Raw genomic sequence first — 71546 nt, forward strand, 5'->3', positions numbered from 1 at the left:
TTTCGCTTTTTCGTTATTGGGGCCATGTGACGGCATTTTTTTTGCGGGATGAGATGCTTTTTCCATTGTTACCATTTTGGGGTTGGTATCACCTATTGTTGAAAATTTAGGAACTTTTTTTGAGGGCAGGAGTAGAAAAGCATCAATTCTGTACTGGATTTTTGACTTTTTTTTTTTTGGTGTTCACCGTATAGACTAATAATCATGTTATCTTTATTCTATGGGTTGATACGATTACCGGGATACCAGACATGAATATATTTTCTTACGTTTTACTAAATTTGTCAAACAAAACCCTAATGTGGGGAAAAATCTATAATTTTTGTATTGCCATCTTCCAAGTGGCATAACTTTGTTACGTTTTTGGCTACGGAGCTGGTTGATGGCTTGTTTTTTGCGGGACATGTTGTACTTTGCACCAGTATCATGTCTAAGTACATATGGTTTTTTGGTCGCATTTTATAGCATTTTTTGTGGGATTGAAAAGGTAAAAATCATAATTTTTGGAGGGTTTATAACAGTTTTTTTTTACGGCGTTTATCGTGGGGGTTCAATAATGATTTACTTTTATTCTACGGGTTGTTACGGACGCGGTGATACTATATATGTGGGGTTTGTGTTATGATTTAGACTTTTTTTTTGAGTTATATGTCTCTTTATATGTTTTGGGGGTTTGGGGCATTTTTAGTGATTTATGACTTTATTTTTTTATTGAATAACTTTTTTTTTTACTTTTTTACTTTTATACCATGGGATATGAACAAGCAATCCTCTGATTGCTTGTTCATGATAATATTCTGCAATACTCATGTATTGCAGAGTATTATCAGTGTCAGCCTATGCACTTGCATAGGCTGGCACTTTGCCAGTAAGATGACGTCACAGACGCCATCTTACTGGCAATTCTTGCTAGTAACTCTGGGGTCCAGATCGGACCCCAGAGTTACTATAGCAACGATCGGCGCCCCCCGAAAACGGTTCGGGGGGGCCGATCGTGGGGGAAAGACACCCCAGATGCTTGTTAGATGCCGCGGTCGCGCTGACCGCGGCATCTAAAGGGTTAAGCACCCGCGATCGGAGACAACTCCGATCGCGGGTGTTACACTGGGGTGCCGGCTATTAGTTACAGCCGGCACCCCGTGTTTCCCGATGCCGGTTCGGCTCTGATCCAGAGCCGAGCCGGCATAGGCGCCGTGGCGGATATATCCGCCACTGAGCGCTAAGTCACTGCGCTCCGTGGCGGATATATCCGCCGCGGAGCGTGAAGGGGTTAATGTACTTAGCTTTGTTCTGGTGACGTATATATGTAAATCGCTATAATAATAATGCATGACAGTTAGTACTGCATCCATCTCTGTAATATTTTAATATTACAAAGGTGGGGGCTGAGAGCTGAGGAGTGAGTAACACAGACAAGTCACGTGTTGTTTTTTTAAATGCATCCAAACCAAAGCCCAACCCCAGGATTTTGTCAGGGTGCAAGGTAAGTTATAACACACAATTATATTGTAATGCAAATGCTTAGAAAAGGCAGCGAGGCATATATGCACTGCAGCTTTGATGGGCTTCTGCAACCTGTCTATAGTGAAAATGGGGTCCCTGGTGACCGGTTCAAGGATGGTCCATACAAACCCTGAGAACATGTAACAAACTGTATCCAACAAGAGACTTAATAGATTCCAATGTTTTTATTTACATAAAATGACATATGTACAGAATAATATTATGGCACATATATATATACATCCAGGACTAATACTAAGGATATAAAAAATACTTTTTTTTTTTTTTGGGAAAATCCAGTTGGAGCAGCCTTATAGTTTTCTGTGATCCAAAATTTTTCAGTCTCCTTCATGCAATAGCTTTCCCCACATCAAAGACGAGGGACAACTTTCATCTGGTAGTTATAGGGTCTTGATCCATTGGTGTTGGGTTCAGGTCTTATACTCAAAGTCTTCCTGTCTACGGTCGGCTCCAAGGTAAACTTCTGCAGTATGGTGGTGAGGAAGAGGAAGAGCTCCATGCGGGCCAGGCCTTCTCCGGCACATACACGTTTACCTGAGGAACAGACAAAATAAATAAAGTTACCATAACAGGGAAGGGATTGATGTTTTATAATTACAATGTTGCCAATTTTGAGTTTATAGAGTAGAAGGTTCACAGCTGAGTGACCTTGTTGATTGGACAGTGATGGAGTAATGAATTATTTTTCCTCTGGGGGCACTGTGGGGGACATAAACAGGTGTTGCCTATTCAGACACAAATATAGATTGATATATTCTTCCTATAAATTTTATATAATTCTAAAGATGTTGAGTTTGTGAGGCCAATCTTATGTATTAATGTAGAAGAGCAGCCATTGCTACTATAAGGCCAATGATCCACCAGAATTTACCAGTTTCCATTTGAACATTCTTCATATGTTTTGTTATACTGAACCCTACCCCGAAATACTATGAAGTTTTACTTTCGTTGTATGGAAAAGTTTGCTTGTTAACTAGGAACATTCTGAAGATTTAGACTCTTACCTGTAGAGAAGGGCATAAATGCATCACTTTTCTTGAAGCCACCTTTCTCATTAAGAAAATGTCCAGGGTCAAACTCTTCTGGGTTCTTGAACTGTGTGGGGTCTTTCAGGACTGAAGTCAGGACTGGTATCACCATGGTGCCCTGAAAATGAATGAATGTGAGTTCAAAATCGACTAAAGTGTCAAGTTTGGGTAGAAGTTTGTTAGGAACTAAGATATTCAGGTTAGCACAACATCTTGGCTTATCTATTGTCCCTTCAAGTTACTGGGGGGTTTAGTTTATGATAGCCCCCCCGGCCCCTCCAAATGCTGTGCAGATGGCTGCACCACATTTATTTCTAGGTCTGATCCTACCTGGCGTAGAAATAAGTGCAATCGGTGACTTTTACATATGAGTGCAAGGTGTTTTGTCCCAGTGACGGCCCACTGCCCCATCGGCTGCGCCCCCAGGCGGTGAGGTAAGGTATATACCTTAGGAATGTGATATCCTCGGAAGGTTGTGTCCTTGCTGACCGCATGAGGAACTCCTGTGGGGGCAATATCTGAAAATCTCTGGATCTCGTGGATCACGGCGTCTGTATAGGGCATCTTACTCCTGTCTTCTATTGATGGACAACGATCACTTCCAATGACATTTTCAATCTCTTTCTGGATTTTCTCTGAAATTAACAAGAACAAAACACAGGATTTATTTTTAAGATGTCACAGTCAAAAGTTTCCATAGTACAATGTCAGTACAACCATATAACTAAGGTAAAAGTTGACCATTGGCTTTATGGGGGAGATTTATCATGGATCGGTGCTCCTACGCCAGTGTATGATTGTGGCCACTCCCAACTCTTGTCGTGCAGGATACATCAAGAGCCTTGAAGTATCTGGTGGAGGTGCAGCTGCTGGGCAAAACTGGCATACATGGCGTAGTTTTGCGTAAAGACAAACAAAAGTCTAAAAGAGCGCAGGAACTGGCCGCCTCCACCAGCTGCTGCACCCCTCCACCCCCACATGGAGTGGAGGGGAAGTATCCACTATTTTTGTGAATCTCACCCTATGTTATATGAGATATTACACCTACACAAGCCACGTGGATTATTTCCTAGGGATTTCTTTTGAATCTATATAAAGCATTGTCCTGTTCCAACAGGAACAATTTACACAGATGCATCATGTAGATACAGAGAGTTCTTAGATGTCCATGAATCTTTATCCATGAGTTACCATCACTGGTGGTAAAGATTTATTGTATCCAAGAAAATTCCGTAACCATAAATAAATCTCTTCCCTTCTTTCCCTTTATTTCCTCCAAAAAAATGAAGAATACAAGAAATTCTTTAGGATATTCAAATTAAGAGGTATCCTAAGGCTTTTGGATTGTAGTTTTTGTAGAGGGGGAGGGGGGGGCAAAAAAAAGTCAGCAGAATAAATAAAACACATTAAAAAATGCATCAAAGTTCTTACCTTGTATTTCTGGATATTTCAGGAGAATAAGAAAACTATATCTCAGGGTCATGCTTGTAGTTTCTGTTCCAGCGAGGAATAAATCTAATATCGTTCCCTCTAAGTTTTCATCGTGAAATTCGGTGTCTGGTTTATTTTTTTCCTAAAAACAATTCAAATGTAATGTTACAATATCTACAAATACTGAGACCTCTTTCTATATGTAATTAAAAGACAACCAACAGGAAATACAAAGTCTTATATTGTCTGTAGCAACCAGAAGCAAAAGAGGTACTAAAATTGTCCTACAGGGGGCTAGATAAAAAAATACAACTTTGTGTGTCCTTGTCCCACCTGGTTTCCATTCCACTCCACAATTTGGTCTCTCTTGACGCCACAGGAAACAGTGACCATGGATCAGTCTGTGATTGGCTGAGCAGTCTCTATCAGTGCTTCCTGTGGTGACGCCCAGGAAGTAGAGCACAGTGGGGATCCATAGTTACGGGGAACACAGGTTTCAATATTTTACTTTTTACCTGGCATCCCTTAAAAACAATTTTTCTATTTTATCTTCTTAGAAACTCTTTAATAATTTGTTTTTAAAGGTCCAACTTGGATGTTATGTAACTATGTAAAGTTTTAATCAAAATTATCTACAACTATTAACCTACCTCTTTCATCTTGATAAGAAAGCAATCTATGAAGTCGCGAGGGCAGTTCTCATCCAGGGTGGCCTGATGGGTTTTCACCATCTCTCTAATAAACAGTCTAATTTCCTCCAAAATTTGGAAGATCTTCTGATGAGGACCTGGGATATAGGGTATTATGGATGGGAACATGTTAAAAATCTGAAATAGAATAAAAATAATAGTGTAAATCTTTTAGCATATTTTAATTCAATTTATAATGTACTTTGTGTTTTTATGGTGACAGGGGGTCATTTCCTAAGGGCCCGGATCGCGTTTTTCCGTCGGGTTTCCCAAATATTACCGTTTTTCGCCAAGTTGCCACGGGATTTTGGCGCACACGATCGGATTGTGCCCACATCGTCGCCGGCATGCATGTGACGGAAATGGGGGGATGGCCATCGGAAAACCCGACGGATTCAGAAAAACTGCCGTATTCAAAAAAAAAATGTGTCACTCAACACACACTTCCTGCACCCGGCCTAGCTTTGTGAACTCCAGTGAACTCCGACAGACTTCAGCGCAGCAGCGACACCTGGTGGACATCGGGCGCACTACCTTAGTGAATCGCCGGAAGACCCAAATCGGCGCCGGAGTACCCGCTGCTGGATCGCGAATGGACCGAGTAAGTAAATCTGCCCCACAGTCTACAAAAAATGTATTGTTGTCGAATGCAGTAGCTGCAATGTCTTTTTAATCTCCTACCAGATATCTTCGGCGCGCAGCTATGAGGAGCTGCGCGCCCTCGTCCACGAAGCCTGCTGTCTGTGAATGCCTAGAACAGCAGGCCCACATGCACAGACAGCAGGCTTCGCGAACGAGGGCGCGCAGCTATCAGGAGATATCTGGTAGGAGGATCAAAGAGGCTACTAGGGCATGGAGTAGGTGCACCTTGTAGCCTCTGCTCCTGGTACTCCATGCCCCAGTAGCCTCTTTAGAAAATCTGCATATAAGGGGAATAAAAGTTACAAAAAGATTGTGGGGACTTGAGGGTTAGCCTTTAAAAGGCCTATCCTCACATCCTATAGATGCACCTATCACCCGATCTACCTTTATAGGTAGATCCGAGGTGGTAGGTTTCCTTTAATAGCTTAAGGTCCTTCTCAGTCTAAAATTTGGTGGGTGTTTTGGGTGGTCATGGGCACTTTAGAAGACTCAAGCCTTGGGCTACCACCCAAGCCATCTATATTATGATCCACAACTGCATATTTCGCTATGATGTGATAATCCATGACACATGACTCTGCAACATCTATAGTTTAAGGATTGACAGGGGTAGTATAAAACTGTCTGTAGTGTCTCATCACCTCTGATATCAAGGGAATGGGAGCTAAGGGTGGAGAATGTTATTTATATATCATTGGTGAAAACTTCTGTCAACCCTTTTAGCATGAAAAAGCAATTGAATCACTGTAAAACATTATTAGTTACATCTCCCCCAATATAATTTTTTTTTGGAAACTTACCTGTCCAGGACGACCGGTGAACAACTGAACAAGAAGCTGAACATTTGACAAGAGAGTCAGGAATTTCTGGTCATCATAATCAAATCTTTCACCAAACACAATGGAGCAGATGATATTAGAAACAGCGAGTCGTGTGATGTGTGTTGAGTCAATGAGATCATCTGTTATTAGATATAAAAGAGTTGGTTAGAGATGGCTCTCACTGTATGGTATAAAACAAACATTGGAAAAATATGGACATATACAAATGTATTTGTATACATGAGAGACCCAGAGTTATGACTTTTGACCAATAGCTTATTGATACTGATGGCCAACCTAAGTAAGAGATGAATATTTTTGGATCTCCACTCACCTTTTTCCTTTATCCATTTCTCAGCCAGACATCGGGCTTCTTCTTGGATTCTTTCTTCAATGCTCCTCTTACCCATTCCAAAATTTCTTAAAGTTGTCAGAGAAAATCGTCGAAGAATTTTCCACCTTTCTCCGTTGCTTGCGATGACCCCTGTAATTTAAAAGGTTTGTTCAGGAATAGAATAATATCGAGTCCGATTTTTCAAAAATAGTAACATATAAGCCACCATTATAGTGTTATCTGTTTAGTCTGGGGTTCCTTCTGGGGAACACCATCTTCCAAACTTTAAAAAATAGGCCTTCCTAGCATACAAAATGGATGATCTTATGCTGAACCTCTCAAATAATGGATTGGGTAAGAGCTTGCGCCCTTCAGAGGCTTAATGTTATTTGTAAGCTTCAAAAAGGTGAGCAAACGCGGCACATCCTTAAAACAATGTAGATCTTTATTCTGATTTCTTTAAAACATCACAGGTGGTAGAGATATCGCCTCCGCGTTTCGAACACGTCCGTGCTCTTAGTCATGGCATATATTCTACTAAACAAGTAAAACATTTTCAAACCATAAGCCACCAATCACCGTAAAGGAGGTGTGTGCACATACGTAGGGAAAGAACGTCACAGGGGGTGTGTACTTCCCGTGGCGTCATCCCAGGGATATGGTCACCTAAATAGGCAATATATTCATGTTGCAACATTGTATAACAAGAAACGTTAATTTCTGGCTGCAGGGGTAATTCTCAATATAAGGACAATGCTGAGGAACAAGATACATGAACAAATATGTATTGTTTTATATAAAGATATTTTGCTGTATATTTTCCTGCATGTTATATCCTCCGATATGTTTTTTGCATATTTTTGCATGTTTTCATGCTCCGATATGTTTTCTACATATTTTTTCATGTATCTTGTTCCTCAGCATTGTCCTTATATTGAGAATTACCCCTGCAGCCAGAAATTAACGTTTCTTGTTATACAATGTTGCAACATGAATATATTGTTTATTTAGGTGACCATATCCCTGGGATGACGCCACGGGAAGTACACACCCCCTGTGACGTTCTTTCCCTACGTATGTGCACACACCTCCTTTACGTTGATTGGTGGCTTATGGTTTTAAATGTTTTACTTGTTTAGTAGAATATATGCCATGACTAAGAGCACGGACGTGCTCGAAACGCGTAGGCGATATCTCTACCACCTGTGATGTTTTAAAGAAATCCGAATAAAGATCTACATTGTTTTAAGGATGTGCCGCGTTTGCTCACCTTTTTGAAGCTTATGAATCCTGTCCGCAGTCCAAGCGGCACTACGCGACTGCACTCCCACACGTGCCAGCTATACGTGTTTGGAAGAATCTCCCAGTGTGGATTTCCCTTAAAGAAGTGTGACGAGTGGGTGAGCTGCATAGAAACTTTTTCCACTTGCACTTAATGTTATTTACTATATTGTCTTACCAAAAGCCTTCTGAAAAAATTCTCCTGCTCCTGTGTCTCCTCTGTCGCTGAAGGCATCACTGCGGTCAACAAAGGCTTCCTTCACCGCATCGTACCCGGTCAGTACTATTGTCCGAAGGTTTGCCAGGTAGATGGTGTAGACAGGTCCATGCTTCTCGCTCAACTACAAAAATATAGAAAACAAATAAAATAGTCGATATGATAAGTTTTTAGAGTTTACTTTTCATAGAATTGATCTTTGATCTTCCTCCCAGTTCCAGAGTCATCTGTTGACTGCCTCTCCAAGTGATGGGGGAAGAGAGGTTAGGAAACCTACTGTGGGCAATCAGTGACCTCAAGTGGTATCTGGTACAAGCTCAAAACATTAATACAACCTCTGAGGGGATCACAAGAAGGCTTGGAAAAAGGCCTTCTGGATCTCATAAAGTGGGATATGACTACTAAGCTATCGAAGAGTCTTACAGTAATTATTAAAAGGGCAAGTCACATTTTAAATTAATATGTTATAAGCCAAAAAGGAGCATAACTATTTGCATAATAAGTTTTTCTTATATTGAAATCTCGGAGTGCTGCCATTTTTTCGTACTTTATTTGCATAATTATGTATATCTACTAAACTCTACACTTGTAGCTGATTATGGCATCCCAAGGTTTCAGATTTCTATTTCTGGGTCACTTTTGAGTTGTTTCATCAACATATTTATAGTAGTTATTGCTATATAACCACTGTGGTAATAAGGGTAAAATGGCAGTGAAATATACTTACCTTAACTAAAGACTGTGGTAGCTCCGAGGTGCTGAGCTGAAAGATATTCCCCAGAAGCGGTAGAGGGGTAGGTCCTGGAGGTAGGTTCTTCTGTCTTACCCCATGCCACCACTTTATAAGATAGATCAGTAGGGTGACCCCAGTGGTCAGGAGAAGCGTGGCTGCAATGCTCAGAGCCATCCTGTGTCCCTGTGACTATATTCTGCCAGTACTGAGCTCCTCTGTATTTATCTATGAATGGTAACGGGCACTGATCCAACAGACTTTATGATGATTGGGCAGAGGGTGGTCATCAGAGTTCGGTAACACTTGCAATTGGCAGCCAAATAATAGCTCAACCATAAAGTTTAAGAGAGTTTACTTCTCTCGGCTCAATGCCAGCTTTAAACTTTGTCATTGCCAGACAAAAAGTTTGTTCCGTACTTCTTTTATAAAAAAAAGTCATTTTTGCACAAAGAAAATACAACATAGAAAAATGTATAGAGACCATTGGCACATGCCGAGGTAGAAAGATAAAAGCAAAAAACTTTTTATTGGATCATATTAAGTACAAAAAAATGGTGACGCTTTCGGGCCATAGAATGTAGGTTCTTACTCATAACCAGGTGGGAGAGGAACAAAACCTGCTAAAAAGCAATGGGGAGAGTTACAGAAAATTGAAATGCTGCCAGACATTGCGTCATCTACAAGTTAAGTGAAGTGAAAAATAGGTCCAAATCAAGTCCAAACCCTATAGTAAAAAAGTTTTTATAGTTAAGACCCTGGCACATAGATGTCCCTCTAAACATCTACTGCTGTTTCAGTGTCAACAATAACCTTCATTCTTTGCTCCAAAACGCGTCACCTTCTCATCGTATGTAATCAGTGTTTTTGTAAATGATCCAATTGGATTATTTTATCTTTTTACCTTCCGTGCAAATGAATCTCCCATTTTTCTTTATTGGATTTTGTCATGTTCTCAGAATTAGGCTACATGGCCGACGTATAGACGTCATATATGCGCCCCCCCATACACCGCAGCACTGTACCATTCTGTAGCCTGTAGAAATATAGGACATGTGCTATCTTTCGACGGAATATGGCGCCAGGCTCTATGTTACTCTATGGAGAGGGGCGGGGGTGAGCGGCACTCTCCCCTCCTCTTCTCCCCGACGGCAATGTATGCCCGCCATACTACGGTACGGCAGGCATACATTGTGTGAATGTAGCCTTAAACTAATCTGTGCACAACCTAGGGAATAAATTACTCAATGGTCACTTGAACTTTTTGTATTCTTTTTATTTTTGCACTTTTGCCTTTGGGATTTCACTACAGACCAATTAAGTCAGAGGATCACACAAATTACTTATACAGCTACATCCACTTACGACAAAAATTGTGAATATATCAGTAATCCAATGTGTTTACTAATGAGAAGTAACACTCATCCGGATATTTTCCAGTATTTTTAAAATATTTTTTTGTATCATTATTCTTTATTAAAGTCAGAAAATGGAAGCAAACAAACAAAACATGGGACACGCAGGTCCCTCAAGTGACATATAGAGCTGTAATTATGCTTCTGCACATGAATAGTGACATTGGTACGCACATACATAAACATCAATTGCGTTTCCATAAATCGTCTGGCAATGCAATGTCAAAGTATACTATTATGACCGGTTTCTTTTTGAACGTGTTTATTTGCACCCATGCAACAGTGCTGGGTGAATAACTAGTTTGAAATGCATTTACTTTGAAGTGTATACTCAAATAGAGAGTATAGACAGGTCAGTATCAAAACAAACGTAAACCTATAGGCCAGTGTGTGGGGGGTAATGGGAGGCAGGAGGAATGGAGGAAGGTGGGGGGTAGGGGAGGGATAGGTCAGGAGCGAGTCACGAGTAGGTCAAAAACTCTGAGGAATGTGAGTGATCCGTGGCTTTGTTATATGATACCGCTGTGGCCTCTTCCAAATTATGTAATAAGGATATTTCCCCGAACCAGTCAGCTATAAGGGGGGGTTCTAGTAGATTTCCATAATCTTGGGATAAGAGTGCGTGCTGCTATAAGCATGTATCCCATCAATGATCTCTTAGCCTTTGTCGCTAACTGTTGGCTCGTTTTGTAGGCTAATACCTGTCAAGTCTAGAATTAGCTTGCGCACCTGTTGCCAGAAAGGTTGTAATTTCGGGCATCCCCACCAAATGTGGGTCATCGTACCTGGGTCTGTAAGGCAACGCCAGCATGTATCCGGACAGGATGGATAAATCATATGCAATCTACTAGGGACCCAGTACCATCTTGATAGTACCTTGTAATTGGTTTCTTGTGCCTTACTTGAAATTGATAGTTTGTGGCACAACTCGAATGCCTTGAGCCATTCATCTGAAGTGTACACCTTGTTGCATTCGTTCTCCCAAGTCGCGATAAAGGATGGGTCAGAGGAACCCCACTTGTCTAGTAGGAGGTTATATTCTGCAGAGATGGCATGTGGTGTCTCTGTATTGGAGGTGCATAGAATTTCAAAAGGTGTCATGCTACGGTGCAAGTTTGTTCTGTTTTTAATACTGCGTTAAAAGTGGTCTAATTGTTTGTATTCCCATTGTAGTTTTGGTGTGAGGTCTGGCTGTGGCAGTATAGTTTCTAGAGATTTAAGTGACTCTGAGTCCATGAGGTTTTGGAAGCGAAGTAGTGTGAGTGTTCTTAGAGGGCGTAGGAAATCTTTGGAGATTCCGGGGGGAAAGTCCGGGTTCTCCGTCACTGGGGTAAGAGGGCCATCAGGGGTAAAAAGTGTCGTCTGGTTCGAACATCTTTTTAATGTCTTCAGTACTTGGGACGTTATATAAGGAAGAGCTTGTAGAGAGTGATTAAACGAGAGATGTGTGTTAAACGAGGCTAGCCATGGTAGAGCAGTTAGATGAGTTGGTGTCCGATGCTCCTCTAAGCTCACCCAAAGTTTGTTTTTACCATGATGGAACCAGTCCAGGATTCTGGCAGCTGTTGCTGCCAGGAAGTAGCCCTTGCAGTTAGGCAGACCCAGGCCACCTTGTTGCTTTCTATGTATCAGGATCTGCCTAGCGACTCTGGGTCTCGATTGCGCCCATAGGAATTGGTTTAAGAGGCTATTGAGTTTATTAAAAAAAATTTTCGGAATGGAGAAGGGGATAGTTTGAAATAAATAGAGTAGTTTGGGTAGGATTGTCATTTTGATGCAACCCACCCTTCCCAACCATGATATCTTTTTACTTGCCCATCTGGTAAGGTCTATTTTAAGTGCTTCTAAAAGAGGCTCATAATTTAATTGGAATGTTTTGTTCAGATCGGCGGGAATTCGGATTCCCAGATAGGAAATGGCGTCTTTTTTCCATGTGAATGGGTGTTTGGCTGCGAGGGCTTGAGAGATGGCTGCTCCCAGGTTCACTCCCATAGCCACGCTTTTTGACATATTTATTTTATGATTGCTAAAATGCCCGAATGTGTTGAGTGTCTCCATTAGGGGTGGCAAAGAAGTTTGAGGATCAGTTAGATAAAGAAGGACGTTGTCTGCAAAAGCGGAACATTTGTATTCAGTAGGACCTACTCTAATACCTTTGATGTTCGAACGTTGTATAATTGCTACTAGTAGGTGCTCTATGACCAGAGCATAGAGTAGGGGCAATAAGGGGCACCCTTGTCTAGTGCCGTTACTAATTGTAAGAGAGGGCGACAAGGTTCCGTTAACTCTTATATTGGCTTGTGGAGCCTTGTAAAGGGCTTGAATGCGGGAAAGCATGCGTGGTCCTAGTCCTACTTGTTTTAGGGTCGCCCAGAGGAACCCCCAGTCCACTCGATCAAAGGCCTTCTCGGCATCAAGAGATAGAGCTAAGAAGGGCATGGAAGCCTGTGAGGTATAATGTAGTAAGAATGTCTTGAGGGTGTTATCCCTCGCCTCTCTAGTTGGGATGAAGCCGACCTGATCGAGATGGACAAGAGGGCCCACTATGCGGGCCATTCGGACTGCTATCAATTTGGCGAAGATTTTGGCATCTGAATTGATGAGTGATATAGGTCTGTAGCTAGGACAGAGCTGGGGATCTTTCCCCTCCTTAGGTATGACAGTTATATGGGCGTGTAAGAATGAAGGAAGAAAATGGCTTTCAGCTGAGATGGAGTTAAATACTTCTACAAGTGAGGGAGATAAATCTTGGAGTAGAGATTTATAGAAAGCGGCCGTATAGCCATCCGGTCCCGGGCTTTTACCTGTGGGGAGGGCTTTGATTCTAGTAATGCTTTATCACTTTCTTTTATAGTGGGCAAAGCAGTTTCCTGTATATATTGTGAGAGTAAGTGCTGAGGCCGTGGTGGGGGAAAGGATTGAGAAGGTGGCGGTAGATTGCATAGGGTACGATAATATTCAGTGAATGCCTCTGCTATTTCCTCCGTTTTATGAACCGCCTTACCCGCTGCGTTTTTTATTGAAGGGATGTATGTTGAAGCTTTCCTATCTCTAAATGCCCTGGCTAACAGTCTACCTGGCTTATTTCCCCATTCGTATAGCGAGCGGGAGCATAGAAGTTTGAGCCTCTGTTGTTTGACTTCTAAGTGGGCATTAATCTCCTGGCGGGTTTGAGTTAATTGTCTCAAGGTAGAGTCTTGGAGGAGGGATTCATTCAACCTCCAATTGAAAGGCCTACGCTTTACTGGTGACATTGAAAGTGTACATAAGACTGGTGCGTGGTCTGACATGAACATTGCACCAATTTTTGTGTCAATCACTACTGAGAGAAGATTGTGCTGGATGAAAATGTGGTCAAGTCTGCTGTACGTATTATGCACTGGAGAGAAGAAAGAGTAATCTCTAACCTCAGGGTGCTGAATTCTCCAGGCGTCACAGAGTTGAAGTAAATGTAGGTCTTTCCTAATTCTGTTGATCCTATTATATGGTATTGATGATTTGCCCGTGGAAGAGTCGATAAGGGGGTTCATTACCATATTTAGGTCTCCACAGAGGATCAAGGACCCCCTGGTGAAGGAGCTTAGGCGGGTAAAAACACTGGTTAGAAAGCTTGTTTGACCAGTGTTAGGGGCGTACACATTTGCTATAGTGTAGATAGATCCCTGTATGTTGCATCTAATAAAAATGTATCTGCCAATTTCGTCTTTTTCAACCTCCAAGACCTCGCACTGAGCGTCCTTATGTATGAAAACGGATGCTCCTTTTGATTTTCCTAGAGGGTTTGTACTATGATATACAGTGGTGTAGTATCTATTGTTTATCTTGGGTTCATTCCCTGTTTTAAAGTGCGTCTCTTGGATGCATAAGACGTGCGCTTTGAGTTTATGAAATGAGTACAGTGTCTGTGAGCACTTTTCGGGTAAATTTAGACCTTTGGCATTAAAAGATACAATCGTTAATTGGGACATATTGCTTGAATTACACCAAGGTAGAGTCCTTTTTGATAAATCGGGACTCGCTCCTGCCCTGGGGTAAGGAGGGGATAGGGAGGAACGTTCAGGTGAGACCGGTGAGGGGAAAGAAAGGGGGTGGGGTTTGCACTGACCTAGGGGGAAGGGACGGGTGTGAAAACTTTAAGAGTCCTTGTTGAGGGCTCTTCTAAAAACAATTTATGCCCTGTAGGCAAGTACCAGCTGTGATATCCTATCACAGCTGAACCTATTGGGGGATCTGTAGGAACTCAGCTATAAATGGCTGTAGATAACACCTCGATAGGAGATGCTCTAGATGTTGATAAAAGTTAAGAGTTAGTTCCATTGAACGGAGTATACGTGGTTGTTACCGGGCCAACGGTATTTCTGATTGTATTTAGGATTGTTTATTTACTGGACAGTTTTGAAGGGAGTAGGTGTGTGAGGAAATCGGGGAGATTTTGCTATGTGCGAACTCATAACCCCTCAATATGGTGATTTAATGAACCGAACTGTTCAAAGCATCAAACTAAGGAAATATAAAAAGGGTTATGTGGTCGCATTCAAGGTCCTGGGTAGGACATTTGTCTAATTAAAGAGGTGTATATAGATATACAACAAAACGCATTACAGAAACATTAACGCAAGTTATACTCAATCTGACAGCAGTTGACGATTGTCAGTCCTCCTGATCTCCTTCTGCTGGCGGATTCCCCCGAAACCTTCTTCGCTGTGGACGAGGAATGCCGAGGGATGGGGACGATACGGACCCCCATGCGGAGGTGTTTGATGCACGGTGTGCTTGAAAAGGAGGAGGTTCATTCCAGTCTGGAATTCGAATATCTGGTAAATCCAAGGAACGGAGGAACTCGTGTAGTTCTTCATGACGCGATAGAGTCACTGTCTTGTTTCCTGTTCTTGCATGTGCAACACCCTTGCCGATGCAAGGCAGAGGAGTGGTTGCGAATACGTCCCACCATGTAGCTTGCAGCCTGTGTAGGGTCTAGTCAGCCCCACAGCATGTCACTACATCACACTACATAGTCCTTATAGGATACAGGGGAACATTGCAGTGGTAGATCCTGCCTGGCAAGGCAGGAGTTAACTGTTTTATGTGATGTCATATGTGTCAGCCAATCACAGGTGTTATACTTTGTCTCTGTGAGCTGAGATGTAAGCTGAGATGTAATTGGAGGAGCAGCCACCACCTGACCAAGGGGAGTAACAAGACCCTGTAAGGAAACTTCCAGAAGAAGTCAGTTCTCTCAGAAGAGAGTGCAGTGTGAGGAGAGAGTTCACTCTCTCAGATTAGAGACTCAGAGGAGTCTGTGCAGCTAGCACACCAGACCAAGAGCAGGTGAGCCAACTCCTTGCTGAAGACTGTAGTGAGACAGGGTGATACCTGAAGCACTCCAGGACAAGCTGAAGCATCCTACTAGGACACAGCTATCTCCCAGCCTGCCATTGCATCCAGGCTGATGATCTACATCCTGTGGCTCCCTCCAACTGCATCTCAGCAATCTACCATTCTGTTAAGGCACGTTGCTGCGGTTCCTGTCGGTTCCAATAAAGAACTGTAAGTTGTTTTTGTTCAACCTCTGCCTACGTCTGGTCTCTGCTACTACAGCTGCCATCATCACAGGCACCCTGTCCACTACACAGAGACTCATACTCTAGACACCAAAGGGTTGCCCCAGGGAGATCCGCTATAGCAGCCTCTCCCTCATCATTTCTTGCCAACACCACTCTGCTGGAGAGCTGCCAGGCTGTAGGACAGCCCTCAGGTCCCCATACCAAGCACCGTGACACTAGCGTGCCTAGGCCGCAACCGCCAGCCACTCAGGTACTGCGGGCCCCGGCTGTCTCCAGGCCCCGAGAAAAGGCTAGGCCCCGGTGGGGGGATGTTGTACATGCAGGGCAAATGGGAAGCCCCAGAGATAAGAAATGTTTCTTTCTTGTAGCAGGGATAGCAGTGGGCGTAAGATGACTCTCTGACGGAGGGTTCAGCGGGAAAGATCAGGGAACAGCGTGATCGTAGCTCCATCGAAGTCTAGGTCTGCTTTAGCCCTGGCTTTCTGCATTATCAATTCTTTGGTTGTAAAATGGTGAATTCTGCAGATTACGTCTCTGGGACGGGCAGGGTCAGAGCTCCTGGCACGCAAAGCTCTATGAGCTCGGTCCATTTCTATGGGTGTATCAGCTGGTCGACCCAATAAGATGTTGAAGATGCCAGTTAAAGTGGGCAATAGTTCAGGCGTCTGTGTAGCTTCAGGAAGTCCCCTGACCCTTATATTATTTCGCCTATTCCTATTTTCCAGATCATCAATCTGCATTGACAGCTGCTGTTGGTACATAGAGTGCTCTGTTGCCCTCTTCTGGACGTTTTGTATAGTAGATGACACTTCAGACTTGAAGGCTTCAAGATCATTCAATCTCTCTTTTAGTGTGGAAATCTCAGAGTGTACTTGCTGTAAATCTTGGCTCCAAGCGCCCATGAGATCTGTAGCTAGGGCGTCCATGTCTCTTTTGGATGGCAAAAGAGCTAAGAGTGCCTGTAATTCAGGATAGGCTCTAAGTGTGTTAGCGGCTTCCTCTGGATGTGGAAGATCTGGTTTGCTAGACCCAGTGGCAGAAGGTGCATTTTGGTGATCAAGTTGAGAGTCCTGAGAAAACAGGGATCTCTTGGAGGGGGGACTGGGGGTATTCCCCTCTCTGTTGTCGTTTGTCCCCTTTCCCTTAGGAGTAGTCGATGGTGCTTGCACGTCCCTGTGCTTATGTGAGGGCGCCATGTTGTCACGGTTTGCTGAAGGGGCCTGTTCCCTGTCTCAATTTACCTCCACAGAGACTGCTGCGGTGGATTGGCTGTCAGCCAGTGGGTTCCAAGGGTGCCGGGTGGCCGTATCAGTGGACCGGGACTCGATCTGTGCTCTGCGCCCTCTATTTTCTTTGTTCCCCGACTCACCTCTCTGCCTCGGGGGTGAGTCGGCAGCAGCGTGGTGTATCCTGCAAGATGGCGGCGCCCGCGAGCCGAGACGGCGGGAAGCGCTGCCTGTGGATGGGGATCGGGCTTGCAGCGGTGAGAAGAAGTTGGATATTAGGGTCACCACGTTCCGGGTAGGTCCCTTCTTCTCTGGGGGTCTCTTGCGATCCGATTTCCCCATTAATTTGGGTGCTGGACGTCCCTTATCTAATGGCCCGGTGCGGAGCTCACTTTAGGTGCGTGCAGCTCCTAGCATGGCAAGACACGCCCCCCTCTTTAAAATATTTTTTAACTTCCTTGAACCCTGCTAGGTAGGGATCTAGCTGCTCTGGTTCCCTATCTTCCATATAAAGTATGACACCTCGGTGAGGTTCTATCATCTTCTAGGAAGATTGTGTGGAAAATGGAAAAGAAGTAGGAGAATGGCTCCACATGTGTGAACACGCTCAAAATGAGCTTAAATTATATTGATGTCAACCTAGGGACCTTATTTTCACTAAAGATAGGTTGCAGAAGCCCATTACACCATTACAGCTGCAGTGCAAATATGTCTTTATGCTTTCACACAATATAACCTACCATGCTCTCTGTGTTGGGGTTGGGCTTTGGTTTAGATGCATTTCAAAAACATGTAACTTGTCTGTGCTGCTCACTCCTCAGCTCCCAGCCCCCACCTTTGTGCTCCTGTACAGAGCTCACAGAGCTCATAGCCTGGTAATCTGACATCAGTGGGTGGGGGCCAAGATCTGCTCAGTCTGCAGCACAGGCAAGTCACATGTTGTTTTTTGAAATGTATCCAAACCAAAGCCCAACCCCTGGGACTGCTCAGAGGATTCTGTCAGGATACAAGGTAAGTTATTAACACACAATTATATTGTAATGCAAATGCTTAGAGAAAGGAGAAAGACAGATTTGCACTGCAGGTGTGAAGGGCTTCTGTAACCTGTCTTTTGTAAAAATGAGGTCCCTGGAGACAGGTTCCCTTTAAGATACACTTTATAATTGGTTTATATACACATTTCAAACCCTAACTGGTTTCTTCATTGCCTTTTCATCAAGTACAGGATAAATGTTACTGAGGGCTATAGTTACTGAGCTATGGGGGAGAGGGGGGGGGGCTATATAGTTACAGTCTATAGTTACTGAGGGCCAGTTTTTAATAAATCTCTGCCATTAGATATGTCTCTGCATGTATGTATCCCTGTGTCTTTTCCTCCTGTGAGAGATTCATCCTTTTCCTGTTCTCACCACGCTGCCCTCTGCATACATACACAGCTTCCTCTCTCTCACTGCGCTAAGCCCTCTTCATGGTATCACCCTCTGTGTCTCTATTTTCACTATCAATCCTCACAGAGACTTGGAGGTCAAAAGGGAGCAGGCTGAGCCATAACTCTGCTGCTGCAGCTCCACCTGTTCATCAAAGCTCAGACATGTAAACAAATAATCATGGAGAGTCTGCACACAGTAGAAAAGTAAGTAATTGGACTGCTGAATCACTTGACAAACATTCAGGAATTATTATTAAGGCAGTAAAGGCACATGAGCACATGAGCAACAAAAGAGTGGTCAACCCCTTTAATTTCATATTTGGAACTCTAGTGATGAAATGAAATGGTCCAAATTGGTCTTTTGTGTAACTTTCAATTTAATTAAACTCACCGATTTAATATTCTTCTATTTTAATCCGTAGGAATAGTCAACCATATTATTATCCAGGAAAAAAACCCTTTAAGACTGAATAAGCCAGCTAGGATGTTGGCAGTGGTAGTGCTGTGTCAGTTCCTGAACTTTGGATATCAGTTTTACCTGAAATCAGTAAACTAAGATGACTCATGGAAACTTATCAATCAAACTCATATTACCTGGATTACCTTCACATGCACTGTCTCCCTGATACTTGTATCGTGATAATGTGATGTGAAGATATTCATTAACTGGGGGGGGGGGTTATAGAAATGAATAAATGTTGGGGTTATATAAATATTTATTAAATTGGTTGCATATAAAATAATAAGGGTGGTTTTGTAATATTAATTAAGGGGCAATAGTGCTGTGTATAGGATATACCGGTAAATGCGGTTATTAATTATAGGGGCTCCTGCTCAGTTGGGTAATGAGGCTCATTGAGGACCCCGACTAAATCATACAAAGTAATGTTCAATGTGTGGCCTTATCGAAGGAGAATATTGGGGCACATTTACTAAGGGTCCGCACGGCACATTTCCGATTTCCGCTGCATTTAAGTGGGGTTATTGATGCACGCGATCGGATTTTGGCGTCGACTTGCATGCGACACAAATTGGGGGGCGTGCCCGATGGACAACCCGACTGATTTACAATTCAAATTGTGTCGCAAGACAATGCACTCACATGCACCGGGAAGAAGAAGGTGAACTCCGGCGGAACTCAGCGGGGGAAGCGACACATCCAGGAAATTGGAAGCCCGATCTTAGTGAATCGCGGCAGCTCCGAATCCTTGTCGGACAACGCACCTCGGGGATCGCGATGGGACGGGCAAGTAAATGTGCCCCATTATGTATAGAGATATTGCAGTGTATTATACAAGCAATTGAATGATTACACGTGTCTGAAGAAACTGCACGGCCATCTTGTGGCTAGTGCCCTCCCAACCTTTTACTTGTACATAGATTCAGGATGTTTTTCTGTGGGGATTGAGCACCCAGAACGTCGTTCCTGAGGAACGTCATATATTGTCGTCCCAAAAGGGTCAGTTCAGGTCATGAAATATTGGAAGTATGGTCACTAATATTAAAGGGGAGAAGTTGGAATCATTCTTCTTGGAAACGACTGATTACACGTAGGCAATGGCGGCAATCGGTTGCCATGACAGCCTCGGGTCTTCATCAGACCCGAGGCTGAATGGTTTCAGAAGATTTGTTACAATAAGCCAGTGGCTCATTGTAATGTATAGTGTGCAGAAATGCCATATACTGTGATACAGTAGTATTGCAGTATTTGGTAGGAACGATCTAAGAGATTGTGGAAAAAAAAAGTTTTAAAAATGTAAAACATTTAGAAAATATTAAAAATTCAAATCACCGCCTTTACTTAGAACTGATATAAAATATAATAAACAGGAAAAATCCCAAACACATTAGGTATCGCCGTGTCCCAAAATGCCCGATCTATCAAAATATAGAAACAGTTATAACCGGCGGTGACCTCCGATAAGGGAAATGGCGCCCAAATGTGCAAAATGTGACTTTTATACATTTTTACATGACATAAAAAAAGTTATAAAAAGTGGTAAAAATTAGAGATGAGCGAGCACTAAAATGCTCGGGTTTTCGTTATTCGAGGCGAACTTTTCCCGATGCTCGAGTGCTCGTCTCGAATAACGAGCCCCATTGCAGTCAATGGGAGACTCGAGCATTTTTCAAGGGGACCAAGGCTCTGCACAGGGAAGCTTGGCCAAACACCTGGGAACCTCAGAAAAGGATGGAAACACCACGGAAATGGACAGGAAACAGCAGGGGCAGCATGCATGGATGCCTCTGAGGCTGCTTAATCGCACCATTATGCCAAAATTATGGGCAACAGCATGGCCATGACAGACAGACCGAATGAGGCTAGATAGCATCTAAAACATACAATAATTGACCCTGACACTATAGGGGACGGCATGCAGAGGCAGCGGCAGCAGGCTAGAGAGTGGCATGGCGACATACCCTAAATGGACTCAGGCTTCACCAAAGGAGGTTAGCAAGAAGCGCTGAAATGATTTCCTATGTGAACAAAAGGTTGACTGTATATTTAGTCGATAACACAGCATGGTAGCGACATAGTGACCAAGTTCCATAACGTATCTGGTGAAACACCCGAAAAATGAGCCTGACACAGCTCGTTTGATAAAGGGACGACATGTGGAGGCAGCCATGGAGACGACTTCCATGATTAAGAGTGACTACTGGGGCATCCATATTGCTTCTATGATTGAAACTTCAGGTCTCCAGCATGGCGGCGACAGATGGGCCGAGTTCCACTATGTATCTGGTGAAACACCTGAAAATTCTGCCTGACACAGCTCGTTTGATAAGGGGATGATGTGCTGCATATCCCCTCGTGCTCCAGCATCTGGGGTTGAAAGTTGCGCATGGAGACATTGGTGAACGCTGTGGAGGATCGTGGAGGCAAAATGGACAGGAAACTGCAGGGGCAGCATTCATGGATGCCTCTAAGGCTGCCTAATCTTGGGATGGAGCTGGCGGTCCGCTGTCAGGCGAGCTTTCGCCTGTCCAAGCCCCTGTCTCTCGGCTCTTCTCCACCCAAAATGGGCCTGGGGGCCAGAAGCGTTTACTTTGAAAAAATTATAATTTTCAAAGCAGGCCAGGTCATTTGAATATTTCACCTAGGAATAATGAAATAGCATAGTGGTTCTATTTTTAATTGTTTTTTCGGAAATGGTTCCATGATTAAGAGCGACAGTATGGGGCATCCATATTGCGCTGCTATGATTGCAACTTCAGGTCTCCAGCATGGCGGCGACAGATGGACCGAGTTCCACTATGTATCTGGTGAAACTCCTGAAAATTCTGCCTGACACAGCTCGTTTGATAAGGGGACCATGTATGGAGGCAGTGAACTAGTAGTAGATTAAAGGTGCTGCAGTTAAAACTATGTTAGTTGGATCTTGGGATGGAGCTGGCGCTCCGCTGCCAGGCGAGCTTTCGCCTATCCAAGCCCCTGACTCTCGGCTCCTCCCCAAACAGCACCTCTAAGAACCTTTTGTATAAGATCAAGTGTAGTAGCGTTCTTATAAGTTTGGGTTATGGCGGGTGAGAGGAATATAAACAGATGCGCAAGAAGCGCTGAAATAATATTGGTAAATGATAAAAGTTTGCCAGTATATTTTGTGGATTACACAGCAGGGTGGTGACAAAGTTAACAAGTTTGATGTGGAAGCCATGAAAACAACCCAAAATTCTGCCTGACACAGCTCGTTTGATAAGGGGACCATGTATGGAGGCAGCTATATGGACGACTTTTGGAGGCAGCTATGGCGATGACGTGTGGAGGTAGCAATGGAGACAACGTGTGGAGGCAGCTAAAAAGACGACGTGTGGAGGCTGCTATGGAGACAATTTAATTTGGATAGTGCCTGTATGTGGCAGTCCAAAAAAGTTTTCAAACAAGAGGAGCAGGTAGGTGTTCCTCCAGAAAAATTAAATAGATTGAGTGCCTGTATGTGACACTCCCAAAAATTGTTTAAAACAGAGGACCGGGTAGGTGGCCCTCCAGAAAAATTAAATACATAGAGTACTATAGCTATAGCCAGTTGGCCCTGGCAAAAAATAGCCAGTTTCCTCTGCTTTAGTGTACAAAGAGGAGGAGAAGGAGGACAATGAGGAGGAGGAGTGCATACATTATTCAGGTTGAGCTTCTTTCACCTGGTGGAGAATGGAAATCCTGAGAAATCCAGGCTTTATTCATCTTGATAAGCGTCAGCCTGTCAGCGCTGTCAGTCGACAGGCATGTACGCTTATCGGTGATGATGCCACCAGCTGCACTGAAAACCCGCTCGGACAACACGCTAGTGGCAGGGCAGGCAAGAACCTCCAAGGCATACAGCGCCAGTTCGTGCCACATGTACAGCTTTGAAACCCAGTAGTTGTAGGGAGCTGTGTGATCATTTAGGACGATGGTATGGTCAGCTACGTACTCCCTCACCATCTTTCTGTAAAGATCAGCCCTACTCTGCCGAGACTGGGGACAGGTGACAGTGTCTTGCTGGGGTGACATAAAACTGGCAAAGGCCTTGTAAAGCGTACCCCTGCCAGTGCTGGACAAGCTGCCTGCTCGCCTACTCTCCCTCGCTACTTGTCCCGCAGAAGTACGCCCTCTGCCGCTAGCGCTGTCAGAAGGAAAATACTGTTTCAGCTTGTGCACCAGGGCCTGCTGGTATTCATGCATTCTCACACTCCTTTCCTCTCCAGGGATGAGAGTGGAAAGATTTTGCTTGTACCGTGGGTCCAGGAGAGTGAATACCCAGTAATCGGTGCTGGAATAAATTCTTTGAACGCGAGGGTCACGGAATAGGCAGCCTAGCATGAAATCTGCCATATGCGCCAGAGTCCCAACGCGCAAGAATTCACTCCCCTCACTGGCCTGACTCTCCATTTCCTCCTCCTCCAACTCCTCCAACTCCTCTTCATCTGCCCATACACGCTGAACAGTGAAGGACTGAACAATGGTCCCCTCTTCTGTCTCGCCAACATTCTCCTCCTCTTCCTCCTCATCCTCCCCCACCTCCTCCGATATGCGCTGAGAAACAGACCTGAGGGTGCTTTGGCTATCAACAAGGGAATCTTCTTCCCCCGTCTCTTGTGACGAGCGCAAAGCTTCCGACTTCATGCTGACCAGAGAGTTTTTCAACAGGCCAAGCAGCGGGATGGTGAGGCTGATGATGGCGGCATCGCCACTGACCATCTGTGTTGACTCCTCAAAGTTACTCAGCACCTGACAGATATCAGACATCCACGTCCACTCCTCATTGTAGACTTGAGGATGCTGACTGACCTGACTACCAGTTCTGGTGGAAGTTGACATCTGGCAGTCTACAATCGCTCTGCGCTGCTGGTAAACTCTGGATAACATGGTTAATGTTGAATTCCACCTTGTGGGCACGTCGCACAACACACGTCGGTGAGCGGGCAGTTGGAGGCAGCGCTGCGCTGCCCTGAGAGTGGCAGCATCTGTGCTGGACTTCCTGAAATGCGCACAGATGCGGCGCACCTTCGTGAGCAAATCGGATAGGTTGGGGTATGTCTTGAGGAAACGCTGAACTATGAGATTTAACACATGGGCCAGGCATGGCACATGTGTCAGTCTGCCGAGTTGCAGAGCCGCCACCAGGTTACGGCCATTGTCACACACAACCATGCCTGGCTTCAGGTTCAGCGGTGCCAGCCACAAATTGGTCTGCGCCGTGATGCCCTGTAATAGCTCTTGGGCGGTGTGCCTTTTATCGCCTAGGCTCAGCAGTTTGAGCACCGCCTGCTGTCGCTTAGCGATGGCACTGCTGCTGTGCCTAGAGCTACCGACTGATGGCGCCATGCCCACGGATGGTAATTCGGAGGAGGAGGTGAAGCAGGGGTGGGAGGAGGAGGAGGCATAGTAGGCCTTTGAGACCTGGACCGAGGTAGGCCCCGCAATCCTCGGCGTCGGCAGTATATGAGCAGCCCCAGGGTCAGACTCGGTCCCAGCCTCCACCAAGTTAACCCAATGTGCCGTCAGCGATATATAGTGGCCCTGCCCGGCAGCACTCGTCCACGTATCCATGGTCAGGTGGACTTTGTCAGAAACGGCGTTGGTCAGGGCACGGATGATGTTCTCTGACACGTGCTTGTGCAGGGCTGGGACGGCACATCGGGAAAAGTAGTGGCGGCTGGGGACCGAATACCGAGAGGAGGCCCACGCCATGAGGTTTCGAAAGGCCTCGGTCTCCATCAGCCTATAGGGCAGCATCTCCAGGCTAAGCAGTTTGGAGATGTGGACGTTGAGGGCTTGGGCGTGTGGGTGGGTTGCACTATACTTCCTTTTGCTCTCCAGCGTCTGGGGTATGGAGAGCTGAACGCTGGTGGATGCTGTGGAGGATTGCGGAGGCGAAGATGGGGTTTTCGCACGGGAGGTATTTGGGCCGGGCTCCTGGGCAGGGGGCTGACTAGCAGATGACACAGGGGAAGGAGCAGTGGTGTGCCCAGCCGGAGGTGAACGGGCTTGGTGCCATTGAGTGGGGTGTTCAGCATTCATATGCCTGCGCATACTGGTGGTAGTTAAGCTAGTAGTGGTGGAACCCCTGCTGATCCTGGTTTGGCACAGGTTGCACACCACAGTCCGTCGGTCATCCGGTGTTTCTTTAAAGGACCTCCAGACTTCTGAAAATCTAGCCCTCGCCACAAGAGCTTGACTACGGGAAACATTTGGCGCTGATGCACCAGCTCTGGCCCTGCCTCTCCGTCTGGCCCCACCACTGCCTCTTCCAACCTGTTCTGGTCGAGGACTCTCCTCCGTCTCAGAAGCACTGTGTTCACCCGGCCTATCAACCCAGCTTGGGTCTGTCACCTCATCATCCTCCGATCCCTCAGTCTGCTCCCCCCTCGGACTTCCTGCCCTGACAACAACTTCACCACTGTCTGACAACCGTGTCTCCTCATCGTCCGACACCTCTTTACACACTTCTTCCACTACGTCAATAATGTCATCATCACCCACAGACTGCGACCGGTGGAAAACCTGGGCATTGGAAAATAGCTCAGCAGCAACCGGACAAGTGGTTTGTGACTGTGGGAAGGGTCCAGAAAACAGTTCCTCAGAGTATGCCGGTTCAAATGCCAAATTTTGCTGGGAGGGGGCAGACTGGGGGGAAGGAGGCTGAGGTGGAGGAGCTGGAGGAGTGCTGATTTCGGTGACATGGGTGGTCTGCGTGGAAGACTGACTGGTGGACAAATGGCTAGAAGCATTGTCCGCAATCCACGACATCACCTCTTCGCACTGTTCTGGCCTCAACAGTGCTCTACCACGAGTCCCAGTAACTTGAGACATGATGAACCTAGGGAGTGTAGCTCTGTGGCGTCCCCTGCTCCCTCATCATCCCCTAGCCCTCGGGTTAAACATTTTCCAAATTAAAATGTAAACTTTAATTTTTTTAAATTTTGTTTTTTTTTTTAAACAAAACGATGCTATCCTATTGCTATGGCTAGTTTCTAACCTACACTGACAGCACACAACTGGATTTTGTGCTGTGCCTGATGACTTTGAGTTATAAAAAGAAATAAACGTAAAAAAAAATAAATCAGCAGACTGTGCCTATTTCAAATCAAACCCCTAATAAATTGTCCCACTTTGGTGTTTGAGGTGAATATGTGTGTCACTAATAGCGAAACACAACGGTCGCAAGTCTCCCTGCAAATTACTCACAATATGGTACTAGCTGCACTACCAATGCCAGCAAGCCCAGCCACAAGCAAACCAAAAAAAAATGAAAATATAACGCTATTGTAGGCCTAAATAAGCCGTTGGGGTTCTCCTATGGCTATTTTCTAGCCCACACTGAAAGCACACTGCTTTGCCAGATTACTTTGAGTTATGAAAAGAAATAAACGTAAAAAAAATAAATCAGCAGACTCTGCCTAATTCAAATCAAACCCCTAATAAATTGTCCCACTTCGGTGTTTGAGGTGGATATGTGTGTCACTAAGAGCTAAACACAACGGTAGCAAGTCCCCCTGCAAATTCCTCACAATATGGTACTAACTGCACTACTAGTGCCAGCAAGCCCAGCCACAAGCAAACCAAAAAAAGTAAAATATAACGCTATTGTAGGCCTAAGAAGGGCTGTTGGGTTCTTGTAGAATCACTCCTGCCTAGCACTATTCTAATAGAACACCCTAACGCTTTCCCTGACCAGCAGCAGCTCTCTCCCTAGCGGCATCCAGACACAGAATGATCCGAGCAGCGCGGGCAGGGGCTAGTCTATTCCAGGGTCACCTGATCAGGCCGGCCAACCACTGCTATCGACGTGTAAGGGTACCACGTCATGCTGGGTGGAGTGCAGAGTCTCCTGGCTTGTGATTGGCTATGTTTCTGGCCGCTAAAAAGCACAACGGCGGGAGATGCCATTTTCTCGAGCTGGCGAAATACTCGTCAGAGCAACGAGCAGTTTCAAGTACGCTAATGCTCGAACGAGCATCAAGCTCGGACGAGTATGTTCGCTCATCTGTAGTCAAAATTTCACACATTCCTCATAATGGTAGCAATGAAAACATCGGCTCATTTCGAAAAAATTACATATCCCACAACTCTGTACCGCAAAGTATGAAAAAGTTATTAGCGTCAGAAGATGGCAAATTTTTTTTTCCTTTTTTATACATTCGTTTAATTTTTAAAAATGTATTAAAACGCAATAAAACCTGTATTAATTTGGTATCACCCCACTCATACCGAACCAAAGAATAAAGTAGACGTGTTATTTGGAGCGCAGAGTGAAAGTCAGAAAAACTGAGCCCCCAAGAACGTGACGCACATGGGGTTTTCTTCAATTCTTCCACATTTCTAATTTTTTTCCTGCTTCCCTGTACACGGCATGGAATAATAAATAACATAACAGGAAAGTAACATTTGTTATGCAAAAAATAAGCCCTCACACAGCTCTGTACATGGAAAATGAAAAAGTTATGGATTTTTGAAGGTGGAGAGCGAGAAATGAGCGAAAAAACCCTGCGTCCTTAAGGGAGTAAAGTAATAAGTATGGTCCATACAAAACCCAAGAACCTGTAGCAAACTGTACCCAACAAGAGACTTAATAGATTCCAATGTTTTTATTTACATAAAAATGACATATGTACAGAATAATATTATGACACTTATATACATATCCTTATTTTGGAAAATCCAGTTGGAGCAGCCTTATAGTTTTCTATTATCCCAAATTTTTCAGTTTACTTCGTGCAAAATCTTTCCCCACATCAAAAACGAGGGACAACTTTCATCTGGTAAGTATGGGGTCTTGATGCATTGGTGTTGGGTTCTGGTCTTATACTCAAAGTCTCTCTGTCTACGGTGGGCTCCAAGGTAAACTTCTGCAGAATGGTGGTGATGAAGAGGAAGAGCTCCATGCGGGCCAGGCCTTCTCCGGCACATACACGTTTCCCTGAGGAACAGACAAAATAAATAAAGTTACCATAACAGGGAAGGGATTGATGTTTTATAATTACAATGTTGCCAATTTTGAGTTTATAGAGTAGAAGGTTCACAGCTGAGTGACCTTGTTGATTGGATAGTGATGGTGTAATGAATTATTTTTCCTCTGGGGGCACTGTGGGGGACATAAACACGTGTTGCCTATTCAGACACAGATATAGATTGATATATTCTTCCTATAAATTTTATATAATTCTAAAGATGTTAAGTTTGTGAGGCCAATCTTATGTAATAATGTAGAAGAGCCATTATCATTATAAGGCCAATGATCCACCAGAATTTACCAGTTTCCATTTGAACATTCTTGATGTTTTGTTATACTGAACCCTACCCCGAAATACTATGGAGTTTTACTATTGTTTAATGGAAAAGTTTCCTTGTAAACTAGGAACATTCTGAAGTTCTAAGTTCTTACCTGTAGAGAAGGGCATAAATGCATCACTTTTCTTGAAGCCACCTTTCTCATTAAGAAAATGTCCAGGGTCAAACTCTTCTGGGTTCTTGAACTGTGTGGGGTCTTTCAGGACTGTGGTCAGGACTGGTATCACCATGGTGCCCTGAAAAGGAATGAATGAGAGTTCAAAATCGACTAAAGTGTCAAGTTTGAGTAGAAGCTAAGATGTTCAGGTTAGCACAACTTCTTCGCTTATCTTTTCCCGTCAAGTTACTGGGGGATTTGGGGTATGATAGCCCTTCCTCCCCTCCAAATGCTGTGCAGATAGCTGCACAGCATCTATTTCTAGGTCTGATCCTACCGGGTGTGAAATAGGTTCAATCGGTGACATTTTACAAAAGAGTGCAAGGTGATTTGTCCCAGTGCCGGCCCACTGCCCCATCGGCTGCACCCCTTCCTGCCCCTCCACACCCCCTGGCGTCGAGGTGGTAGAAAGGGAAAATTAATCACAGATGGTAGTGAGAAGCTTATTGCAATTATTTTAGGGTTTCTACGCCAGTGATCCCACTATAAGCCCTGATAAATACCCCCCTCTGCCTTTTTAGATTCGAGAACATGTGCTCTTACATTTACAGTAGATAGTATGAGGTTTAAATTATTCTCATATCAGATACGTGAGGAAGGAAGAGGTTGATAAGACCAACATTCTATACCTTAGGTATGTGATATCCTCGAAAGGTTGTGTCCTTGCTGACCGCATGAGGTGCGCCTATGGGAGCAATATCTGCAAATCTCTGGATCTCGTGGATCACGGCGTCTGTATAGGGCATCTTACTCCTGTCTTCTATTGATGGACAGCGATCTCTGCCGATCACATTGTCAATTTCTTGGTGGATCTTCTCTGAAATTTACAAGAACACAGCACAGGATTTAATTTTAAGATTTCACAGTCACATGTTTAAATAGTACAATGTCAGTACAGCCATATAACTAAGGTAAAAGTTGACGATTGGCTTTATAGGGGATATTTATCATGGATCAGCGCTCCTGCGCCAGCGTATGATTGTGGCCACGCCCAAGTCTTGTCGCGCAGGATACATCAAGAGGCTTAGGCTCTTGAAGTTTCTGGTGGAGGTGCAGCTGCTGGGCAAAACTAATGGAGGTTCAACCTGGCTTTGTTTTGCGTAAAGACCAGCAAACAAAAGTTTTAAAGAGCACAGGAACAGGGCAGGAATGCTTCGTGCCCGCCCCCTCCACACCCACATGGGTTGGAGGTGACGTATTCAGTATTTTTCTAAATCTCCCCCTATGTTCTTAGATGTCCATGAATCTTAATCCATAAGTTACCATCACTGGTGGTAAAGATTAATTTTAGTCAATTCCATAACTATAAAAAAATCTCTCGCCTTCTTTCCCTTTATTTCCTCCAAATAAATGAAGGATACAATAAATACTCTAAGATATTCAAAATAAGAGTTATCCTAAGGCTTTTGGATTGTAGTTTTTGAGGAGGAGGAGGGGGGGAGGGGGTGGGCAAAAAAAATCAAGCGGAATAAGTAAAACACATTTAAAAATGCATCAAAGTTCTTACCTTGTATTTCTGGATATTTCAGGAGAATAAGAAAACTATATCTCAGGGTCAGGCTTGTAGTTTCTGTTCCAGCGAGGAATAAATCTAATATCGTTCCCTCTAAGTTTTCATCGTGAAATTCGGTGTCTGGTTTATTTTTTTCCTAAAAACAATTCAAATGTAATGTTACAATATCTACAAATACTGAGACCTCTTTCTATATGTAATTATATATTGTCTGTAGCAACCAAAAGGGTTCCCCAGCTACAAAAATGTAATAAAATTGGCCTACAGGGGTTAGACAAAAAACTTACAGCTTTGTGTGTCCTTGTCCCACCTGGTTTCCACTCCACTCCACAATCTGGTCTCTCTTGACACCACAGGAAACAGTGACCATGGATCAGTCAGTGATTGGCTGAGCAGTCTCTATCAGTGCTTCCTGTGGTGACGCCCAGGAAGTAGAACACAGTGGGAATCCAGAGTTAAAGAGAACACAGGTTTCAATATTTTACTTTTTAACTGGCATCCCTTAGCAACAATTTTTCTATTTTATCTTCTTAGAAACTGTGGATGCTATGTAACTATGTAAAGTTTTACCCCAAATTATCTACAACTACGAACCTACCTCTTTCATCTTGATAAGGAAGCAATCTATGAAGTCGCGAGGGCAGCTCTCATCCAGGGTGGCCCGATGGGTTTTCACCATCTCTCTAATAAACAGTCTAATTTCCTCCAAAGCTTTGAAGATCTTCTGATGAGGACCTGGGATGTAGGCTACTATGGTTGGGAACATGTTAAAAATCTGAAATAGTATAAAAATAATAGTGTAAAATTTTTAGCATATTTTCATTTAATTTATACTGTGCTTTGTGTTTCTATGGTCTACAAAAAATGTATTGTTGTCGGATCCAGTAAATGTATTGTCCTTTCACTTTTTGAAACGGTGTCAAATTTTTGTCAACAAAAGAATCAGGACAAAAAATAAGATGTAGGATAACAGGATGAAAAATCAGAGGGTTTGTTTAAAGCATATAACTAACAGGGGGATGGTCAGCTGCTGCATAGTAAATAAATTGGGACTACTTGCATCATATTACCATTGGGGGGGGGGGATTAAGACTGCCATGGGCCCTGGAATGCATGAATATTATTATTATTTAACTGCCTTCAATCTGCAGTTTCAAGACTTTTTGAGGATATCTTCAAAGATCCTCTTCAAAGATCATGAAGTGGGTGAAGATCCTTCTCAGTCTAAAATTTGGTAGGTGTTTGGGTGGTCATGGGCCCTCTAGAAGACTTGGGCCCTGGGCTACCACCTAAGCCGCCTATATTATAATCCACAACTGCATATTCCGCTATAATGTGATGATCCTTGACACAGGACTCTGCAACATCTATAGTTTAAAGAGAAACCGCCATGCAAAATAACCCCCCTAAACTAAATATATTTTCATAAACTGCCATTAGAGAGCATTGCCTCTATCCCTTCATTGTCCCTCTACATGCCTGTAAACCTAAGCAATTAGGTCCTAAAGCTGTATGCAAATGACCTGTGAAATGTCCAATGAAGCATTAGCATATTCAAGCTGTCCATCTTATTCATGAGTGGGAGGCACAGCCACACCCCTAGTGCTTCACTGACAGCCTGTATAATGATGTGAGGCTGTATAATTATGTGATGGCTCCATGTGCTTGCTGGTGGCCACGCCCCCTGCAGCCTGTGTGTGTGTGTATAGGAGAGATACAACAGCTCCAGGCAGCCATGTTATAACAGAACATGTCAGGTACTTGTGTAGCTGATGTCTGTGTCTCTCACCTGTATATTAGGAGGATGCAGCATGTGAGCAGATGCAGCACACACACTAGCAATGCTTTACTATACATTACACACAGACATGAGCAGGGGGAGAAGAGGGGAGGGGGAACAGGGGTGACATCACTGCCTCTGACCATGTGACCAGCCTCATTTACATGATAAAGAAAAGATGATTTTATAATGAGTAATGTATGAAATAACTAGATAAAGGCTGGGATGGGATCCTTGTGAGCTGCTCCAACAGGTAGTAGTGACAGTACAAGTGACACACACCTGATGACAGGTGTCCTTTAAGGATTGAGAGAGGGAGTATAAAACTGTCTGTATTGTCTCATCTCATCATACGTCTGACATCAATATGAGGGGAAGTTTATTAATATATCATTTGTGAAAATTGTCAACCCTTTTAGCGTAAAAAAAACCCTGGAAAACTATATTAGTTACTATATATATAGATAGATAGATATATGGTTGGTCAACATTATCCACATTTTTTAATACTTTTTTTAAGTTTAAATTTTTTAAACTTACTTGTCCAGGACGACCGGTGATCAACTGAACAAGAAGCTGAACATTTGACAAGAGAGTCAGGAATTTCTGGTCATCATAATCAAATCTTTCACCAAACACAACGGAGCAGATGATATTGGAAACAGCGAGTCGTGTGATGTGTGTTGGGTCAATGAGATCATCTGTTATTAAATATAAAAGAGTTGGTTAGAGAAGGTTCTAACTGTATGGTACAAAACAAACATTGGAAAAATATGGAACAAAAAATATGTACATGTATATATGTAAAAATAATATTTGTATACATGAGAGACCCAGAGTTATGATTTTTGACCAAGAGCTTATTGATACTGATGGCCAACCTAAGTAAGAATATTTTTGGATCTCCACTCGCCTTTTTCCTTTATCCATTTCTCAGCCAGACATCGGGCTTCTTCTTGGATTCTTTCTTCAATGCTCCTCTTCCCCATTCCAAAATTTCTTAAAGTTGTCAGAGAAAATCGTCGAAGGATTTTCCACCTTTCTCCGTTGCTTGCGATGACTCCTGTAATTTAAAAGGTTTGTTCAGGAATAGAATAAAATCGAGTCTGATTTTTCAAAAATAGTAACATTTAACTCAAAGTGGCCACCATTATAGTATTATCTGTTTCAGTCTGGGGTTCCTTCTGGGGCACACCATCCTCCAACCTTTGAAAAAATAGGCCTTCCTAGCATACAAAATGGATTATCTTATGCTGAACCTCTCAATTAATGCATTGGGTAAGAGCCTGAGCCCTTCAGAGGCTTAATGTTATTTACTATATCGTCTTACCAAAAGCCTTCTGAAAAAATTCTCCGGCTCCTGTGTCTCCTCTATCACTGAAGGCATCACTACGGTCAACAAAAGCTTCCTTCACCGCATCGTACCCGGTCAGTACTATTGTCCGAAGGTTTGCCAGGTAGATGGTGTAGACAGGTCCATGCTTCTCGCTCAACTACAAAAATAGAGAAAACAAATAAAATTGTGGATATCATAAGTCTTCAGAGTTTACTTTTTATAGAATTGATTGATCTTCCTCCCATTTCCAGCGTCACAGTGGGCATCTGTTTAGTGCCTCTCCAAGTGATGGGGGAAGAGAGGTTAGGAAACCTACTGTGGGCAGTCAGTGACATCAAGTGGTATCTGGTGCACGCTCAAAACATTAATACAACCTCTGAGGGGATCACAAGGGCCAATTTGAGGAGATATTATCCAGAAGGCTTGGAAAAAGGCCTTCTGGATCTCATAACATGTGTTATGACTACTAAGCTATCGAAGAGTCTTACAGTAATTATTATTATTTATAGTAGTTATTGCTATATAACCACTGTGGTAATAAGGGTAAAATGGCACTGAAATATACTTACCTTAACTAAAGACTGTGGTAGCTCAGAGGTGCTGAGCTGAAAGATATTCCCCAGAAGCGGTAGAGGGGTAGGTCCTGGAGGTAGGTTCTTCTGTTTGACCCCATGCCACCACTTTATAAGATAGATTAGTAGGGTGACCCCAGTGGTCAGGAGAAGCGTGGCTGCAATGCTCAGAGCCATCCTGTGCCCCGGGTACTATAGTTCTGTCTGTGGTGAGCTCCTCTGTATTTATCTATTAAAGGTAACGGGCACTGATCCAACAGACTTTATGATGTTTGGGCAGAGGGCGGTGATCAGGGTTCGGTCACACTTGCTATTGGCAGCCAAATAATAGCTCAACCATAAAGTTCAAGAGAGTTTACTTCTCTCGGCTCAATGCCAGCTGTAAACTTTGTCATTGCCAGACAACAAGTTTGTTCCGTACTTCTTTAAAGAGTCATTTTTGCACGAAGAAAATACAACATAGAAAAATGTATAGAGACCATTGGCACAAGATAAAAACAAAAAACTCTTTATTGGATCATATTAAGTACAATGATTAAGTACAAAAGAAAGTTGACGCGTTTTGGACCATTAAATGTAGGTCTTTACTGATAACCAGGTGGGAGAGGAACAAAACCCGCTAAACAACAATGGGGAGAGTTACAGAAAATGTAAATACTGCCAGACATTGCGTCATCTACAAGTTTAGTGAAGTGAAAAATGGGTCCAAATCCAGTACCAAACCCTATAGTAAATAAGTTTTTGTAGTTAACACCCTGACACATAGATGCCCCTCTTAACATCTACTGCTGTTTCAGTGTCAACAATAACCTCCATTCTTTGCTCCAAAACGCGTCACCTTCTCATCGTATGTAATCAGTGTTTTTGTAATTGATCCAATTGGATTATTTTGATCTTTTTACCTTGTTCTGTGCTAATGATTCTCTCAATTTTCTTTATTGGATTTTGTCATATTCTCAGAATGAGATTAATCTGTGCACAACCTGTCACTAGGGAAAAAAATGACCCGATGGTCACCTGAACTTTTTGTAATCTTTTCATTTTTGCAGAAAGGCCTTTGGGATTTCAGTGCAGACCGAGGCAGTCTGAAGATCACACAAATTACTTGTACAGCTACATCCACTTACGACCAAAATTGTGAGTATATCCGTAGTCCAATGTGTTTACTAATAAGAAGTAACACTCATCTGGATATTTTCCAGTATTTTTTAAATATTTTTTAACTCCTTTTAACCCTGCTAGGTAGGGATCTAGCTGCTCTGGTTCCCTATACTCCATATATGATACCTCAGTGAGCTTCTATCATCTTCAAGGAATATTGTGTAGAAAATGGAAAAGAAGTAGAAGAATGGCTCCACATGTGTGAACACGGTCAAAATAAGCTTAAACTATATTGATGTCAACTTAAAGGGAACCTCTCACTCATTTTCCCTAAAACAGGTTGCAGAAGCCCCTTACACCATTATAGCTGTATTTCAAATCTGCCTTTCTACCTTCTCTAAAAATTAGCATTACAATATAATTGTGTGTTATAACTTACCTTGCATCATGACAGAATCACCTTTGTAGTCTCAGAGGTTGGGCTTTGATTTGGATGCATTTCAAAACATGTGACTGGTCTATTCTGCTCACTCCTCAGCTCTCAGCCCCCACCTTTGTGCTCCTGTACAGCTCCTCCCTCCTGCTCCTTCGCAGAGCTCACAGACTGGTGAGCTGACATCAGTGGGTGGGGGTAGAGAGCTGAGGAGTCTGCAGCCCAGACAAGTCACATGTTGTTTTTTGAAATGCATTCAAACCCAACCCCTGGGACTACTCAGAGGATTCCGTAAGGGTGCAAGGTAAGTTATTAACACACAATTATATTTTAATGCAAATGCTTAGAGAAGGCAGAAATACATATTTGCATTGCAGGCATAATGGGCTTCTTCAACCTGTTTTTAATGAAAATGAGGTCCCTGGTGATAGGTTCCCTTTAATATACACTTTATAATTGGTTTATATAAACATACCACATTAAAATCACCTTTCAAGCCCTAACTGGTTTCTTCATTGCCTTTTCATCAATTACGGGGTAAATGTTACTCAGGGCTATAGGGATTGGCCAGTTTTTAATAGATCTCTTCCATTAGATATGTCTCTGTGAGGGCTTCAGCCTTTTCCTGTTCTCACCACGCTGCCCTCTGCATACATACACAGCTTCCTCTCTCTCGCTGCGCTAAGCCCTCTTCATGGTATCACCCTCTGCGTCTCTCTTTTCACTATCAATCCTCACAGAGACTTGGAGGTCAAAAGGGAGCAGGCTGTGCCATAACTCTGCTGCTGCAGCTCCACCTGTTCATCTGAGCTCAGATATATAAACAAATAATCATGGAGAGTCTGAACACCGTAGAAAAGTAAGTAATGGGACTGCTGAATCACTTGACAAACATTCAGGAATTATTATTAAGGCAGTAAAGGCACATGGGCAACATATGTAAAAGAGTGGCCAACCCCTTTAATTTCATATTTGGAACTCTAGTGATGAAATGAAATGGTCCAAATTTGTCTTTCGTGTAACTTTCAATTTAATTAAACTCACCAATTTAATATTCTCATACATTAATCCATAGGAGTAGTCAACCATACTATTATTGTGGAAAAAACCCTTTAAGACTGAATAAGCCAGCTAGGATGTTGGCAGTGGTAGTGCTGTATCAGTTCCTGAACTTTGGATATCAGTTTTACCTGAAATCGGTTCACTAAGATGACTCATGGAAACTTATCAATCAAACTCATATTACCTGGATTACCTTCACATGCACTGTCTCCCTGATACTTGTATCGTGATAATGTGATGTGAAGATATTCAATAATTGGGTGGGGGGGGGGGGTTTAGGAATTAATAAAAGTTGGGAGTTGTATAAATATTTATTAAATTGGTTGCATATAAAATAATAAGGGTGGTTTTGTCATATTAATTAAGGGGCAATAGTGCTGTGTATAGGATATACCGGTAAATTATAGGGGGCTCCTGCTCAGTTGGTAATGAAGCTCATTGAGGACCCCGACTAAATCATATAAAGTAATGTTCAATGTGTGGCCTTATTGAAGGAGAATATTGGGGCTCATTTACTAAGGGTCCGCGGACCGCATTTCCATCGGGTTTCCCGTTGATTTCCGATTTGTGCCACATTTAAAAGGGTTTTTTGGCGCACGTGATTGGATTGTGTCGAATTGGCGCCGGCTTGCTTTCATCGGAGGGCATGGACGTCGCACAACCCGACTGATTCAGACAAACCGCGGAATTTAAAAAACAAATTGGGGCAGATTTACTTACCCAGTCCGTTCGCGATCCAGTGGCGCGTTTTCTGTGGTGGATTAGGGTCCGGCCGGGATTCACTAAGGTAGTTCCTCCGACGTCCACCAGGTGGCGCTGCTGCGCTGAAGAGCATCGGAACGCACTCAAATACACCGGCCTATCCTGGATGAAGGTAAGTGCAAGCTCCGCAACACTTTTGTTTTTTTAAATGCGGCGGTTTTTCCGAATCCGTCGGGTTTTCGTGCGGCCACGCCCCCCGATTTCCGTCGCGTGCATGCCAGCACCGATGCGCCAAAATCCGATCGCGTGCGCCAAAAACCCGGGGCAATACAGGGAAAATCGGCGCAAATCGGAAATATTCGGGTAACATGTCGGGAAAACGTGAATCGGGCCCTTAGTAAATGACCCCCATTGTGTCGCAAGATCAGCACTCACATGCACCGGGAAGAAGAAGGTGAACTCCGGCGGACCTAAGCGGGGGAAGCGACACATGCAGAAAATTGGACGCACGATCTTAGTGAATCGCGGAAGACCTGAATCTTCGTCGGACAACGCACTCCAGGGATCGGGATGGGACGGGTAAGTAAATGTGCCGCATGATGTATACAGGTATTACAGTGTATTATAAAAGCAATTGAATGATTACACGTGTCTGAAGAAACTGCACGGCCATCTTGTGGTGAGTGCCCTCCCAACCTTTTACTTTTACTTAGGTTCAGGATGTTTTTCTGTGGGGATTGAGCACCCCTAACGTTATTCCTGAGGAACGTCATATATTGTCGTCCCAATAGGGGCAGTTCAGGTCATGAAATATTGGATGTACGATCACTAATATTAAAGGGGAGAAGTTGCAATCATTCTTCTTAGAAAGTACTGATTACACGTAGGCCATGGCTTCAAGAAAGGGGAGGGGGGGGCAGCGGTCAGGAAATAATGTGTGGGCCAAAAAGTAAGAAGGGTGCACCACATTATGGCCCAGAGGTTAGACCAGCTAAAAGCAGGTCTAAAAGTAGCACACTACAGTGTTAAACTCCATCAGCTTAACAAATCAGGCGCACCACCAGACTAGCGTTATTGAGCTCGGTCAGAGCCCGGGACGCACTAGTAAATTCCCCCAATTGGTTAGGCAGAAAAACAAAACTGTATATATACTCGAGTATATGCAAAAATGTTTATGCAAAAAATGTTCGGAAAGACTCAAACTCGGCTTATACTTGAGTGAAAAAAAATAAAGTCAAAACTCACCTTTCCGGTGCCCCGCCCCAACAGTTCTTCTCTCCTTCAGTCTGGCAGCGGCAGAACCATGACGTCAGCCCCTGCTATCATCATATTGTGTGTACTCTGATGTCAGCACCGGATGACGTCACAGCTTGTGTGATGGAGTGGCACACGGACCTGCCACTGCCGGACCGAAGAAGAGAAGACCTGCATTGCGTCGGAAAGCTGAGTTTTGACTGAGTTTTTTTTAATGAATTGGGCAAATGGGGGCTGACTACAGGGGCAGGGGACTGATTATATTGGGGGAATGCTGGCTGACTATAGGGGCAGAAGGCTGGCTTACTACTGGGGCAGGCGGTGGCTTACTACTGGGGAAAAGAGCTAGCTGACTACAGGGACAGGGGGCTGATTTTATTGGTGGGATGCTGACTTAGTATAGGGGTAGGGGGATGGCTAACTGAAGAGGCAAGTGGGATGGCTAACTACAGGGGTCTGATGGTACGACCAATGTACTGTTACCTCCCTACTGTTACATGTGAGTAACTGTTTGATGTCGTGTGCATGTGAATATACCCTTGGAAAAACCTGTAGTGTTTTTCTAGGGAATGATGTTGTTCTACAGCCAATACATTTCCCACATCAAAAAAATCCTTGCATATGGGGGCTACCTTTAGGGCTAAACTTTAGTGTAAATGATTTGTTGGGCAAAATGGGGCTCCGATGTTTATCGTCCACAAGAAAGTGCCAATGTTTCTCAATGACTCGCTCTATTTGTTTGTATTGTGTGTTTCATGGAAAAGCATGTTTTGAAATTATCCTTATGTTCATTTATAGATGGTCTAGATCATTGATGGCAAACCTTTTAGAGACCGAGTGCCCAAACTACAACATAGACCCGCTTATTTATCGCAAAGTGCCAACACAAAAATGTAATTTGTGATTTATACTCCCTTCTCCGTCACAGTATTCATTGATACCGGCACCTGAGGCACCAATAAAGCAGAAAATAGTCCCAGGTAGAGCTGTCACTTTAAAAAAGCTCTGTGCACAGCAAGTCCTGGGCTGTCAGGGACTGCAGGAAGATACCTGGAGTCATCTCTGGTGATGGCCTGAGTGCCCACAGAAAGGGCTCCGAGTGCCACCTCTAGCACCAGTGCCATAGGTTAGCCATCACTGGTCTAGATGATAATGGTCCAATTAATGTTCTTTTGTTAGTGTTCTGGCAGCTACATGCATAGAATTTTTTTTTTTTTTAAAAAAGACTTTTGAAAGAAGGGAATGAAATAATGGAGACCTAAAACAAAGAAGATCCCCAGCTGCAAGGGTTTAAGGCACAAAATGTCTCCCAGCGTGTAGTTTCGTACCCCCTGAAGAAGCGTGGGCGAAACGCGCGTTGGGGTGTCTGGGAGGCAGCCACAGACAACGTACAATGGGTAGGACACTTGTCTTTTGATTTAGTATTGAGGTGTGACTCATATTGTACTTGTATACCCTGTTGTACATCCATGTGGACATTCGTATTTCCGGACCTTTTTTTGTTTTGGATTTCCTCTGCACAATCATATTGTTTTAATCTATGACAATACAATTTTGTGTTGTCTTTTGTGTATAATAAAGATTATATGTATGGATTTTATAAGAACGCTGTAACTCCGTTTCTTTGTGGAAGTATACTAATTATGGTGGAGTAGTTCTAGATTCTAGGCATGGCGGGCGGCGTGCCGAGTCCCTAACTTCAGCAACATGAAGATAAGGTATTTATTAATATATATATATATATATACTCTTTGTTATAGCTTCATATAGATCCAAAAGAAATACTTCTTTATCGATTAATGTCTTGGGACTGTAAGTTATACCAGCAAGTTAATTCCTCGTTGAGGTCTCCCATGTAAGAGCCATTCAGTCTTTAATAGTCATCTCCAAACTGTTTTTTAGAACATCGTCCCAACATTCTCCTTCCATTAGTCCATTTTAGTCCCTATGTATCAAGTCAAGAGAAAAATAAGTAAATACAGTTCTTCTTAAACATTCCAAGCTCACCTAGAAAATTCCCGGATCCTTCAAATCTTTAAAACATTTAGAATATTAAATGAAATGGAACTGAAGAACATCGGGGCAGAGGTTGTAGCTTCTGTATTGAACATTTTGTACATTGAAGTCAATCAACTTTTGTATAAGTAATGTCTGACTGACTGCTCTGTACATTGTGGACTGTTAGGTGGACATTCCCATGTACAAGACCACCTCTTCTCAACTCAACGAGAAACAAATATATGGTTGGACAGGTCCCTTCTATCAACCCCCTTTAAAGTGAGAGGTGTAAGTGCAGAGATTGTGGATGGACCTGGGGGCAGGATCTTTATGGAGCCCACGACATTTTGCTTCCCCAACCAATACATTATCTTACAGTGCTAACACTACAGCCTGTATCCTGTGCAAAGTTTATTCCCACACCCATCTGTGTGATCAGAGGTCAAGCTCTTGGTGGCCAGGAGATACTATACAAGGATCATGGGAGTTTAAAGGAAATTAACCCCACGGATCTAGTGGTTTTAACCTAAGCATACTTACACTATGATGTATGCACCTTGAATGGGAACAGTTCTTCATTTAGCTATTAACTGGTTAGCAACTGCCCGCCGTGTATTCACGGCGGTGGCCGGGTCCCGCTGCATGGAGAGGGCTCACGGGCTGAACCCTCTCCATAGCCGGTAAGTCATTGCTGTATATGTTATAACAGTAATCGCATGGGCGCCACCATCTTGCCTAGGATCTTCCGAAGACCCGAGGCTATTTTGTTTTAAACGCTTCATTACAGTACTGTAGTACTGCAGTATGGCAGTATATGATAGGATCGATCAGACAACCTAGGGTTAAAGTACCTTAGGGAGTCTGAAAAATAGTAAAAATAAAAAAAAAAAATTATAATAAAAAAACCTAAAAATTCAAATCACCCCCCTTTCCCTAGAACTGACATAAATATAAATAAACAGTAAAAATCATATACACATTAGGTATCGACGAGTCCGAATATGCCCGATCTATCAAAATATATTAGCATTTTTTCAATGCGTTTAACCCCGTAACGGAAAATAGCGCCCAAAGTCGAAAATGGCACAATATAAAAAAATCTATAAAAAGTGATCAAAAGGTCAAAAGTCCTAAAAATGATATCATTGAAAATAATATCAAATGTCGCAAAAAATGACACCACCCTCAGCTCCGTACACCAAAGTATTAAAAAGTTATTAGCGTCAGAAGATGGCAAAATCAAAAAACACATTTTTTAATTTTTGTAAATGGATGAAAACATTATAAAACCTATACAAATTGTGTATCCCCGTAATCGTACCGACCCAAAGAATAAAGTAGACTCATTTGGGGCGCTCAATGAAAGCCGTAATATCCAAGCCCACAAGAAAATGGCGCAAATGCGTTTTTTCACCATTTTCACTGCCTTTGGAATTTTTTCCCCGCTTCCCAATACACGGCATGGAATATTCAATACCATCAGTATGAAGCGCAATTTATTCCACAGAAAACAAGCCGTCACACAGCTCTTTACGGGTAAAAATAAAAAAAGTTTTCGATTTTTGAAGGTGGGGAGTGAAAAATGGAAATGAAAAAACAGGAAAGGGCCCGGTCCTTAACCGGTTAAAGACTTATCTTTCATGAAAAGGTACTTTTAACTATATGCAAATGAGCCTCAGGGGCTCTGATTTAAATCACAGAAGCCCCTTCTGGCCCCCTCAGCTGTTACCAGCTCTATGGGAGGAGGTGGGTACAAGTGCTGAAGGAAGGCGTGAATAAAAGGCTTCTGTCACATACACAGGAGCCCCTGAGGCTCATTTTCATATTCCTAAAAATCCTTTTTTAAAGAAAATATGCCAGTAATAGCTAAATAAAAAATGGATCCTGTTTCGGGGGTAACTGTGCTTGGGTTTAACCACTAAATCCATGTGATGGATGTAATAAATACCTTGCACTAAAAACTCAAAATAAAGTTTCTACAAAGTTGTGAACCACCATGTCCTACTTTATAAACGCCACTGAACCTGCAGGTGAGATACACGGGGTTACTGGCCGCCCTCCAGGTTTTATAGATTGCACTTCAGTGATCTGGAAATCACAGCCAAACAAATATCTGCATGTGCCAAAATCACAAAGACTGCTGGAAATATGACATAAAACTACACAAGAAGGTAACAGATCATCATCAGGATGCAAAGTTATAAACTCCACCGATCCCTCCTATAAACCCCATGGACATTGCATAACTGACTCCATGATAAACTCACGTCACCCAGGAAGCCATTGTGTTTATGGCCAAGAAAACGATTTTTTAATACTCAGATCATGTTATAAAAAGTACTAAGAAATTTATAAATACATTTTTAAAAGATTTTTAGATTCTGCCATTGCTTGAATTTACAACTCATAGCTGCGCTTTCTCTAGACTTTCCATTAAAAGGGCTTTCCCATCACAATCCCAGCACATACCCCTGTTAAATACCTGATAAAGCCGCGCAAATCCCAAAACCGTCGGAAAGTGCAACGAAAGTGAGCAGCGCAACCCTTAGTAAATAGGCCCCAATGAGATGCATGAGATACCTATTACACACTGTCAGCTCTGCTACATATCTGTTCTCCCTCCCCAGACAAAGAACTTATCTGCCTGTAGCTTGCAGCTTCTCTTTCCTTATGATGTCTTGTTTGTATAAAATACAATTCCTTCTAATAGTTTTGACTGATCTTTAGAACATAAAGCCCTGTGATTGTTGTATCTCTGCTGACCTCATATAACCCCAGTGGTGCTATATCTGCATCTGTGGATTTCCTGACAGATAGAATCGGTATATGGAACCGTGGGCCTGTCTTCTACAGAAGAAAGACCTTCAATCTCTCTTTGGACGTTCTTCAAAAGTCAATCAGAAATAAGAAGTAGAAAACACTACAAGAACAGAAATGATTTTGCCAAAAAGAACATCCTTAGTTTATTTTAGGATTTGGACAGCAACTACTAGGAGAATATATCCTTGGATGAGGTCTTCCGTGCCTATTATAGCTAATATCCATTGGTCAACTGAGGATCCAGAACTTCACCAATCAGAGAACATTTTTTAGATATTGTTATCTCAAATATGCCCTGTTGTGTAGGAACCTTGAGTTACGTGAGGCGGATCAGGTGGGCACATGTTAGTGTTGTGGTCTCTGTCTCAGCAAAGAATAGGTTGATAAGCGTCCCCTGCAGTATTAGGTTGTTACTTTCACGCTCTCTTATGTTGACAAAGATATGGAATGTGCCCACCACATTGTCACAATATGCACCTTCTCAAACACTTTGGGGCAGATTTACTTACCCGGTCCATTCGCGATCCAGCAGCGCCTTCTCTGCGGTGGATTCGGGTCCGGCCGGGATTCACTAAGGCAGTTCCTCCGCCGTCCACCAGGTGGCGCTGCTGCGCTGAAAAGCATCGGAACGCACTTGAATACACCGAGGTCGGCTGAGTGAAGGTAAGTGCAAGCTCCGCGACACATTTTCCGTTTTTAAATGCGGCGGTTTTTCCGAATACGTCGGGTTTTCGTTCGGCCGTGCCCCCCGATTTCCATCGCGGGCATACCGGCGCCGATGCGCCACAATCCGATCGCGTGCGCCAAAATCCCGGGGCAATACAGGGAAAATCGGCGCAAATTGGAAATATTCGGGTAACACGTCGGGAAAACACGAATCGGGCCCTTAGTAAATGACCCCCATTGGGGCTCATTTATGGAGCGCATTTTAGTTTTCCAACGATTTCCGTTTTGCGCTGCATATCGCCGGGGATTGTGTTGCACATGATCGGATTTTGGCGAATCGGCGCCGGCTTGCATGTGACAGAATTTGGGGGTCATGCCGTCGGACAACCCAACGGATTCGGGCAACGCGCAGGATTTAACATTTAGAATTTTGTGACAAGACACGCACATACAAGCACCGGGAAGAAGAAGGTGAGCTCCGGCTGACCTCGGTGGGGAAGCGACGGATGCAGGAACTCAGGCGCACGATCTTCATGAATAGTGCCGGACTTCATCCTCGAAGGACCTTCTGGATCGGGGATTGTGACAGGACCGGACAAGTAAATTTGCCCCATTGGATCAGATGGTTTAGATTTAAGATTTTCTTAACTAGAACAGGGTGGCAGCCATTCTACATCCCTACCTTACATACTTCCCAACCTGTTCAAAAGCAATCACAAAGCCTTACTCTTCATAACAATTACCACTATCCTTATGTTACCACTACAAGAGTGAGTGATTGCTGCCGATGAACCTCAAGTCCGGCGAGTTGGTGTGCAACAATGGCCGGAGCATTGCTGTGTCTTTGGGGCGGGCCAGATTGATGTCCTTCCCGTGTATTGCGCATCGGCTCAACTCAGTGGTTCGGGTCTGCTCGTCACAACTGTTAACTCCATGTAGAGTGAGGATAGTTTTGTGAAAACCGCTTTTGTATTGCTCGAACATCTTCCTCACAATGAGCATCATCCAAGGGCTTGTTTTAGACTAAGGTTGGACTCCAGGGAACTTTGTCTTACTTGCATATATGTCAGCACGCTCTCCTTCAAACCTTTCCCCCTATTTGGGTGTCTGTCTTTCAATAACACTTCACCGTTATTGCAATGACACGTTTTTTGGTGTGATTTACTAATTGAGCCTGTGTGGAAGTGTGCCAGTATATTGTCATGTAAAGTTAGGTTCTTAACTAGACTAATGGGGCTCATTTACTTACCTGATCCAGTCGCGATCCAGCCGCACACTCTCCGACGCTGATTCGGGTCTGCCGGGATTCACTCAGGTCCATGCGCCTGATGTCCACCAGGTGTCGCTGATCTTGCGACACAATTTGCAATGTTAAATCCCGCACGTTGCCTGAATCTATCGGATCGTTCGACGGCCCGCCCCCCCCCTCCCATTTGTGTCGCGTGAATTCCAGACCCTTAGTAAATGAGCCCCAATGTTTCGTTCATGCATCTGGTATGTCAGCAATCTGCAGAGTCATCTGGCAGCACTGCGAGGAAACCCACACTGCTGCCAGATGACTCTGCAGATTGCTGGCAAACCAGAAGCATGAGCGACTCCGAATCGGAATTACTTTTTCCTATTTCCCCTGTAGAAACCTTCCACTCCGCATTCCCACTGCAATCTCAGCATCAGGCCGCAGAATCGTATTGTTAAGTAACTAGACTGAACTATTTATTGGACCGGACAAAGGGGGTAATACATCCCCCAAACGCGTTGTCTCTTGTCAATATATATGTGAAATAAATGTCTAATTGTATACATATGTATATGCTTGTTACTACCCTCTTTATATATGACATTAATTAGCAGGAAGGTTATTCTGGTATTTCTAGACCCTATGTTACTATTTATATTGGACCTCTGCATGTTCATGAGCTGATGTAGACCATTTCTCCTTCATAGAGGCCTGTGGTGGGACACTGCTCACACATAACAAGGTACAACAAATTGGGAGACCTCCCCCCCCATGGAAATGTACTCTTCATTGTTTGTACCTGCTGTGATTGTGGTAAACGGACAATGCATTCCATGGTCTTTAGAAATTGTAAAGTTTATCAACAAAGATTGGATATTCTAAGCTGAAATCAATGTGGTGTCCATGTAGGATATTAGTCATTTAATTATTTTTGGTAATCAGGACACAACAATTGGCGGATGAAGTGGAACCATAGTCAGGAGACAAACTATAAATCAAGACCAGGCTTGTAATCAGGTGAGGAACTTAGGAAATTTTAGCACATTAAAGTATAGTACTTAGTGGTAGGTCTTCATGATACACCCCTTACCATTGGGACAGGGGAGGGATAAGTTTAGCTTTACCACTTTTTTCTTATAAAAAGTATCTACGAGGGGTGGATTAAGACTGCAATGGGCCCTTGGGTATATGGATTTTAAAGCCCCTACAATTCTGGAGTCACTTCATATGGTACTAGATTAAGCTTGTTGGGGAATGGAGGATGCGTCACTACTACCTGCTTTCAATATGCGGTTTCAGAACCTTTGGAGGACCTTCAAAGTTCCTGAAATGGCTCTTGTATACATGTGTATTGAGAGTAGGAACAGATGTATTAAGTTTTGTTGGTGAAGGTCCTTCTGAGTATGAAATTCGGTATGTGGTTTAGGTGGTCCAAGATCATCTAGAAAGCTTGGGTCCCGACCTACTACCCAAACTGCCTACACTGTAATCCAATACATATATCTACTATGGACAATAGAAGCCTCAAGAACAAATGACATGTAACACAATGTACCAGACAAGAGACACAATAGAGTCCACAGTTTTTATTTACATAAAATAATTACATATGTACAGAAGAATGTTATTATACATAAATACACATCTATAATCAATACTATAAAAAGACATTTTTGAAAACCCAGTCTTATAATTCGAAAAGCCCAAAATTGGAGCAGTCTCTAGTTCTCTAAGATCCGGACCTTAAGAGTTTCCTACAGGCAAAAGCTTGCCCCATATCAAAGACGAGGGGTAACTTTCATCTGGTATTTAAAGGGTCTTGAACCATTGGTTTTGGGCTTTGGTCTTATACTCAGTTTCTCTCTGTCCACGGTGGGTTCCAAGGTAAACTTCTGCAGTATAGTGGTGAGGAAGAGGAAGATTTCCATGCGGGCCAGGCCTTCTCCGGCACATACACGTTTACCTGAAGAACACACAAAATAAGTGAAGATACTATAAGAGTAATGGATCTGACTTTTTAATTCCCTTTTAACCAATTTGGAGTTGATATTGTAGTAGGTCCCCAGGTAAGAAGCGCTGTCCTTTAGCCAGAGATAACATACATTTTATACTATTTTATTAGCCTTACTCTCAAAGTGCATGATGCTTTACTTTAGGGTTACAGATAATTTTCCCACTTAACTTTGAACTTTTTGAAGTTCTTACCTGTGGAGAAGGGCATAAATGCTTCACTTTTCTTGAAGCCACCTTTCTCATTAAGAAAATGTTCAGGGTCAAACTCTTCAGGGTTCTTGAATTGTTTGGGGTCTTTCAGGACTGAGGTCAGGATTGGAAACACCATGGTGCCCTAAAAAATTAATGAATGAAATATGAAGATAGACTAAAGTGTCAGGTCTGGGTGGATGTTGATTAGAAGTGTGGAACAAAGATCTTCAGGTCACCACGTCTTCGTTGGCATGGGGGGGGGGTGTCTATTGAAGTTACTGCCTTCATAGATATCAGTTTACAGTAGAGTCTAAGGTTTAAAATATAAGTTATAATTCTTAAACAATAGAAACATGAGGAATAAAGAGAAGAGGATGACAAAACCAACATACTGTACCTTAGGAATGTGATATCCTCGGAAGGTTGTGTCCTTGCTAGTAGCATGGGGTAATCCTGTGGGGGCAATATCAGCAAATCTCTGGATCTCGTGGATCACGGCGTCGGTATAGGGCATTTCACTCTTGTCATCCATTGATGGACAGCGATCTCTGCCGATCACATTGTCAATCTCTTGGTGGATCTTCTCTAAAATTTACAAGAACACAACAAAGAATATATTTTTCATTTACCATAGTTTAATTGCATCCATAGAGTGATATTAGTACAACCATATTACTAAGGGAAATTAGAAGATTGTTATATGTATGAAAGACATTACAACTTCACACGCTAGAGGGATTTCTACCACGGGGTTTCTTGAATCAGAAATGTTCCTGTTTCATCAGATGAAGTATTCTAAAGGCTACAGAGATGCATGAGGAGGAGATACAAACACTAGTAAGACATTAATGAATCTTTGTGCATTAAAGTTCCCATCACCTGTGATAAATATTAGTGATGAGCGCACCCGAAACACAATGGTTGGGTTCATGATGAACATTGTTCGTTCAGCCAAATGTTTGGGTTTAGCGTTCCACCTCCGGGTGATTTTTAAATGCCCCCATTATTAATTATAGTATTGTCTCTCCCTGATGATATCACGAGGAGATGGGGGGCACTTCAAAGTTACCACTTTCATATACAATAGGTGCCAGCGGTGATCACAGGTCTTATTGGTTGAGATGAGAGTTAAGGTTCAGTTATTGATCCCAAACTAGAATAGCTCTTTCAGGCCTACTTATCTTTAATAAAGCGATAAAGATTTTATTGCGATAATCCTAAAAAATTCCTTGCCTACTTTAGGCTAGGATCATCATTCCCCGGGAAGAGATGATGCTTGGGAAAAAAGTTGTACGCACAAACCACCGGTGCTTTACTAGCGACATTTTAAATCTATTCCATTGATCCGAAATAATCCCCCATCTCCGTTACCTTTACTTCCTCCAATAAACACAATGGGGCAGATTTACTTACCCGGTCCAGTCGCGTTCCCGCGGTGCGATGTTCGACGTGGATTCGGGTCTGCCGCGATTCACTAAGGTCGTGTGCCCGAGTACCTGCTTCCGTCTCTTCTGCGCTGAGTTCCGTCGGAGTTCACCTGCTTCTTCCTGGTGTATGTGAGTGAGTGTCTTGCAACACAAATCCATTTTTAAATTCCGTGGTTTGTCCGAATCCGTCGGGTTGTCTGACGGCCACGCACCCCCCATTTCTACTGCATGCATGCCAGTGCCGATGCACCACAATCCAATCACGTGCGCCACAAACCCGGGGCAATTCGGTGCACAATAGAAATATTTGTGAAACCTGACGGAATCGCAGTCCCGCAGCCCTTAGTAAATGAGCCCCAGTAGCTCCTTTAGGTTAATAAATGAATAATAAGCCTGCTAATTTTGGATTTTAATTTTGGTGGAGGGTGTGTGTGTAGAAAAAAATAAGGAATAAATAAATAAAAAAAACTAAACACATTAAAAAAAAATTTACCTTGTATATCTGGATATTTCAGTAGAATAAGAAAACTATATCTCAGGGTCATGCTTGTAGTTTCTGTTCCGGCAAGGAATAAATCTAATATAGTTCCCTCTAAGTTTTCCTCGTGAAATTCGGTGTTTGGATTCTGTTTCTCCTAAAAAGAATTGAAATGTAATATTATTTTAACGTTTAGAAATAATGAGAGTGATGAGCTGTTCCTATAGGTAATTAAAATAAACCCAACAGCAAATACAAAGTTTTATGTTGCCTGTAGAAACCAAAAGGGTTCTCCAGCAAATAAAAAATCATAATGAGCCCTAGAGAAGCCAAAAAACTAAACATTGCTCACAGCTTTGCGCGTCTATGTTGCTGTCACTCCTGGTCCCTGCTGCACTCCACTTCCTTGTAGTTCTTGACACCACAGGAAACAGTGACCTGGATCAATCAGTGATTGGCTGAGCAGTGCTTCCTGTGGTGACACCCAGGAAGTAGAGTGCAGTGGGAATCCAAATTTTCAGCGAGAACAGGTGTAATATTTTACTATCTAAAGGGGTTGTATGGGATTTACAAAACATCTTCACCCATCCACTACCAAGCGGAATTAGTCAGATGGGTGCACCGGCCTCTGTAAACAAACAGGAGCACAGGAGTGACCAGACGGCTTTGCAGGACAACTGGAGTGCTAGAGGAGGTAAGGACAACATTTTTATTGATTTTATAGCCCATCTAGAGCTGATAAACCTTCTCTGGAAAGCCTGGACAACCCCTTTAAGTGGCCTGAGGTATTAACTATTACTCTATTTTATCTTCTTTTAAGCCCTTTAATAATTCATTTCAAAGTTCCATTTCGGTTGCCATATAACCCCTGTAACTGTGTTACTGTTTTAATTATCTCCTAACCTACCTCTTTCATCTTGATAAGAAAGCAATCTATGAAGTCACGAGGGCAGTTCTCGTCCAGGGTGTCCCGATGGGTTTTCATCATCTCTTTAAAAAACTGTCTCAATTCATCCAAAATTTGAAAGATTTTTTGATGAGGACCAGGGATGTAGGGTACTATGGTTGGGAATATGTTAAAAAGCTGTTGAAAGAAAAAAATAAAGCATAAATCTTTAGATTCTACAGAATTTATACTATGTTTTGTGTTTCTATGGTTACAGACTACAAGACAGGTTTTGTTGTCAGATCCAGTAAGTGTACTGCCATACAATTGTCTCTTTTTTTTTTTGCAAAGTTGTCATATGTATTTGAAGAACAATATGTGTGAAGAACAACTTGCAGATGTTTCCAAACATCTGCAAGTTGTTCTTCACACATATTGGGGCAGATTTACTTACCCGGTCTGTTCGCGATCCAGCGGCGCGTTCTCTGCACTGGATTCGGGTCCGGCCGGGATTCATCAAAGCAGTTCCTCCGACGTCCACCAGCTGGCGCTGCTGCGCTGAAGTCCGCTGGAATGCCTCGAAATACACCGGCCTATCCAGGATGAAGGTGAGTGAAATTTTCGCGACACAATTTTTTTTTAAATGCGGCGGTTTTTCCGAATACGTCGGGTTTTCGTTCGGCCACGCCCCCCCGATTTCCGTTGCGTGCATAGCGGCGCCGATGCGCCAAATTCCGATCGTGTGCGCCAAAAACCCGGGGCAATTCAGGTACAATCGGCGCAAATCGGAAATATTCGGGTAACACGTCGGGAAAACGCGAATCGGGCCCTTAGTAAATGACCCCCATTGTTCTTCAAATACTATTGCGGAGAACACCGTTTTGCACGCGTGTCTCCGGAACAGATCGCAGATGTTCCCGAACATCTGCAATCTGTTCTGCACTGTGTTATTTCACTGTGCTCGTTCAGTTTGTAATTTTACTGAAAAATGCTCGGGTCTCCCATTGATTTCAATGGGGCTCGTTACTTGAAACGAGCACTCGAGCATCGGGAAATGTTCGGCTCGAGTAACGAGCACCCGAGCATTTTAGTGCTCGCTCATCTCTAGTCTACACCTTTTTCTCCCCGAATGTTGGTTTGTTTGTAGTATGTAACTATGAGTTGTGTGGTCAGGACCTGACACTAAGGGTAGTTTCAAATGACTGTTGTTGGTCGATGAACAATGGACCATGTAGAGTCCTGTGTCATGGACTCACAACACATCTGGAGATGAGACTCCTTTACATGGTAGCGATATATGATACAAAAAGTTCCTGCTTCCCTGCCTAACCACAGCACCAACATTGTGGTCATATTAAAAGTGTTGGTGTCAGTATTTAGTGAAGGAACACGGAATATGCGTCATATTTGGGTATGATGTAAGGAATCACAGTTCCCCAGCAGTGCTCTAGATCTCTGCATGGTCTTAATTCAAGGATCAACAGCGGTAGTGTGAAACTGTCTGTAGTGTCTCATCATATCAGCACCAGTGGAGGATACAGCATAGACAAATAGCTGATTTATAATTATAATTACATGATATATTGCTATTGGATGGGTGGGGGGTAGCAGCATGGGGGCTAGATTCACTTCTGACATGAGCCAAAGTTAACAAAAATAGTAATGCTTTTTAAAAGCATTTTTCTGGCTATAAGCCGAGGACTTCAATTTTACCACAAATAACTGCAAAATTTACTGACTCAAGTATAAGCCTAGGGCAGAAAATGCAATGGTCACAGCCTCCCCAATTAATGTAATGCCCAGCAGATTCCCCCAGTAATGAAATGCCCCATGCACCCCCTCAGGAAGCAAATTTGATCAATATTGGCAAAAAATTTACCTGTCCAAGACGTCCGGTGAGCAAATTAGCAAAAACCTGAACATTTGACAAAAGCGTCTGGAATTTATGGTCATCATAGTCAAATCTTTCACCAAACACAACGGAGCAGATGATATTGGAAACAGCGAGTCGTGTGATGTGTGTTGGGTTAATTGGAGAATCTGTGATTTAATATGAAAGAGGTGGTGAGATGTTGCTCTTACTAGATGATATAATACAAACATTGGGAAAATATGGACCATAATGAAAATACATTGGAGGCGCAGAACGAATTTTGGTCAAAAACTTTTTGATACTCATGGCCAAATACGAGTATGAGACAATTTTTTTGGGATCTCCACTGACCTTTCTCCTTCATCATTTTCTCAGCTAGACATTGGGCTTCTTCTTGGATTCTTTCTTCAATGCTCCTCTTCCCCATTCCAAAATTTCTTAAAGTTGTCAGAGAAAATCTTCGAAGGATTTTCCACCTTTCTCCATTGCTTGCAAGCACCCCTGTAATTTAAAGGTTTAGTTGTTAGATTAAAAAAAAATATGTTGGTTACACAGTTTTTGATGGGAATGGCCAAGTATACCGATCATATCCTTTGTTCTCCCACTAAATTTATGAGAGATGGGCTTTTGTTATGGGGCTAAAAGTTGGACAATGAAGGATGTAATGATGCCGGACTATTCCTTTTAATGAGTAGCTAGATTAAAATATTGCAAAACTTAGAACGATTGAGGCACAGAGGCACATCCTGAAAAGCCCCCATAGACAGCTCTTCAGAGGATCCAGAAGCAACATCAGATTTAAAGGATATTTCGAGACTCTCTAAAACAGTGATGGCGAACCTTTTAGAGACAGAGTGCCCAAACTGCAACCAAAATCCACTTTTTTACTTTGAAGTGCCAACGTGGCAGTGACTTATTGCTACCTGTTTTTCGACATCTTTCAATTGTATTGCCCCCACTGAGGCCACCAATACAGTTGAAAGAAGAAGGGCAAATTCAAACTATCATTGTAGCTTCTCTCCAGGGTCTTTCTGTACAGAAAGAATGGTGGGTCCAGAATGAGGACCTCCAAAGATAATGCAGTTCTTTCAATATCTTCTCACTTCAAGCAGTTCAAACAGTCAATGAAGTGTCGCTGTAAAATCACGCGGAGAGCAGCATCTAAGTTGCCTGAGACTGCAGGAAGATTTGGTGGATATGGTCCTATTTGGTGGACTCTGTCCTGGGGCGATGGCCTGTGTGCCCACAGAAAGGTCTCCGAGTGCCACCTCTGGCACCTGTGCCATAGGTTCGCCACCACTGCTCTAAAACATGCCGCTCTTCAGACTTCCAGAAGCTCATGAATTATTGGAACCCTTTTCAGTTGGTACCAGTCTAGGAGTTGGGTAAGCCACCATCTGACTATATGAGACGTCTACAACAGAAAGGTGCTACTGAGAATGAAGATTGCTACCAAAGATCTGCGACCTTATGGCTGGAGTAAACCGGGTAAATATAAGAATGACAGATTGACAGTATCCTGCATATTTAGAAACTGCTTCCCCGATTGTGTACTAAGCCATTTATACACTGAAGACAAGTTTAAGCCCAATGTTATTTACTATATTGTCTTACCAAGACCCTTCTGAAAAAATTCTCCTGCTCCTGTGTCTCCTCTATCACTGAAGGCATCACTGCGGTCAACAAAGGCTTCTCTCACCGCATCGTACCCAACCAGTACAATCGTCCGAAGGTTTGCCAGGTAGATGGTGTAGACAGGTCCATGCTTCTCGCTCAGCTACAAAGAAATAGAAAACATATAAAATGAGTGCATGTAATATGTATATAGAGTTTACTTTCATAGGACTCATCTGCATCCCAGTTCTAGTGTCACAGTGGTCATCAGTTTACTGCCACCTTGGTCCATAACATCTGCTGTGGGTGATCAATGGCCTCATGGGGTCTCTGGTGGATGTTGAGGCCATGATTAAACCTTATTGTAGCTCAGAGGAGATCTGAAAATCTTACCCAGAAGTATTGGAAAAGGGCCAGATCTCATAAAAAGGGATATAGTCTTTTAGATATAGTACAGATAGATATAGTATAAAGATTTTTACAGAATTTAGAGCAAGTCACATTTTAGGAACATACTTTATAAGCCAAAAAGGTATTAAGAGAGTCTCTCTGGAGGACCCAAGTTATGACATTTAGCCCATTGCTTTCAATATCATACAAGCCGTGCAATGTTCCATTACTCCTGCGGGGGAGCTGCAGGCAGAGAAAAAATGTTGTGCTGGGTACCAAAATAACATTTTCCGAAATGAACAAATCCTTTTATTTTTTAAACACAAACTATTCTATCACCAAATCCTTATGTAGATATGTAGACATTTATATTCCTGGGCCATGATAGCTTCTGAGCTTTTTCAGCAATGGTTTTGTGATTGCTACATATAAGTGCTATAACGGGCAATTACATGTACTTACCTTAATTAAAGACCGTGGTAGTTCAGTGGTGCTGATCTGTAGGAGATTCCCCAGGATGGGTAGAGGGGTAGGTCCTGGGGGTAGGTTCTTCTGTTTGACCCCATGCCACCACTTTATAAGATAGATTAGTAGGGTGACCACAGTGGTCAGGAGAAGCGTCGCTGCAATGTTCAGAGCCATCCTGTGCCCCGGGGACTATGGTTCTGTCTGTGCTGAGCTCCTCTCTAGTTATATATTGCCCGGTTGTGGGCAATTATCCAAGAGGTGAGAATTTGGCAATGGCTCGTCGTAGTACGATGCCAGATCCTGAGTCACACTTGTATTGCTTAATATATTGCAAATACTGTTATAATAGACAGCAGATAATACCTCAGCAAGAGATGTGGAGCAATGTGAAATAAGTTCAGATTATATTGATGTGAACTTACCACTATTTTTGTCTTTTAAATGGGTGTTTTTAGGTCCTAGTCACGATGGTGGATATATTTTGTTTGAATAAAATTGATATTTTCATTTTCAATTTCATTCAGTTTTGATCCATTTATGTGCTTGAAATATTTGTGGCCTTTTTATGTGGACTTTCTATATTACATTCTGGTTTGTAGGTATTTATTTTAGACTGTAATGTAGAATCTATAAAATCTGGCAGTACGAGTATATGTACGAGTGATCAGACCCCCCCAAGGTTCAAGTACTTTAAGGGGCCTCACAATATATTAAAATATTTTTCAAATCACCCCACTTTTCTTAGAACACATAAAAATAAATAAACAAGTAAGCTCATAAACATCTTAAGTATCCCTGCGTCATATTGATCTATCTAAATGTAAAGATTTTTCCTGGCCAAGGGAAAATAAAATCCAAGTATCCAAACCAACACTTTTTTGATATGTTATAAGAATTACAATAAAAAGTGATGAAAAAGTTGTTAGCTCCTCAAAGTGGTACTAATGAAAACATATTTTTGTCCCGCAAATAATGACACCATACCGCCTAGAGGAGAGGAGGTTCTACCATCACCATAGACAGGGGGCATCCTCTAAACCTAGAGGAGAGGAGGTTCTACCATCACCATAGACAGGGGGCATCCTCTACACCTAGAGGAGAGGTGGTTCTACCATCACCATAGACAGGGGGCATCCTCTACACCTAGAGGAGAGGAGGTTCTATCATCACCATAGACAGGGGGCATCCTCTACACCTAGAGGAGAGGAGGTTCTACCATCACCATAGACAGGGGAAATGCTCTACACCTAGAGGAGAGGAGGTTCTATCATCACCATAGACAGGGGGCATCCTCTACACCTAGAGGAGAGGAGGTTCTACCATCACCATAGACAGGGGGCATCCTCTACACCTAGAGGAGAGGAGGTTCTACCATCACCATAGACAGGGGGCATCCCCTACACCCACAGGAGAGGAGGTTCTACCATCACCATAGACAGGGGGCATCCTCTACACCTAGAGGAGGGGAGGATATATCATCACCATAGACAGGGGTTATCCTCTACATCTAGAGGAGAGGAGGTTCTACCATCACCATAGACAGGGGGCATCCTCTACACCTAGAGGAGAGGAGGTTCTACCATCACCATAGACAGGGGGCATCCTCTACACCTAGAGGAGAGGGGGTTCTACTATCACCATAGACAGGGGGCATCCTCTACACCTAGAGGAGAGGGGGTTCTACCATCACCATAGACAGGGGGCATCCTCTACACCTAGAGGAGAGGTGGTTCTACTATCACCATAGACAGGGGACATCCTCTACACCTAGAGGAGAGGAGGTTCTACCATCACCATAGACAGGGGGCATCCTCTACACCTAGAGGAGAGGAGGTTCTACCATCACCATAGACAGGAGGCATCCTCTACACCTAGAGGAGAGGAGGTTCTATCATAACCATAGACAAGGGGCATTCTCTACACCTAAAGGAGAGGAGGTTCTACCATCACCATAGACAAGGGGCATCCACTACACCTAGAGGAAAGGTGGTTCTACTATCAACATAGACAGGGGGTATCCTCTATACCTAGAGGAGAGGAGGTTCTACCATCACCATAAAAGGGCATCCTCTACACCTAGAGGAGAAGAGGTTCTACCATCACCATAGACAGGGGACATCCTCTACATCTAGAGGAGAGTTGGTTCTACTATCACCATAGACAGGGGGTATCCTCTATACCTAGAGGAGAGGAGGGTCTACCATCACCATAGACAGGGGGCATCCTCTACACCTAGAGGAGAGGTGGTTCTACTATCACCATAGACAGGGGGCATCCTCTACACCTAGAGGAGAGGAGCTTCTACCATCTCCATAGACAGGGGGCATCCTCTACACCTAGAGGAGAGGAGGTTCTATCATCACCATAGACAGGGGGCATCCTCTACACCTAGAGGAGAGGTGGTTCTACTATCACCATAGACAGGGGGTATCCTCTATACCTAGAGGAGGTTCTACCATCACCATATACAGGGCTCATCCTCTACACCTAGAGGAGAGGAGGTTCTACCATCACCATAGACAGGGGCATCCTCTACACCTAGAGGAGAAGAGGTTCTACCATCACCATAGACAGGGGACATCCTCTACACCTAGAAGAGAGGAGGTTGTACCATCACCATAGACAGGGGGCATCCTCTACACCTAGAGGAGAGGAGGTTGTACCATCACCATAGACAGGGGGCATCCTCTACACCTAGAGGAGAGGAGGTTCTACCATCACCATAGACAGGGGACATCCTCTACACCTAGAAGAGAGGAGGTTGTACCATCACAATAGACAGGGGACATCCTCTACACCTAGAAGAGAGGAGGTTGTACCATCACCATAGACAGGGGAATCCTCTACACCTAGAGGAGAGGAGGTTCTACCATCACCATAGACAGGGGGCATCCTCTACATCTAGAGGAGAGGCGGTATCACCATAGACAGGGGGCATCCTCTACGCCTAAAAAAAATTAAGTCAAAACTCACCTTACCAGCGCCCCCACAGTTCTTCTCTCCTTCAGTTCGGCAGCAGCATTTCCATGACATCAGCCGACGCTATCATCATATTGTGTGTGCCAGCAAGTGACATTACAGATTGTGTGCCGGATCTTCCGCTGCCGTAGCGAAGAAGAGAAGACCTGCGTGGCGTCGGAAAGCAGAGTTTTGCCTTTTTTTACAAATTGGCCTAAGGGAAGCTTGCTGACTACAGGTACAGGGGACTGATTATATTGTTGGAATACTGACTTACTATAGGAGCAGGGGGCTGGCTAACTACAGGGACAAGGGGGCTTGCTAATTACAGGGGCAAATGGGCTGCCTAACTACAGAGGCAGGGGACTTATTATATTAGGGGTATGCTGGATGACTATAGGGGCAGAAGTCTGGCTAACTACTGGGGCAGGGGGTGGCTAACTGCTGGGGAAGGGGGATAGCTATATACCTTGGAAGGGGGCTGGCTATATACCTGGGCAGAGGGCTGACTATATACCTGGGCAGGGGGGTGGCTATATACTTGGGCAAGGGGGTGGCTATATACTGAGGACAGGTTCGGGATGGCTATATACTAGGGGAGAAGGGGAATGACTAGCTATATACTGGCTGTGACCAATACATTTCCCACCCTAGGCTTATACTCGAGTCAATAGATTTTAAAAGCTTTTTGGTGGTAAAATTAGGGGCCTCGGCTTATATTTAGGTTCAGCTTATACTTGAGTATATCAGGTCCCCAATATTGACAATGAAAAACTTAAAAGCAGTTGCTTTCTGGAGAGAGAGATGTGGTGATCACCTCCTATATGTTATTAGGGAGTTATTAGAAAACATACTGTTTCATGCACATTATATCTGTGTTCACACTGGATTCCGTTGTTACGTTCCGCCACAAAAAATTGTCTGCCGTTTGAATGCAATGCGACTGTATGTATATCACTGTTCACACCGAACATTGTCAATACGTCTGGCACCGAAAGATATTCTCCCGCTTTGATGCCGTTTTTTTTTTTGCACATTGTGGCTGTATGTGCTGCAAAGTTCCCAGTATATCCCAAAACCATGTCTGGGCACTTGTTACTATAAGCATAGTCCAGCCAGAGTCTTATGTCACTCACAATTGAAAGTTATTTGATATCAGTACCTGTGGAATTATTCAGTTGGAGGAGCTGTAGTGAGTGCATATTATATGTTTGTTTCTTGGCGTCGGCATGTGTTCCATCTCAGGCTTGTGCCTATAAGCTGCGCATGCGTATTCAGACTCCGGGGTGCAACACAGGTCGCAGAGAGTTAGCGCAACATTGAAGGTGATTGATATATGTGGTAGCAGTACATTCCACAGAGTGATCCTGCCTATGGACCGGGGACTTTACCACCTTCTCCAATTGTAAATATTTAGATAGATCGGCCAATCTTTTCTGACGTAAAAGATTTTTTACATAAAAGATTCTTGGTCCTTAGCTATACGGATTTCGGAGTATTGCACTCCTTCCTCAGTATCTTAAAAATGTGCACCCTGGTAAGGTATCTTGTATTTATCTTAATTTCGAACAGCCTTTGGGTCATTCCTAAGTCCCGGATCTGATGTTCTGTAAATATCACAAGAAAACATGGATTTCTTCAAAATCAAAGGGCAACACTGATGCAAGATGTTTCTATATGTCTATATGTCACGTTTACAATCACCAAATTTTGCACAGCCACTCTCTGTGACCCAGAGAAGGCCATAGACTCGGTTTTGAGCCGAAATTTTCACCCCGCGCTTTCCAAAATCCACTTATTAACAACCATATACTGGAGCCATTGTCTGCTGCTGCTGTGGCAGTTGGAAGCTGAGCTGTGATCGGTTGCTATTTTGCCACAGGTCATTAATATGAGCTCTGAGCTGTGATTGGTAACTATAGGCAATGAGTGTAAGACGCTTTTGTGTGAGGTAAGATGGATAGCGATACGGAGATAGAGGGATATTTATCAGAAATGTCTGAGGTAAAACAGTTTCTGTTGCCCATAGAAACCAATTAGAGATCAGCTGTAATTTTATAAACAGCTGTGCAAGTCACTGGAATGAGAGTGTCAGAGACAGTCATTGGAATGAGAGTGTCAGAGACAGTCCCTGGAATGAGAGTGTGAGAGACAGTCACTTGAATGAGAGTGTGAGAGACAGTCCCTGGAGTGAGAGTGTCAGAGACAGTCCCTGGAATGAGAGTGTCAGTGACAGTCACTTGAATGAGAGTGTGAGAGACAGTCCCTGGAATGAGAGTGTCAGAGACAGTCACCGGAATGAGAGTGTCAGAGGCAGTCTCCTGTATGAGTGTCAGAGACAGACAGTCACTGAAAGAGACTGCCAGAGACAAACAGTCACTGAAAGAAAATTCCAGAAACAGACATTCACTTAAAGAGACTGCCAGGGACAGACAGGCACTGAAAGAGACAGCCAGAGACAGAGACGGTCAAAAAAGTTTATAAAAAAGGGACGGTCAGTGACAGTCTGAGACAGTCTATAGGTCCATATAAAATATTTTTTATCAACATATTCATTTTGTTATAGCTAAGAGCATTTATTTACTATCCCGGGCAACACCGGGAGCTACAGCTAGTACATCATAAAATTAGATACATAACAAAAAATGCCTATAAAAAAAAAATACAAAGAAAGAAAAGAAAAATGAGAGATAAGGAACTCATCTAGTGTGGTCTTGAATTATATAACATTGTAGTTAGAGTTTGTTCACAAAAGACCACCCACTTAATTATTTTATACTTGTGCTGCAATGGTTCTTATAAGGGACAGTATGCAATCGAATAGAATTAGTTATGTCTCACTCTATGTTGGCTAATGTGTAGAGAAAGCCAATAGAAATTACCAATCAAATAGACTTCCAAAGGCATAAAGGCAAATATTTACACACTCATGAATAAATATAATGCATTATACAAACTTATAGGGGCAGATTTACTTACCCGGTCCGTTCGCGATCCAGCGGCGCGTTCTCTGCTCTGGATTCGGGTCCGGCCGGGATTTATGAATGTAGTTCTTCCGCCGTCCACCAGGTGGCGCTGCTGCGCTGAAAGTCATCTCATCGCGCCGGAATGCACCACCTCGGACCAGGTGAAGGTAAGCGCTCCCCAAGCGACACTTTTTCGGTTTTTAAATGCGGCGGTTTTTCCGAATACGTCGGGTTTTCGTTCGGCCACGCCCCCCGATTTCCGTCGCGCGCATGCCGGCGCCGATGCGCCACAATCCGATCGCGTGCGCCACAATCCCTGGGCAATTCAGGTACAATCGGCGCAAATCGGAAATATTCGGGTAACACGTCGGGAAAACGCGAATCGGGCCCTTAGTAAATGACCCCCATAATGATGTTATATTGTTAAATATGATGTTATACTAATATAGATAATCATGGATGGTGACATAAACCAAAATTTGAACAACAATAAAACTCAAGAATTCTAAAATTCTAAAATTAAAAAGATTCTAGTTATGAAGGTATGACCATGGGTTGGCCAGGGGAGAGCGCCATGTGTGCTGGATACAGCCTGACGACATGCAGATCATCCCGGGTCAGCCCAAGCAAAGCATCAAAAATGAAAAATGATGAATTAGAAGGAACCAAATAATTCCATCTCTGCATTTAGACCCCTACGGGCCATGGAATCAAATTCAAAAATCTGTCTTGATTCGACACAAGACATGTTGGCAATAAAGTCCCCCCCCTCGCCAGTCTTTCTCAACTGTTTGTAAGGCATAGAAATGATGATGGGTCTTTGTTATCATGTGTGAGAAAGTGATGTGACAAAGAGGGAGTTTTAACTTCATTTTTGATGTTCTTTAGGTGTTCGCCAGCTCTTTCCCTTAGGGCTCTGATGGTACGACCAATGTACTGTTACCTCCCTACTGTTACATGTGAGTAACTGTTTGATGTCTTGTCAATGTGAATTGACACCTGTAGGGTTTTTCTAGAGAATGATGTTGTTCTACAGCCAATACATTTCCCACATCGAAAAAAAATCCTTGTATATTCAACAAGGACTTTTTTGTTTGATTCTAATTCCTAATGGTGGGGGATATCTTTAGGGCTAAACTTGGTGCTTTAGTGTAAATGATTTGTTGGGCAAAACGGGGCTCAGATGTTTATCGTCCACAAGAAAGTGCCAATGTTTCTCGATGATCGATGATACACTCTATTTGTTTGTATTTTGTGTTGAATCTAAAGCATATTTTGAAATTATCCTTATATTCATTTATAGATGGTCTAGATAATGGTTAATGTTTATTTGTTAATTTTCTTACAGCTACATTCATAGAATTTTTTTAAAGACTTTTGAAAGAAGGGAATTAAATAATGGAGACTTAAAAGCAAAGAAGAGCCCCAGCTACAAAAGTAATACTTCTTTTTTCTTTAATGTCTTGGAACTGCAAGTTATACCAGAAAGTTGATTCCCGGATGAGGTCTCCCATGTAAGAGCCATTCAGTCTTTAATAGTCATCTCCAAACGGATTCGGACAACATGCGGGATTTAACATTTAGAATTGTGTTGCAAGACATGCACTTACAAGCACCGGGAAGAAGAAGGTGAGCTCCGGCTGACCTCGGTGGGGAAGCGACGGATGCAGGAACTCGGGCGCAAGATCTTCATAAATAGCGCCGGACTTCATCCTCGTCGGACCGTCCGGATCAGGGATCGCGACAGGACCGGGTGAGTAAATTTGCCCCATTGGATCAGATGGTTTAGATTTAAGATTTTCTTAACTAGAACAGGGTGGCAGCCATTCTACATCCCTACCTTACATACTTCCCAACCTGTTCAAAAGCAATCACAAAGCCTTACTCTTCATAACAATTACAACTATCCTTATGTTACCACTACATGAGTGAGTGATTGCTGCCAATGAACCCCAAGCCCGGCAAGTTGGTGTGCAACAATGGCCGGAGCCTTGGTGTGTCTTTTGGGTGGGCCAGATTGATGTCCTTCCCGTGTATTGTGCATGTGCTTAATTTGGTGGTTCAGGTCTGCTCGTCACAACTGTTAACTCCATGTAGAGTGAGGATAGTTTTGTAAAAAACATCTTTTGTATTGCTAGAACATCTTCCTCACCATCCAAGAACTAGTTTTAGGCTAAGGTTGGACTCCAGGGAACTTTGCCTTAATTGTTTATATGCCAGAGCCCTCTCCCTCAAAGCTGCCCCCGGTTTTGTGTGTCTGTCTTTCAATAACACTTCACCATTATTGCAATAACATGTATTTTTGGTGTGATATAGTAATCGAGCCTGTGTGGAAGTGTGCCAGTATATTGTCATGTAAAGTTAGGTTTATAAGTGGACTTATTGTGTGTTATGTACAAAGCCTGTGCTGGGTAGTGCATACATTGTTTGTAAGCTTTATGTTAATTTCTGAATAAAGCTTTTACAATTGAAAAAGAAAACGGTCTCTCTTTGTTACCACTGTAAATGCGTGGTATGACAGGCCTTCTCTGAATACAGGTAAGATAACCAAGCTGATTTATAGGGATGTGAGGGAAACCATTTTTATCTAAAATAAGGGTGGCATTTACCTAATAGTGCTCTATGGGACCCTGTCACTAAGTGTTTTTGTGAAAAATCCGGTAAGAGGTTCCCTTAAATATACACTCCCATTCTTCCCTCTGCCTCTGTGTCTTGAAGTGCCCCATTAAAATCTTTAACTGCAGCTCTTCGGTAGGGTAGTCCTCTCTGGAGAAAGGTGATCTTTCCTGTGCTATTTATATTGGACATGTGCATGTTGATGAGCTGATGTAGTCTCTGGCCCGTTTCTCCCCCATAGAGACCTGTGGTGGGACACTGCTCACACATAATAACCCCCCAGACGAAGGCTCATTCCGAGCCGAAACGCGCGTCGGGGACGCGGACTACCCCGGGCAGAGGAGTACTATCATCCTTCCAACTGGTAAGAGCGGGCACATACCCTTTAATATTGATTCAACACAAACACTCCCCCTTCATAGGGATTGTCTTGTATTGCTCCTAGACACGAGATCTATGAAGACATCATGCATTTAACATACATCTTTTGCCCAGCTCCATCCTGACCATTCAATGTACACTGCTAATTCCCCTCCTCTGTCCAGGTTGGTTCGCTTTCTTTTATGTGCCAAACCACTGTGTTCCATATTGTATGCCATACTTTTTATCTACATGTCAGTGCCAGCAATGTCGGCACTCCTCTTTCTTGTATTTATATATATGTAGTATTAATAAAGATTCAATTTTATCATTACTTTAATCGTGTTTTTGTCCATTTCCCCTGCAAGCAAGGGGTACCCGTTGATGTCACACATAATAAGGTACAACACATTGGAAGACCCCCCCCCCCCCCCCCCATGGAAATGTACCTTTTAATTCTTTATACCTCCTGTGATTGTGGTAAAGGGACCCGTGTGTTCCATGGTCTTAAGAAATTGTAAAGTTTATTGACAAAGCTTGAATATTCTAAGCTGAAATCAATGTGGTGTGGAGGTAGGATATTAGTCTTTTAATTATTTTTTGGTAATCAGGACACAACAATTGGCGGATGAAGTGGAACCATAGTCAGGAGACAAACTATAAATCAAGACCAGGCTTGTAATCAGGTGAGGAACTGAGGACATTTTAGCACATTAAAGTATAGTACTTAGTGGTAGGTCTTCATGATACGCCCCTTACCATGGGGACAGGGGAGGGATAAGTTTAGCTTTACCACTTTTTTTTCTTATAAATGGTATCTACGAGGGGTGGATTAAGACTGCAATGGGCCCTTGGGTTTATGGACATTATAGCCCCTACAAGTCTGGAATCACTACATATGGTACTAGATTCAGCTTGTTGGGGAATGTAGGATGCGTCCCTACTACCTGCTTTCAATATGCGGTTTCAGAACCTTTGGAGGACCTTCAAAGTTCCTGAAATGGCTCTTGTATTCAAGTGTATTGAGAGTAGGAACAGATGTATTAAGTTTTGTTAGTGAAGGTCCTTCTGAGTATGAAATTTGGTTGGTGGTTTAGGTGGTCCAAGATCTTCTAGAAAGCTTGGGTCCCGACCTACTACCCAAACTGCCTACACTGTAATCCAATACATATATCTACTATGGACAAATGACATGTAACACAATGTACCAGACAAGAGACACCATAGAGTCCACAGTTTTTATTTACATAAAATAATTACATATGTACAGAAGAATGTTATTATACATACATACACATCTATAATCAATACTATGAAAAGCAATTTTTGGAAAACCCAGTCTTATGATTCGAAAAGCCAAAAATTGGAGCAGTCTCTAGTTTTCTACCATCCGGAGCTTGCCCCATATCAAAGACGAGGGATGACTATCATCTGGTATTTACAGGGTCTTGAACCATTGGTTTTGGGCTTTGGTTTTATACTCAGTTTCTCTCTGTCCACAGTGGGTTCCAAGCTAAACTTCTGCAGAATGGTGGTGAGGAAGAGGAAGATTTCCATGCGGGCCAGGCCTTCTCCGGCACATACACGTTTACCTGAGACACACAAAATAAGTGAAGATACTATAAGAGTAATGGATCTGACTTTTTAATTACCTTTTAACCAATTTGGAGTGGATATTGTAGTAGGTCCCCAGGTAAGTAGCGCTGCCCTTTACCCAGAGATAATGAAGATAGTGATGGTGTAATGCTTTACTATTCCTCTAGGGGCACTGTGGGGGAGTTAAAAACATGCTACCTATTCCTATGTAGCCTTATATATTCTCCCTACACTTTATATAATTCAAAAAGATGTGTAATATGGGAGGTTGATCTTATGTATAAATTATTATGAGGTTAGGATCTACCAGCACTTGTCAGACATAAAAACCAATCATATATCACTAATATACATTTTATACTATTTTATTAGCCTTACTCTCAAAGTGCATGATGCTTTACTTTGGGGTTACAGATCATTTTCCCACTTAACTATGAACTTTTTGAAGCTCTTACCTGTGGAGAAGGGCATAAATGCATCACTTTTCTTGAAGCCGCCTTTCTCATTAAGAAAATGTCCGGGATCAAACTCTTCTGGGTTCTTGAATTGTTTGGGGTCTTTCAGGACTGAGGTCAGGACTGGTATCACCATGGTGCCCTAAAAAATGAATAAATGAAATATGAAGATAGACTAAAGTGTCAGGTCCGCGTGGATGTTGATAAGAAGTATGGCACAAAGATCTTCAGGTCACCACATCTTTGTTGGCCGGGGGAGGGGGGGCTGTCTATTCAAGTTACTGCCTTTGTAGATATCAGATTTACAGTAGAGTCTAAGGTTTAAAATATAATTCTCAAACAATAGAAACATGAGGAATAAAGAGGATGACAAAGCAACGTACTGTACCTTAGGAATGTGATATCCTCGGAATGTTGTGTCCTTGCTAGTAGCATGGGGAACTCCTGTGGGAGCAATATCAGCAAATCTCTGGATCTCGTGGATCACGGCGTCTGTATAGGGCATTTTGCTCCTGTCTTCTATCGATGGACATCTATCTTTGCCGATCACATTGTCAATCTCTTGGTGGAGCTTCTCTAAAATTTACAAGAACACAACAAAGAGTTATCAGAGTTTAACTGCATCCACAGTGTGATGTCAGTACAACCATATTACTAAGGGAAATGACAAGATTTGTTATATGTATGTAAGACATTACAACTTCACATGCTAGAGGGGTGCTAAGACATTTATGAATCTTTGTGCATTAGAGTTACAATCACCTGTGGTAAAGATTAGTGATGAGCGCACCCGAAACACAATGGTTGGGTTCATGACGAACATTGCTGGTGCAGCCAAAAGTTTGGGTTTAGTGTTCTGCACCCCCTGCAGGTGATTTTTAAATGCCGCCATCATTAATTCTAGTATCGTCTCTCCCTGATGATGTCACGGGGGGGATTTACCACTTTCAAAGGTAACATATACAATAGGTGCCAGTGCTGATCACAGGTCTCAATGGTTGGGATGAGAGTTAGGGTTCAGTTGTTGATCCCAAACTAGAATAGTCCTTTCAGGCCCATTTATCCTTAATAAAGAGATAAATATTTTATTGCGATAATCTTAAAAAGTTCCTTGCCTACTTTAGGCTAGGATCATCATTCCTCCGGGGAGAGATGATGCTTGGAAAAAATTTGTGCACACAAACCACCAGTGCTATACATGCAACATTTAAAATCTATTCCATTGATCCAAAACTATCCCCCACCTCTGCTCCCTTTACTTTTGCCAATAAACACAATGGGGCTCATTTACTAAGGGTCAGCGGAGAGCATTCTCGTTGGGTTTCCCTACGATTTCCGATTAGCGCCCCATTTAACAGGGGTTTTTGGCACATGCAATCGGATTTTGGTGCATGGGCCGACGGATTCAGACAACGCGCAGGATTTAATATTGTAAATTGTGTTGCAAGAAACGCATTTACAAGCACCGGGAAGAAGATGGTGAACTCCGGGGACCTGAACAGGGGAAGTGACAGATGCAGGATCTCAGCCACACGATGTTGGTGAATCGCACCGGACTTCATCTTCGTCAGAATGTCCGGAACGGGGATCACCACAGGACCGGGTAAGTAAAAGTGCCCCAATAAATCCTTTAGGTTAATAAATTAATAATAATCCTGCAAATTTTAGATTTTAATATTGGTGGAGGGTGTGTAGAAAAAAATAATGAAAATTAAAAAAAAAAAATAAACACTTAAAAAAAATTCTTACCTTGTATTTCTGGATATTTCATGAGTATAAGAAAACTATATCTCAGGGTCATACTTGTAGTTTCTGTTCCGGCAAGGAATAAATCGAATATAGTTCCCTCTAAGTTTTCCTCATGAAATTCGGTGTCTGGATTCTGTTTCTCCTAAAAAGAATTGAAATTTTACTGTTTAGAAATAATGAGAGTGATGAGCTGTTCCTATAGGTCAGTGGTGGAAAACCTATGGCACTGGTGCCAGAGGTGGCACTCGGAGCCCTCTCTGTGGGCACCCAGGCCATCACCCCAGCATGCCATCAGGACTGAAAGAATCTTTTTACAATGAAAAGCGAGTTTGCCCTCCTCCTTTCAACTGCGTTGGTGACTTTAGGAGGCTGAACGGTTGAAAATTGTCAAAGAACGAGGAGAAATAAATTACTACTTAAATTGCTGTGCTGGCACGTAATAAATAAGCGGCTTTTGGTTGAAATTTGGGCACTCAGGCTCTAAAAGGTTTGCCTTTACTGCTATAGGTAATCAAATTAAAGCCAACAACAAATACAAAGTTTTATGTTGCCTGTAGCAACCAAATGGGTTCTCCTGCCCATAAAAATCATAATGGGCCCTACAGAGGCCGGAAAACTAAAAAAATTAAACTAATTGCTCACAGCTTTTCAAGTCTATGCTGCTGTCACTCTTGGTCCCTGCTGCACTCCGCTTCCTTGTCCTTCTTGACAACACAGTGACCTGGATCAGTCAGTGCTTCCTGTAGTGATGCCCAGGAAGTAGAGGACAGTGGGAATTTAAATTTGCAGCGATCTAACACCGCCACAGAGTACAATAGAGATGCCGGACCGCTCTCAAACCGGCGTATTCATGAGGGGGCGGGCAACGGTGCTGCCTCTTCCCCGGACCGGCCCGCCCTCTCCATAACTCGTTGGTGACTGCTGCGCGTCAAGAGGCAGTCACCGACCCTAAACACGCCCACAATCCCGCCCCCTCATGAATACGCCGGACTGCTTTTAGAGCGGTCCAACATTTCTATTGTACTCTGCGGTGGTGTTAGATAGCGTTATCGGTGGTTTCCGATTTGCTTTAGCACTAGTGCCGGATTTATGGGTGACAGGTCCTCTTTAATAATTCATTTCAAATTTCCACTTTGGTTGCTGTGTAACCCCTCTAACTGTGTTACTGCCTTAATTATCTCCTAACTTACCTCTTTCATCTTGATAAGAAAGCAATCGATGAAGTCACGAGGGCAGTTCTCATCCAGGGTGGCCCGGTGGGTCTTCACCATTTCTCTAATAAATTGTCTCACTTCGTCCAAAATTTTGAAGATCTTCTGGTGAGGACCAGGGATGTAGGGTATTATGGTTGGGAACATGTTAAAGATCTGATGAAAGAAAAATAAAATCTTTAGATTCTACGGAATTTATACTATTTTTTAATGCACTTGTGGAGGAGCAGAGTTGGTTTTTTTCAGCACATTATTATGGAAGAGTATAGAAGGTAATCGCTTCTCAACATCAGATTTGTGGTTGTCTAACTCCTTGCACTTCATCTCAGCTCCGATCATCTCATTTTTAGCAGCTTTCACACAAAGTCAGTTTTCTGACGGACTTTGCACTTTCTTTTTAGTACAAACTGCTTGTACATATATTTAAGAAGTGTCTCAGACACATTTGTGGCACATACGACACTTTGTGCCGAACGCTGCACTACACTTTATGCAACACACATTTCTGCACTGAAGGGGGCGTCCAGTGCTCAGTCGCACCATGTGCCAGATTTAACATGCAAAGTCCGAGAGAAGTGTGTGACACCCCCCCCCCCATCTTAAAGGTTCACCAAAAAAAAGTGGTGATCTCGGTCTGAGCAGTGCAGGGGGCGCCACAAATCATGAATCTGCCGCCCTCTGCACAAGACACAGGACACTGCACATAGTACACACTGCACATAGTACACACACTGCACATAGTACACACACTGGACATAGTACACACTGCACATAGTACACCCTGCACATAGTACACCCTGCACATAGTACACACTGCACACAGTACATACACTGTACATAGCACAGGACACTGCACATAGTACACACCACACTGTTCTTAGTAAATGTGGTCCAAACAGGAAGCAAATTGATCAATATTGTCTGAAAATTTAGCTGTAAGGTGATATTAGATACATCTCCCACGAGACAAGACATTTTTTTTAAACATACCTGTCCAAGATGACCGGTCAGCAACTTAACTAAAACCTGAACGTTTGACAAAAGCGTCAGGAATTTATGGTCATCATAATCAAATCTTTCACCAAACACAACGGAGCAGATGATATTGGAAACAGCGAGTCGTGTGATGTGTGTGGGGTTAATTGGAGAATCTGTGATTCAATATAAAAGAGGTGGTGAGATGTTACTCTTACTAGAGGACATTATATAAACACTGGGAAAATATGGACCATGATGAAAATACAACACATTTTGGTCAACAATTTTTTGTTACTCATGGCCAAATACGAGTATGAGACAAATTGTTTTGGATCTCCACTGACCTTTCTCCTTCATCATTTTCTCAGCGAGACATCGGGCTTCTTCTTGGATTCTTTCCTCAATGCTCCGCTTTCCCATTCCAAAATTTCTTAAAGTTGTCAGAGAAAATCTTCGAAGGATTTTCCACCTGTCTCCGTTGCTTGCGATGACCCCTGTAATTTAAAGGGTTTGTTAGATTAATAAAAATATGTTGGCTACACAATTTTTGATGGGAATGGTCAATTATAACGATCATATGAGTCATTTTGTGTCCATTCTCTAAATTTAAGAGAGATTGGGTTTTGTTATGGGGCTAACAGTTGGACAATGAAGGAGGTAATGATGCTGGACTATTCCTTTTAGTGAGTAGCGTAATTAGAACGATTTATGGCACTTGAGTTGGTCTACAAGTCCTGTACTGAGGCATATCCTGAGAAGCCCCCATAGGCAGCTCTTCAGAGGATCCAGAAGCAGCATCAGATTTGAAGGACATTTCGAGACTCTCTAAAAAATGCCACTCTTCAGACTTCTAGAAGCTCATGAAACATTGGAACCCTTTTCAGTTGGTACCAGTCAAGGACTTCGGTAAGCCACCATTCTGACTCTATGAGACGTCTACTCCAGAAAGGTGCTACCAAAAATCTGCGACCTTATGGCTGGAGTAGACCGGGTAAATATAAGAATGACACTGCCTGATTGACAGGATTCTGCATATTAAGAAACTGCTTCTCCCCCCCCCCCCCCCATGGTGTACTAAGCCATTTATACACTGAAGACAAGTTTCAGCCCAATGTTATTTATTCTATCGTCTTACCAAGACCCTTCTGAATAAATTCTCCTGCTCCTGTGTCTCCTCTATCGCTGAAGGCATCACTGCGGTCAACAAAGGCTTCCTTCACCGCATCGTACCCAACCAGTACAACCGTCCGAAGGTTTGCCAGGTAGAGGGTGTAGACAGGTCCATGCTTCTCGCTGAGCTACAAAAATATAGAAAACATATAAAATGAGTGCATGTAATATGTATTTAGAGTTTACTTTCATAGGACTCATCTGCATCCCAGTTCTAGTGTCACACTGGTCATCAGTTTACTGCCACCTCGGTCCATAACATTTGCTGTGAGTGATCAATGGCCTCATGGGATCTCTGGTGGATGTTGAGGCCATCATAAAACCTCAGAGGAGCTCAGAGGAGATCTTAGGAGATTTAAGGAAATCTTACCCAGAAGTCTTTGAAAAGGGACAGATCTCATAAAAAGGGATATAGTCTTTTAGATATAGTATAGATAGATATAGTATAAAGATTACGGAATTTAGGAACACACTTTATAAGCCAAAGAGGTATTAAGAGAGTCTCCCTGGAGGACCCAATTTATGACATTTAGCCCATTGCTTTCAATATCATACAAGCCGTGCAATGTTCCATTATTCCTGCGGGGGAGCTGCAGGCAGAGAAAAAATGTTGTACTGGGTACAAAAATAAAATTTTCCGAAATGAACAAATCCTTTAATTTTTTTAAACAAACACCACATATTCTATCACCAGCAGCAATGGTTTTGTGATAGGAATTGCTACATATAACTGCTATAACGGGCAATTACATGTACTTACCTTAATTAAAGACCGTGGTAGTTCAGAGGTGCTGATCTGTAGGAGATTCCCCAGAAAGGGTAGAGGGGTAGGTCCTGGAGGTAGGTTCTTTTGTCTTACCCCATGCCACCACTTTATAAGATAGATTAGTAGGGTGACCCCAGTGGTCAGGAGAAGCGTGGCTGCAATGCTCAGAGCCATCCTTTGCCCGGTGACTATGGTTCTGTCTGTGCTGAGCTCCTCTGTAGTTATATATTTTGTCCGGTTATGGGCAATTATCCAACATGTGCGTTTTTGGCAATGGCTCGTGGTAGGACGATGCCAGATCCTGAGTCACACTTGTATTGCTTAATATATTGCAAATACTGTTATAATAGACAACCACGCGGAGATGCCGTCAGATGAGGATCAATGTGAAATAAGTTCAGATTATATTGATGTGAACTTACCACTATTTTTGTCTTTTTAATGGGTGTTTTAGGTCCTAGTCACAATGGTGGATATTTTTTTGTATTAATAAAATTCATATTTTGGATTTCATCCATTTATGTGCTTGACATATTTGTGGCATAGCCTATTTATAGGCATTTATTGATTTTTTTTATGTGGGCTTTCTGCATTATATTTGGTTCTGGTCTGTAGGTATTTATTTTAGAATATAATGTAGTATCTA

At 43.0% G+C, this 71546-nt stretch overlaps 4 protein-coding genes across 4 annotated transcripts; all 4 read right to left on the minus strand.

Annotated features, from left to right (window-relative positions):
• Positions 1-1737: 1737 nt before the first annotated feature.
• Positions 1738-8883, minus strand: LOC140077744 (cytochrome P450 2C8-like). The gene is made up of 9 exons (XM_072125180.1): positions 8695-8883; positions 7929-8091; positions 6470-6619; positions 6115-6275; positions 4634-4810; positions 3984-4125; positions 3000-3187; positions 2529-2670; positions 1738-2058 (listed from the first exon to the last, which is right to left on the minus strand). Exons 1-9 carry the CDS (start codon positions 8872-8874, stop codon positions 1874-1876), a joined length of 1488 nt encoding a protein of 495 aa, XP_071981281.1. The 5' UTR covers positions 8875-8883; the 3' UTR covers positions 1738-1873.
• Positions 8884-27409: 18526 nt separating this feature from the next.
• LOC140077741 (cytochrome P450 2H2-like) lies at positions 27410-33679 on the minus strand. The gene is made up of 9 exons (XM_072125176.1): positions 33459-33679; positions 32884-33046; positions 32467-32616; positions 32094-32254; positions 30372-30548; positions 29768-29909; positions 28890-29077; positions 28198-28339; positions 27410-27732 (listed from the first exon to the last, which is right to left on the minus strand). Exons 1-9 carry the CDS (start codon positions 33636-33638, stop codon positions 27548-27550), a joined length of 1488 nt encoding a protein of 495 aa, XP_071981277.1. The 5' UTR covers positions 33639-33679; the 3' UTR covers positions 27410-27547.
• Positions 33680-46380: 12701 nt separating this feature from the next.
• LOC140077745 (cytochrome P450 2B19-like) lies at positions 46381-54286 on the minus strand. Its single transcript, XM_072125181.1, has 9 exons — positions 54070-54286; positions 53218-53380; positions 51955-52104; positions 51610-51770; positions 49752-49928; positions 48860-49001; positions 47337-47524; positions 46940-47081; positions 46381-46697 (listed from the first exon to the last, which is right to left on the minus strand). Exons 1-9 carry the CDS (start codon positions 54247-54249, stop codon positions 46513-46515), a joined length of 1488 nt encoding a protein of 495 aa, XP_071981282.1. The 5' UTR covers positions 54250-54286; the 3' UTR covers positions 46381-46512.
• Positions 54287-64217: 9931 nt separating this feature from the next.
• On the minus strand, positions 64218-71165 carry LOC140077761 (cytochrome P450 2C20-like). Its single transcript, XM_072125205.1, has 9 exons — positions 70895-71165; positions 70100-70262; positions 69309-69458; positions 68977-69137; positions 67966-68142; positions 66776-66917; positions 65415-65602; positions 65027-65168; positions 64218-64567 (listed from the first exon to the last, which is right to left on the minus strand). The coding sequence occupies exons 1-9, from the start codon at positions 71072-71074 to the stop codon at positions 64383-64385; spliced, it is 1488 nt and encodes a 495-aa protein (XP_071981306.1). The 5' UTR covers positions 71075-71165; the 3' UTR covers positions 64218-64382.
• Between the last annotated feature and the right edge of the window lie 381 nt (positions 71166-71546).

This window comes from Engystomops pustulosus, chromosome 9, assembly GCF_040894005.1.
Source record: "Engystomops pustulosus chromosome 9, aEngPut4.maternal, whole genome shotgun sequence".
In the NCBI taxonomy this organism is placed as follows: Eukaryota; Metazoa; Chordata; class Amphibia; order Anura; family Leptodactylidae; genus Engystomops; species Engystomops pustulosus.

Coding starts and splice junctions, on each gene's coding strand:
- LOC140077745 (XM_072125181.1), bottom strand. CDS start 54,249: ATGGCTCTGAACATTGCAGCGACGCTTCTCCTGACCACTGTGGTCACC. Junction 49,002..49,751: donor TTCTTATCAAGATGAAAGAG/GTAGGTTAGGAG, acceptor AATTCTTTTTAG/GAGAAACAGAATCCAAACAC. Junction 47,525..48,859: donor GAAATATCCAGATATACAAG/GTAAATTTTTTT, acceptor TGTAAATTTTAG/AGAAGATCCACCAAGAGATT.
- LOC140077761 (XM_072125205.1), bottom strand. CDS start 71,074: ATGGCTCTGAGCATTGCAGCCACGCTTCTCCTGACCACTGGGGTCACC. Junction 66,918..67,965: donor TTCTTATCAAGATGAAAGAG/GTAAGTTAGGAG, acceptor AATTCTTTTTAG/GAGAAACAGAATCCAGACAC. Junction 65,603..66,775: donor GAAATATCCAGAAATACAAG/GTAAGAATTTTT, acceptor TGTAAATTTTAG/AGAAGCTCCACCAAGAGATT.
- LOC140077741 (XM_072125176.1), bottom strand. CDS start 33,638: ATGGCTCTGAGCATTGCAGCCACGCTTCTCCTGACCACTGGGGTCACC. Junction 33,047..33,458: donor TACCACAGTCTTTAGTTAAG/GTAAGTATATTT, acceptor CTATTTTTGTAG/TTGAGCGAGAAGCATGGACC. Junction 32,617..32,883: donor ATTTTTTCAGAAGGCTTTTG/GTAAGACGATAT, acceptor TTTAAATTACAG/GAGTCATCGCAAGCAACGGA.
- LOC140077744 (XM_072125180.1), bottom strand. CDS start 8,874: ATGGCTCTGAGCATTGCAGCCACGCTTCTCCTGACCACTGGGGTCACC. Junction 8,092..8,694: donor TACCACAGTCTTTAGTTAAG/GTAAGTATATTT, acceptor ATATTTTTGTAG/TTGAGCGAGAAGCATGGACC. Junction 2,671..2,999: donor GAGGATATCACATTCCTAAG/GTATATACCTTA, acceptor ATTCATTTTCAG/GGCACCATGGTGATACCAGT.